Genomic DNA, 67,220 nt, shown 5'->3' with positions numbered 1-67,220 from the left:
ATAGTGTTGAGATAGTGTGTTGAGATAGTGGTTGAGATAGTGTGTTGAGATAGTGTGTTGAGATAGTGTGTTGGGATAGTGTGTTGGGATAGTGTGTTGGGATAGTGTGTTGGATAGTGTGTTGGGATAGTGTGTTAGGATAGTGTTGAGATAGTGTGTTGAGATAGTGTGTTAGGATAGTGTGTTAGGATAGTGTTGAGATAGTGTGTTCGGATAGTGTGTTAGGATAGTGTTGAGATAGTGTGTTAGGATAGTGTGTTAGGATAGTGTTGAGATAGTGTTGAGATAGTGTGTGGGATATGTTGGATAGTGTGTTGGATAGTGTGTTAGGATAGTGTGTTGGGATAGTGTGTTGGGATAGTGTTGAGATAGTGTGTTGAGATAGTGTGTTGAGATAGTGTGTTAGGGATAGTTGTGTTGGGATAGTGTGTTGGGATAGTGTGTTGGGATAGTGTGTTGAGATAGTGTGTTTGGGATAGTGTGTTAGGATAGTGTGTTAGGATAGTGTTGAGATAGTGTGTTGAGATAGTGTGTTAGGATAGTGTGTTAGGATAGTGTTGAGATAGTGTGTTGAGATAGTGTGTTGGGATAGTGTGTTGGGATAGTGTGTTGAGATAGTGTGTTGGAGATAGTGTGTTGAGGATAGTGTGTTGGGATAGTGTGTTTGGGATAGTGTGTTGAGATAGTGTGTTGGGATAGTGTGTTGGGATAGTGTGTTGAGATAGTGTGTTGAGATAGTGTGTTGAGGATAGTGTTTTGGGATAGTGTGTTAGGATAGTGTTGAGATAGTGTGTTGAGATAGTGTGTTGGGATAGTGTGTTGGGATAGTGTGTTGGGATAGTGTTTTGGGATAGTGTGTTGGGATAGTGTGTTAGGATAGTGTGTTAGGATAGTGTTGAGATAGTGTGTTAGGATAGTGTTGGGATAGTGTGTTAGGATAGTGTTGGGATAGTGTGTTAGGATAGTGTTGAGATAGTGTGTTGGGATAGTGTGTTGGAATAGTGTGTTTTGATAGTGTGTTGAGATAGTGTGTTGGGATAGTGTGTTTTGATAGTGTGTTGAGATAGTGTGTTTTGATAGTGTGTTGAGATAGTGTGTTTTGATAGTGTGTTGGGATAGTGTGTTGAGATAGTGTGTTGGGATAGTGTGTTTTGATAGTGTGTTGAGATAGTGTGTTGGGATAGTGTGTTTTGATAGTGTGTTGAGATAGTGTGTTGGGATAGTGTGTTTTGATAGTGTGTTGAGATAGTGTGTTGGGATAGTGTGTTTTGATAGTGTGTTGAGATAGTGTGTTGAGATAGTGTGTTTTGATAGTGTGTTGGGATAGTGTGTTGAGATAGTGTGTTTTGATAGTGTGTTGGGATAGTGTGTTGAGATAGTGTGTTGGGATAGTGTGTTTTGATAGTGTGTTGAGATAGTGTGTTGGGATAGTGTGTTTTGATAGTGTGTTGAGATAGTGTGTTGGGATAGTGTGTTTTGATAGTGTGTTGAGATAGTGTGTTGGGATAGTGTGTTGAGATAGTGTGTTGAGATAGTGTGTTGGGATAGTGTGTTTTGATAGTGTGTTTTGATAGTGTGTTGGGATAGTGTGTTGAGATAGTGTGTTGGGATAGTGTGTTTTGATAGTGTGTTGAGATAGTGTGTTGGGATAGTGTGTTTTGATAGTGTGTTGAGATAGTGTGTTGGGATAGTGTGTTTTGATAGTGTGTTGAGATAGTGTGTTGGGATAGTGTGTTTTGATAGTGTGTTGAGATAGTGTGTTGAGATAGTGTGTTTTGATAGTGTGTTGAGATAGTGTGTTGGGATAGTGTGTTTTGATAGTGTGTTGAGATAGTGTGTTGAGATAGTGTGTTGAGATAGTGTTTTGGGATAGTGTGTTAGGATAGTGTTGAGATAGTGTGTTAGGATAGTGTGTTGGGATAGTGTGTTAGGATAGTGTTTTGGGATAGTGTGTTGGGATAGTGTGTTAGGATAGTGTGTTAGGATAGTGTGTTAGGATAGTGTTGAGATAGTGTGTTGAGATAGTGTGTTAGGATAGTGTGTTAGGATAGTGTGTTAGGATAGTGTGTTAGGATAGTGTGTTAGGATAGTGTTGAGATAGTGTGTTGAGATAGTGTGTTATGATAGTGTGTTAGGATAGTGTGTTAGGATAGTGTGTTAGGATAGTGTTGAGATAGTGTGTTAGTATAGTGTGTTAGGATAGTGTGTTAGGATAGTGTTGAGATAGTGTGTTGAGATAGTGTGTTAGTATAGTGTGTTAGGATAGTGTGTTAGGATAGTGTGTTAGGATAGTGTTGAGATAGTGTGTTGAGATAGTGTGTTAGGATAGTGTGTTAGGATAGTGTGTTAGGATAGTGTTGAGATAGTGTGTTGAGATAGTGTGTTAGGATAGTGTGTTAGGATAGTGTGTTAGGATAGTGTTGAGATAGTGTGTTGAGATAGTGTGTTAGGATAGTGTGTTAGGATAGTGTGTTAGGATAGTGTTGAGATAGTGTGTTGAGATAGTGTGTTAGGATAGTGTGTTAGGATAGTGTGTTAGGATAGTGTTGAGATAGTGTGTTGAGATAGTGTGTTAGTATAGTGTGTTAGGATAGTGTGTTAGGATAGTGTTGAGATAGTGTGTTGAGATAGTGTGTTAGGATAGTGTGTTAGGATAGTGTTGAGATAGTGTGTTGAGATAGTGTTTTGGGATAGTGTGTTAGGATAGTGTTGAGATAGTGTGTTGAGATAGTGTTTTGGGATAGTGTGTTAGGATAGTGTTGAGATAGTGTGTTGAGATAGTGTGTTAGGATAGTGTGTTAGGATAGTGTTGAGATAGTGTGTTGGGATAGTGTGTTAGGATAGTGTGTTAGGATAGTGTGTTAGGATAGTGTGTTGGGATTGTGTGTTAGGATAGTGTTGAGATAGTGTGTTGAGATAGTGTGTTGAGATAGTGTTTTGGGATAGTGTGTTAGGATAGTGTTGAGATAGTGTGTTGAGATAGTGTGTTGAGATAGTGTTTTGGGATAGTGTGTTAGGATAGTGTTGAGATAGTGTTTTGGGATAGTGTGTTAGGATAGTGTGTTAGGATAGTGTTGAGATAGTGTGTTGAGATAGTGTGTTAGGATAGTGTTGAGATAGTGTGTTGAGATAGTGTGTTGAGATAGTGTTTTGGGATAGTGTGTTAGGATAGTGTTGAGATAGTGTGTTGAGATAGTGTGTTGAGATAGTGTGTTGAGATAGTGTGTTGAGATAGTGTTTTGGGATAGTGTGTTAGGATAGTGTTGAGATAGTGTGTTAGGATAGTGTTGAGATAGTGTGTTGAGATAGTGTTTTGGGATAGTGTGTTAGGATAGTGTGTTAGGATAGTGTTGAGATAGTGTGTTGGGATAGTGTGTTGAGATAGTGTGTTGAGATAGTGTGTTAGGATAGTGTGTTAGGATAGTGTTGAGATAGTGTGTTGAGATAGTGTGTTAGGATAGTGTGTTAGGATAGTGTTGAGATAGTGTGTTGAGATAGTGTGTTAGGATAGTGTGTTGGGATAGTGTGTTGAGATAGTGTTTTGGGATAGTGTGTTAGGATAGTGTTGAGATAGTGTGTTGGGATAGTGTGTTAGGATAGTGTGTTAGGATAGTGTTGAGATAGTGTGTTGGGATAGTGTGTTGAGATAGTGTGTTGGGATAGTGTGTTAGGATAGTGTTGAGATAGTGTGTTGAGATAGTGTGTTAGGATAGTGTTGAGATAGTGTGTTGGGATAGTGTGTTGAGATAGTGTTTTGGGATAGTGTGTTAGGATAGTGTTGAGATAGTGTGTTGAGATAGTGTTTTGGGATAGTGTGTTAGGATAGTGTTGAGATAGTGTGTTGAGATAGTGTGTTGAGATAGTGTTTTGGGATAGTGTGTTGAGATAGTGTGTTGAGATAGTGTGTTGAGATAGTGTGTTGAGATAGTGTTTTGGGATAGTGTGTTAGGATAGTGTTGAGATAGTTTGTTGAGATAGTTTGTTGAGATAGTGTGTTGAGATAGTGTGTTGAGATAGTGTATTGAGATAGTGTATTGAGATAGTGTGTTGAGATAGTGTGTTGAGATAGTGTGTTGAGATAGTGTGTTGAGATAGTGTTTTGGGATAGTGTGTTAGGATAGTGTTGAGATAGTGTGTTGAGATAGTGTGTTAGGATAGTGTGTTAGGATAGTGTTGAGATAGTGTGTTGAGATAGTGTGTTGAGATAGTGTGTTGAGATAGTGTGTTAGGATAGTGTTGAGATAGTGTGTTAGGATAGTGTGTTAGGATAGTGTTGAGATAGTGTGTTGAGATAGTGTGTTGAGATAGTGTTTTGGGATAGTGTGTTAGGATAGTGTTGGGATAGTGTTGATATAGTGTGTTGGGATAGTGTGTTAGGATAGTGTGTTAGGATAGTGTGTTAGGATAGTGTTGAGATAGTGTGTTAAGATAGTGTGTTAGGATAGTGTGTTAGGATAGTGTTGAGATAGTGTGTTGGGATAGTGTGTTGAGATAGTGTGTTGAGATAGTGTGTTGAGATAGTGTTTTGGGATAGTGTGTTAGGATAGTGTTGAGATAGTGTGTTGAGATAGTGTTTTGGGATAGTGTGTTAGGATAGTGTTGAGATAGTGTGTTGAGATAGTGTGTTGAGAGAGTGTTTTGGGATAGTGTGTTAGGATAGTGTTGAGATAGTGTGTTGAGATAGTGTTTTGGGATAGTGTGTTAGGATAGTGTTGAGATAGTGTGTTGAGATAGTGTTTTGGGATAGTGTGTTAGGATAGTGTTGAGATAGTGTGTTGAGATAGTGTTTTGGGATAGTGTGTTGAGATAGTGTTGAGATAGTGTTTTGGGATAGTGTGTTAGGATAGTGTTGAGATAGTGTTTTGGGATAGTGTGTTAGGATAGTGTGTTAGGATAGTGTTGAGATAGTGTGTTGAGATAGTGTGTTGAGATAGTGTGTTGAGATAGTGTGTTGAGATAGTGTGTTGAGATAGTGTGTTGAGATAGTGTTTTGGGATAGTGTGTTAGGATAGTGTTGAGATAGTGTGTTGAGATAGTGTGTTGAGATAGTGTGTTGAGATAGTGTGTTGAGATAGTGTTTTGGGATAGTGTGTTAGGATAGTGTTGAGATAGTGTGTTGAGATAGTGTGTTAGGATAGTGTTGAGATAGTGTGTTGAGATAGTGTGTTGAGATAGTGTGTTAGGATAGTGTTGAGATAGTGTGTTAGGATAGTGTTGAGATAGTGTGTTAGGATAGTGTTGAGATAGTGTGTTGAGATAGTGTGTTGAGATAGTGTGTTGAGATAGTGTGTTGAGATAGTGTGTTAGGATAGTTTTGAGATAGTGTGTTGAGATAGTGTGTTAGGATAGTGTGTTAGGATAGTGTTGAGATAGTGTGTTAGGATTGTGTGTTGGGATTGTGTGTTGGGATTCTGTATGTATTATAATTCCATATGATTATCTGATAGCTACAGGAGAAACATTGTGGATCGATTTTCTTTCGAGGTACAACCCTTTGAAGAAACTCTGTATTGCTCAGTTTAATAGTTAACAACATCTCAGACAATAAAGATGGTGTGTATGCAGGTTTTGCATTGGTTAGTGAGGTAACTCCTGACTAGAGGTACGAGTTTAGATCTAGTGGGTTTATTTAGAAGAAATGAGTAATGCATGTAGCTACTGTTCCCAGAAGGAGGGAAACTCGGTGCAACACATGACTATGGGACAGTTTTAGTAAAGCTGCACTGGCTTCCGGTTATATATCGGATTCATTATAAGGTTTTACTTTATGTTTATAAAGCTGTCCATGGCCTGGCCCCAGAATATATTACTAATTTAATTCAAATGAATTCATGTAGACTTCAATGATCACTTAATTGTTTACTTCTCACAATTCCTAAAACTCGCTTGAAAAATAAAGTGGATGGGGCTTGTTCTGTTGCCGGCCCGAGACTGTGGAAAACCACCTGACGTTAGACCTCACCCTCAATCTCGACTTAAAACACATTTGTTTTCTATGGCTTTTAATTCTTGAAATTTTGGCAGCTGGATTTTGTTTTATTATGTGTATGTTAGGTCTTTTCCTTTGTTTGTTTGTTTATATTACTATTGACTGTTGTCTTGTGTTCTTTTTTATTATTTGCTATTATCTGTAGACTGTTTTAACTGTACAACCATCTGGTCTAGTAGTGGTTGTACTCGCTGTAACCATCTGGTTGTAGTGGAAAGGGCTCTATAAATAAACTAGACTTGGGATTTGACATATATTCGCGCTGAACTAAACGTAAGGGACACATCATTTGCATCAGGACTTGCTCGCTTGGGAAAAAAATTACAAAAACATTAGATCCAAAAAACGAGATCATGAAAAAAATATAAGAAGAATAAAATGATAATAATGCGTGGCATCTTTAGGCTTCTTGTGGTACGCAATTACAATTGGGCGTGAAACAGTGCTGTTTTAAACATATATTCTGTTATTATAGTTTTTCTTTATTTTATTTTTTTTATTATTTTTTTATTTTTTTATTTTTTATTAATCAACGAACTTTAGTAGTATACAATATATTATACAGAAATCACATATTAACCCATCCTCAAAAAAAAAAAAAAAAAAAAACAAACAGAAAAAAAACATGCAAGAGTGTACAGATCATTGATTACTTAATATAAAAACTGTATATTCATTAAAGATATCACAAGTCTTTCTTGCTTTCTTATTGACGATGTTCTCCAGACTGGTGCAATAATCATTAGTGTCCTGAAGAAAATGAATAAATTTGGCTTGGATCCTGACCATTTCTTCTTGTGTTTACGAAATTTTCCCAAAATAATAAAAAGTTGTACAATAAAAGTAAAGGTATTATTATTATTATTATTATTACTTTCATTGGAATAATACATACATATATCAAAATTATTTAATTTAATCATAACATTTGTTTTCCTTCTACTGCAATTATCCACATCCACCCAAAGAAACTTTGTGTATATACAATTACAAAACTGATGGCTAATAGATTCTTTTTCTATAGAACAAAAATAACATGAATATATAATAAACTAAATGAAACCTGTCTATTCTAGATAAAGATTCTAGATATAGTAGATAAATATTTAAGAGGAAACTGGCGCGTCACAGCGCTGTTCTCGCGGGAGATCTCGCGATGACTTCATGGTTGCTAAGTAACTCAGGCGAGCGTTTGGTTCGCCTGGTGAAGGAGCTAAATCAAAACTGCTAACAGTGAAAACAGAAAACAACCCAAACTGCAGATTCACAGCTGAAGGTGAGCGGTCACTTATGTTGTTAGCTCGTTGTGTGGCCATTTCCTTAGTTTAACAGATTTTCTTCTTGAGAACAAGACCAAAGGAAACAGCTTTGTTGCTAAATCTGCTGCTAACGGTAGCGGATAAAGATCTGCGTGTTTGTTTGTTTTATTGACGGTTTCTTTATGGCTTTCCATTTATTTATTTCGGTTTGCAGCTGAAAGGCAGAGTTTTAAACTTCAGTTTGCTCTCGTGTTTAGGGTTAACGTTACAGTATATATTACAGTTAAACACAGACTCCGGGTTTCATCGCCTGTAATTCACTGTGTGCTTCAAACTTTGATATCATATTCACATATTAATCTCCATATTCTTTAGAAAACTCCTGAAATCGCTCTGTTGCTCTTTAAACGCTTTCTTATTGTCCTATTCAGCATTCAGCAGTTCTGGCAATAGTTCAGCAGTAGGCTAGATGCGCGATGCTGGATGATTCACTCTTTTGAATCGGTTCACTGAATCGGAAATGTTTATAATGGTGTTCATGTTGATATAATGTTACATGAATATGGTAATCGGTGTATAATATCTGATGCTGTCATAGACAGTGTGTCGTGCTACTGCACTGCACATTTTGTTTAATAATCATGAATATGATCTAATTACAGCTATTTTATATATTTCACTTTCTAAAGAAAGTGGATTAAATGTACCAATTCGCTTTTGTCATGTTGTTGTTGTTTAACTGGTAGCCTAACTCTCTCTAAACTGCCTAGGGTTAGTATTTAGGGAACCGGATTTGTGCATTTAATGCACCAATAATGCATTTATTTGATCAAAAATACAGTAAAAACAGTGAAATATTATTCCAGTGTAAATCATCTGTTTTCTATGTGAATATATAGTAAAGTGTAATTTATTCCTGTGGTCAAAGCTGAATGTTCAGCATCATAACTCCAGTCTTCAGTGTCACATGATCCTTCAGAAATCACTCTAATATGATGATCTGATGCTGAAGAAGCGTACATGATTATTATCAGTGTTGAAAAACAGTTGTGCTGTTCAGACAGTAAGGGAGATGATTTCTGAAGGATCACGTGAGTAATGATGCTGAAAATTCATCTTTGATCACAGGAATAAATAATAAACTCTGCACTCTGTGCTACTGTACTGTATTACACTTCTGGTGTACTCTGATATATTCCCTTCTTCTCCTCTTTATTCTGTTGAACTGTTAGGGGATTTACAGTTAAAGACCAGATGTGTTTAATAAAGACCAGGAGATAGAAGTGCAGTCAATTTAAGACAAGAGTCAGAATTATAATAAATTGAAGAAAAGTTTTACTGAAGATAGTTTGCAGTTTCATCAGCAGAAATCAGCTTCAAGACTCACAGGAGATCATAGGCCCGTTTACAGTTACAAACATCAGCAGTTATAGCCTAACCCAAGGTCTAAGCTAGGAGTTATAGCCTAACCCAAGGTCTACGCTAGCAGTTATAGCCTAACCCAAGGTCTACGCTAGCTGTTGTAGCCTAACCAAAGGTCTAAGCTAGGAGTTATAGCCTAACCCAAGGTCTAAGCTAGCAGTTAGAGCCTATCCCAAGGTCTACGCTAGCAGTTATAGCCTAACCCAAGGTCTAAGCTAGTAGTTATAGCCTAACCCAAGGTCTACGCTAGGAGTTATAGCCTAACCCAAGTTCTAAGCTAACAGTTATAGCCTAACCCAATGTCTAAGCTAGCAGTTATAGCCTAACCCAAGGTCTAAGCTAGCAGTTATAGCCTAACCCAAGGTCTACGCTAGGAGTTATAACCTAACCCAAGGTCTAAGCTAGCAGTTATAGCCTAACCTAAGGTCTAAGCTAGCAGTTATAGCCTAACCCAAGGTCTACGCTAGGAGTTATAACCTAACCCAAGGTCTAAGCTAGCAGGTATAGCTTAACTCAAGGTCTAAGCTAGGAGTTATAGCCTAGCCTATCCCAAGGTCTACGCTAGCAGTTATAGCCTATCCCAAGGTCTAAGCTAGCAGTTAGAGCCTATCCCAAGGTCTACGCTAGCAGTTATAGCCTAACCCAAGGTCTACGCTAGCAGTTATAGCCTAACCCAAGGTCTAAGCTAGCAGTTATAGCCTAACCCAAGGTCTAAGCTAGTAGTTATAGCCTAACCCAAGGTCTACGCTAGGAGTTATAGCCTAACCCAAGTTCTAAGCTAGCAGTTATAGCCTAACCCAATGTCTAAGTTAGCAGTTATAGCCTAACCCAAGGTCTAAGCTAGCAGTTATAGCCTAACCCAAGGTCTAAGCTAGCAGTTATAGCCTAACCCAAGGTCTACGCTAGGAGTTATAACCTAACCCAAGGTCTAAGCTAGCAGTTATAGCCTAGCCCAAGTTCTAAGCTAGCAGTTATAGCCTAGCCTATCCCAAGGTCTACGCTAGGAGTTATAGCCTAACCCAAGGTCTAAGCGAGCAGTTATAGCCTAACCCAAGGTCTACGCTAGCAGTTATAGCCTAACCCAAGGTCTAAGCTAGCAGTTATAGCCTATCCCAAGGTCTAAGCTAGGAGTTATAGCCTAACCCAAGGTCTAAGCTAGCAGTTATAGCCTAACCCAAGGTCTAAGCTAGCAGTTCTAGCCTAACCCAAGGTCTACGCTAGCAGTTCTAGCCTAACCCAAGGTCTACGCTAGCAGTTATAGCCTAACCCAAGGTCTACGCTAGCAGTTCTAGCCTAACCCAAGGTCTAAGCTAGCAGTTCTAGCCTAACCCAAGGTCTACGCTAGCAGTTCTAGCCTAACCCAAGGTCTAAGCTAGCAGTTCTAGCCTATCCCAAGGTCTACGCTAGCAGTTCTAGCCTAACCCATGGTCTACGCTAGCAGTTATAGCCTAATCCAAGGTCTACGCTAGCAGTTCTAGCCTAACCCAAGGTCTACGCTAGCAGTTATAGCCTAACCCAAGGTCTACGCTAGCAGTTATAGCCTAACCCAAGGTCTACGCTAGCAGTTATAGCCTAATCCAAGGTCTACGCTAGCAGTTATAGCCTAACCCAAGGTCTACGCTGGCAGTTATAGCCTAACCCAAGGTCTACGCTAGCAGTTATAGCCTAACCCAAGGTCTAAGCTAGCAGTTATAGCCAAACTCAAGGTCTAAGCTAGCAGTTATAGCCTAACTCAAGGTCTACGATAGCAGTTATAGCCTAACCCAAGGTCTACGCTAGCAGTTATAGCCTAACCCAAGGTCTACGCTAGCAGTTATAGCCTAACCCAAGGTCTAAGCTAGCAGTTATAGCCTAACCCAAGGTCTAAGCTAGCAGTTATAGCCTAACCCAAGGTCTAAGCTAGCAGTTCTAGCCTTGTGATATTTAGAAGGATATTGATTAATACCTTGATTATAATCCCTCATTAGACACTGAAGCATCAGTGGATTCCAGAACCATCAGAACACAATGGCGGGTCAGAGGCCCATGAGCCGCGGGTCATTCAGCGCCGGACGCCCACCGACAGCCATCAGAGTCAGCACTGCGGTGTGTGTGTGTGTGTGTGCGTGTGTGTGTGTGTGTGTGTGTGTGTCGCAGGTGGTGATAGTGTAAAATTCCAGTGATGTGTGTGTGTGTATGTGTGTGTCGCAGGTGGTGATAGTGTAAGATTCCAGTGATGTGTGTGTGTGTATGTGTGTGTCGCAGGTGGTGATAGTGTAAGATTCCAGTGATGTGTGTGTGTGTGTGTGTGTGTTAGGGCTGTCAAAATTGCTCAAAAATGATGTTCGAATATTCCCTCTAAAAAACACGAACTATTCGAACATCTGGTTGCGCATTTTGTCAATAATAGGACAAATTAATACAAAGACACATAACTACTTGTATAGGTAGTTAATTTAAGTTTAAACATATTTGACAATGTATTACCAACCCAAAACCAAGTAAATAAACTAATGGCCAAGACCGCAGACCTGGCTCTCGCCCACGAGTCGCACCGGCTAGCACCGCCTCACTGCTGAAAGGTGACAGGGCACTAAAAAGACAGTGGAATAAATTGCAGTCCGTTTTTTCCCTTTTTTTTCCCTTTTTTTAAATACAAGCACCAAGAATGTAAGTAGCCTTTTTCTTTTTTAATAGCACTTTATTTTTTATGAACCTCAGGGTAAAAGTTCTTTGTTGTCACATTTCTCGGAATTGTGTGCCTCATTTTACTTAACGTTAAACAGAGAAGTTCCATGTTTACCACAGCACAGCTCGCTCGGAGCGTTCAGTGTCGGTTCTATACTGTAAAACTTCAATTAATGTTAATAAATTTGTTTCAATCACTGAATGAAGCCTGCTATATTTGGGACAAGAGTGGCGACCTTAAATTGCTTGCACAAAACTCTTGATCAGCACTCAACATGTGCTTATTGTTGTTGTTAATTTAAACCGTTAAGCCTTGTTTATACTTTCGCCTGGCTCCGCAGACTGCGCGCGCACCCCCAAACGGACGAGGCGTTTATAGCCTACTTGACGCGCTCGCCGTTGTACTATTCTTTGAAACGATAGGGGGCGACTCAAGAAATTATCCTCTAAACCATCAGGAATCAGCGGTTAGAAGAAGAAGCTGTACACGTGACAATGTTTATTTTAGTACACCACCACACTACAAAAAGAATCATGTAAACCCAGTAAACGCTGAGATTACTAGTGACAATAAAACAAAATATATGGATATGAGAATGTGTATACAATATAAATAAATTAACAATCTCTTACATATTTTCTAATTTCACTAAACATTTCATTAAGTTTCGTGAACATTTTTATTAAACATGGACCTTTATGTTCATTAAAAATACTTTTTATGCTATTGTATGCTCATTTTTTAAATGTAAGCAACTAATTTAGACGTGCAAACTGGGTGCCGGTGTGGTGAGAAGTTCGAGCTCGGCCAGATTCGGCTCGAAGTTGTTCATCTTCGGATGCGGCGCCGCGCGCGTTGTTACAAAAAATGTCGCGCACACCGGCAGGCGAAATTGGGTCTTGCGAACCCAACGCGCACGACCGCCCACACCGCAATGACGTCATTTTTGCCGCTCGTGCGGACGCGTCGAGTATAAACAAGGCTTCAGGCAGTGCGCGCGCCCACTCGCAAAGCAGACAGCAGCGCCCCTCGGGCGTGTTTTTCCATATTCGAAATTCACATTCGAATATTAATTTTCACGTTCGAATTTCTGTTTTTTAAAACTATTCGAATATATATTCGAATTTAGAATATTCGTTGACAGCCCTAGTGTGTGTGTGTGTGTGTGTGTGTGTGAGTGTGTGTGACGCAGGTGGTGATAGTGTAAAGCCTGTTTTATACTTCTGCGTCGGACCTACGCCGGAGCCTCTACGCTGTAGGCAACGCGTTGGTTTTCATTTATACTTCTGCGTCGTTGTCCGCGTTGACGCACAATTACACTTGCAGAGGGAGCATGTGAAACCCGAGGGAGGGGTTCTAGCAGACCAATCACAGCGCTTGTGTCCGCGTAGAGTTGACGCGTTGTTACATTTTTGGAGAGGTGCACGTCAGGGTACGCCAAAGGGTACACGCGCTTCACACAGCCTACGGCGTAGCTACGGCGTGAGTTCGACGCAGTATAAAACAGGCTTAAGATCGCAGTGGTGTGTGTGTGTGTGTGTGTCGCAGGTGGTGATAGTGTAAGATCGCACTGATGAGTGTGTGTGTGTGTGTGTGTGTCACAGGCCCCGGGGACCGCTCGTCCCGGCACCAGAGCAGGACCCATGGCCGCCGCGGGGGTTCTATCCGCTCAGATCAGAGTGGCGGATCGGCCCGTGACGCAGCAGGGCCTCAGCGGGATGAAGACCAGCGGGAAAGGTGGAGCTCCTCTGTTCTGCTGGATCAGTGTTCGAGTTAGACTGATGTGAGATCAGTGTTAGTGTTAGACTGATGTGAGATCAGTGTTAGTGTTAGACTGATGTGAGACAGTGTTAGTGTTAGACTGATGTGAGATCAGTGTTAGTGTCAGACTGATGTGAGACAGTGTTAGTGTTAGACTGATGTGAGATCAGTGTTAGTGTTAGACTGATGTGAGATCAGTGTTAGTGTTAGACTGATGTGAGACAGTGTTAGTGTTAGACTGATGTGAGATCAGTGTTAGTGTCAGACTGATGTGAGACAGTGTTAGTGTTAGACTGATGTGAGATCAGTGTTAGAGTTAGACTGATGTGAGATCAGTGTTAGTGTTAGACTGATGTGAGATCAGTGTTAGTGTTAGACTGATGTGAGATCAGTGTTAGTGTTAGACTGATGTGAGACAGTGTTAGTGTTAGACTGATGTGAGATCAGTGCTAGTGTCAGACTGATGTGAGATCAGTGCTAGTGTCAGACTGATGTGAGATCAGTGTTAGTGTTAGACTGATGTGAGATCAGTGTTAGTGTTAGACTGATGTGAGACAGTGTTAGTGTTAGACTGATGTGAGATCAGTGCTAGTGTCAGACTGATGTGAGATCAGTGCTAGTGTCAGACTGATGTGAGATCAGTGTTAGTGTTAGACTGATGCGAGATCAGTGTTAGTGTTAGACTGATGTGAGACAGTGCTAGTGTTAGACTGATGTGAGATCAGTGTTAGTGTCAGACTGATGTGAGATCAGTGTTAGTGTTAGACTGATGTGAGATCAGTGTTAGTGTCAGACTGATGTGAGATCAGTGTTAGTGTTAGACTGATGTGAGATCAGTGTTAGTGTTAGACTGATGCGAGATCAGTGTTAGTGTTAGACTGATGTGAGACAGTGCTAGTGTTAGACTGATGCGAGATCAGTGTTAGTGTTAGACTGATGTGAGACAGTGCTAGTGTTAGACTGATGTGAGATCAGTGTTAGTGTCAGACTGATGTGAGATCAGTGTTAGTGTTAGACTGATGTGAGATCAGTGTTAGTGTCAGACTGATGTGAGATCAGTGTTAGTGTTAGACTGATGTGAGATCAGTGTTAGTGTCAGACTGATGTGAGACAGTGCTAGTGTTAGACTGATGTGAGATCAGTGTTAGTGTCAGACTGATGTGAGATCAGTGTTAGTGTCAGACTGATGTGAGATCAGTGTTAGTGTTAGACTGATGTGAGATCAGTGTTAGTGCCAGACTGATGTGAGATCAGTGTTAGTGTTAGACTGATGTGAGATCAGTGTTAGTGTCAGACTGATGTGAGATCAGTGTTAGTGTCAGACTGATGTGAGATCAGTGTTAGTGTTAGACTGATCTGAGATCTGCACACTCACCCTTTTATTCTCACTCCTTCAGGACCTCAGAGGCAAATCCTGGATAAGTCATATTACCTCGGGTTATTACGGTAATTTTCTTCATGTCATTAGGGTTAGTGTCTGTTTCATTATCTCTCAGATAAGACGGTCTGATTAATATTTCGTTTGTTTGCTTCAGGAGTAAAATAAACGAGCTGACGATGGAGTCTGCTAAACTACAGAAGGACATCGACACCTCCAGTCAGGAGAATTCAGTGTTCCTGTCGTATGAGAAACGGTACGCTTACCTTCAGAGCCACCAGAATTATGTCTTAATAATACAAAAAAGACAAAAAATTATAATATAATAATATTGGTCTTTAAAATAACATGACGCATCCTACGTTTTAAATTGTATATATTTCGAAGAATAAATATATATGATATATATGTGTATATTTCTGATTCGCTAATAAGAGCCCCTTAATTGTTCAGAGAAGGACTTTTTCTTTAGTTTTGATGACATCAGGATAATTAATTTCATGTCTTAAAACTTCCTGTGTGAGCAGAGCAGAAGTCCTGGCTGGAGAAATCAAAGATCTTCAAGGCCATCTGGCAGATTACAACATGGTACATTATTTTATAACCATTGGACTTAGTTGTATTTGTATTTGTAATTTGTAATTTTGAGGCACATGAAGATGTCATTATTTAAGTAATCTGTGTCTTTTTCTAAATCTCCAGCTTGTTGACAAACTGAACACAAATACTGAGATGGACGAAGTCGTGAACGACATCATCATGGTGAGTTCACGTTATCTCTACACATTATTTCTTCTTGACTCTCCTCGTATTCCTGCTGAGTTCTCTGTGTGTGTGTGTCATCAGCTGAAAGCACAGAACGACAGAGAAGCTCAGAGCATGGACGTGATCTTCACTGAGAGAAGAGAGTAAGTGCTTTTGTCTTTTGCAGAGTTTGAGTCTCCTCATCAAGCTGAGTCAGAGCAGTCACGCCGAAACTTCTTTTTAAATCAGTGATTTTACATATTGCGGAAAAAAATCTAGGATACTTAGGACAAAGTATTGTATACATCTCTGACAAGCTTTTAAAATCTTTAAATAAGGTGTGTTTTAAAGTGCAATGACAGCATTCACTGCCCAAGTCTTAAAGGGGTCATGAACTGCATTGTTTTATTGTTTCATAATGTTTCCTGGGGTGCACTTATAATGTTAGTATAAAATTTTTTTTATAATTTAGAAATAAAAGGCATTTTCCTTGCCTGATTATCCCTCTGATTTGAACACTCTGAAGAGGCGTGTGCTGTGAGTCTTCAGTGTAAACGCCCACTGCTGTGATTGGCTGTGAGTCTTCAGTGTAAACACCCACTGCTGTGATTGGCTGTGAGACTTCCGTGTAAACGCCCACTGCTGTGATTGGCTGTGAGTCTTCAGTGTAAACGCCCACTGCTGTGATTGGCTGTGAGACTTCCGTGTAAACGCCCACTGCTGTGATTGGCTGTGAGTCTTCAGTGTAAACGCCCACTGCTGTGATTGGCTGTGAGACTTCCGTGTAAACGCCCACTGCTGTGATTGGCTGTGAGTCTTCAGTGTAAACGCCCACTGCTGTGATTGGCTGTGAGACTTCCGTGTAAACGCCCACTGCTGTGATTGGCTGTGAGTCTTCAGTGTAAACGCCCACTGCTGTGATTGGCTGTGAGACTTCCGTGTAAACGCCCACTGCTGTGATTGGCTAACAGCTTTGCAAATGAAATAGCTAGTATTACATGTGGAACTCTCTCGAAAACTTTTAGCACAGTTTTTACTATTACTCTCAATGTTAACTACTCGTGAAAATTGATAATCATAGCAATGCAATTAGATCTATGGCATCATATTAAGATCGTGGCATGAAAGGTTGCAGTGATGAACATGTAGCTGATCACAGACATGTATGCGGCGATCTCGTCATCGCAACTCGATTTCTGCTCACTAACGAATGCTTTCATCATAACTAACAGTGAAAACACAATGTAAGAGATTCGTTGATTATTACGGGAGTTTTGGCGCGACTCAGAACTGATAAACACGTGCTGTTTGATTGACAGCTACAGCTATTGTAAACGGAGCGTTCTTTGATCGCTTTCTATGTATAATTCAATCAGTTTAAACAACAGATTATTTACACCCTACTAAGAGAAACAATGTGAAGTTGACCACTTAGTCACTGATTAGATATACTGACAGGACAAGGAACATCTGACTGTAGCTACATGGGATCATTACAATCACTGGTCACAGATCAGGCATTAGAATGGACAGGGTTACTTACATGTTGTGGCATTACTGTCGAGTCCATATCGTAAAAGCCTGCAAAGCCTGCGCCGAGTTTGCGACTGATTTACCAAAGAATCCAGTGAAATGTATCGAATAGAAATAAATAATGTTCAACTGAGACATTCACATTGTTGAAAATAAACAGCCACATTCCCAGCATTAGGATCCTTCTGAAGGTAATGTTATTACTAGTCCAGCGAGTGACCCTGTGCTCGTCTCACTAACGCCAGTGGGCGGGGCCACAGCTGATCTTCTTCATAAAGGGGCGGTCTTTCACTGCCTTATCACGTCATAAAGGGGCGGTCTTTCACTGCTTTATCACGTCATGAAGGGGCGGTCTTTCACTGCCTTATCACGTCATAAAGGGGCGGTCTTTCACTGCCTTATCACGTCATAAAGGGGCGGTCTTTCACTGCCTTATCACGTCATAAAGGGGCGGTCTTTCACTGCCTTATCACGTCATAAAGGGGCGGTCTTTCACTGCTTTATCACGTCATGAAGGGGCGGTCTTTCACTGCCTTATCACGTCATAAAGGGGCGGTCTTTCACTGCCTTATCACGTCATAAAGGGGCGGTCTTTCACTGCCTTATCGCGTCATGAAGGGGCGGTCTTTCACTGCCTTATCGCGTCATGAAGGGGCGGTCTTTCACTGCCTTATCGCGTCATAAAGGGGCGGTCTTTCACTGCCTTATCACGTCATAAAGGGGCGGTCTTTCACTGCCTTATCACGTCATAAAGGGGCGGTCTTTCACTGCCTTATCACGTCATAAAGGGGCGGTCTTTCACTGCTTTATCACGTCATAAAGGGGCGGTCTTTCACTGCCTTATCACGTCATAAAGGGGCGGTCTTTCACTGCCTTATCACGTCATAAAGGGGCGGTCTTTCACTGCCTTATCACGTCATAAAGGGGCGGTCTTTCACTGCCTTATCACGTCATAAAGGGGCGGTCTTTCACTGCCTTATCACGTCATAAAGGGGCGGTCTTTCACTGCCTTATCACGTCATAAAGGGGCGGTCTTTCACTGCCTTATCACGTCATAAAGGGGCGGTCTTTCACTGCCTTATCACGTCATAAAGGGGCGGTCTTTCACTGCCTTATCACGTCATAAAGGGGCGGTCTTTCACTGCCTTATCACGTCATAAAGGGGCGGTCTTTCACTGCCTTATCACGTCATAAAGGGGCGGTCTTTCTCTGCCTTATCACGTCATAAAGGGGCGTTTTTTCACTGCCTTATCACGTCATAAAGGGGCGGTCTTTCACTGCCTTATCACGTCATAAAGGGGCGGTCTTTCACTGCCTTATCACGTCATAAAGGGGCGGTCTTTCACTGCCTTATCGCGTCATAAAGGGGCGGTCTTTCACTGCCTTATCACGTCATAAAGGGGCGGTCTTTCTCTGCCTTATCACGTCATAAAGGGGCGGTCTTTCTCTGCCTTATCACGTCATAAAGGGGCGGTCTTTCACTGCCTTATCACGTCATAAAGGGGCGGTCTTTCACTGCCTTATCACGTCATAAAGGGGCGGTCTTTCACTGCCTTATCACGTCATGAAGGGGCGGTCTTTCACTGCCTTATCACGTCATAAAGGGGCGGTCTTTCTCTGCCTTATCACGTCATAAAGGGGCGGTCTTTCACTGCCTTATCACGTCATAAAGGGGCGGTCTTTCACTGCCTTATCACGTCATAAAGGGGCGGTCTTTCACTGCCTTATCACGTCATGAAGGGGCGGTCTTTCACTGCCTTATCACGTCATAAAGGGGCGGTCTTTCACTGCCTTATCGCGTCATAAAGGGGCGGTCTTTCACTGCCTTATCACGTCATAAAGGGGCGGTCTTTCACTGCCTTATCACGTCATAAAGGGGCGGTCTTTCACTGCCTTATCACGTCATAAAGGGGCGGTCTTTCACTGCCTTATCACGTCATAAAGGGGCGGTCTTTCACTGCCTTATCACGTCATAAAGGGGCGGTCTTTCACTGCCTTATCACGTCATAAAGGGGCGGTCTTTCACTGCCTTATCACGTCATAAAGGGGCGGTCTTTCACTGCCTTATCGCGTCATAAAGGGGCGGTCTTTCTCTGCCTTATCACGTCATAAAGGGGCGGTCTTTCACTGCCTTATCACGTCATGAAGGGGCGGTCTTTCACTGCCTTATCACGTCATAAAGGGGCGGTCTTTCACTGCCTTATCGCGTCATAAAGGGGCGGTCTTTCACTGCCTTATCACGTCATAAAGGGGCGGTCTTTCACTGCCTTATCACGTCATAAAGGGGCGGTCTTTCACTGCCTTATCACGTCATAAAGGGGCGGTCTTTCACTGCTTTATCACGTCATGAAGGGGCGGTCTTTCACTGCCTTATCACGTCATAAAGGGGCGGTCTTTCACTGCCTTATCACGTCATAAAGGGGCGGTCTTTCACTGCCTTATCACGTCATAAAGGGGCGGTCTTTCACTGCCTTATCACGTCATAAAGGGGCGGTCTTTCACTGCCTTATCACGTCATAAAGGGGCGGTCTTTCACTGCCTTATCACGTCATAAAGGGGCGGTCTTTCACTGCCTTATCACGTCATAAAGGGGCGGTCTTTCACTGCCTTATCACGTCATAAAGGGGCGGTCTTTCACTGCCTTATCACGTCATAAAGGGGCGGTCTTTCACTGCCTTATCGCGTCATAAAGGGGCGGTCTTTCACTGCCTTATCACGTCATAAAGGGGCGGTCTTTCACTGCCTTATCGCGTCATAAAGGGGCGGTCTTTCACTGCCTTATCGCGTCATAAAGGGGCGGTCTTTCACTGCCTTATCACGTCATAAAGGGGCGGTCTTTCACTGCCTTATCACGTCATAAAGGGGCGGTCTTTCACTGCCTTATCACGTCATAAAGGGGCGGTCTTTCACTGCCTTATCACGTCATAAAGGGGCGGTCTTTCACTGCCTTATCGCGTCATGAAGGGGCGGTCTTTCACTGCCTTATCGCGTCATAAAGGGGCGGTCTTTCACTGCCTTATCGCGTCATAAAGGGGCGGTCTTTCACTGCCTTATCACGTCATAAAGGGGCGGTCTTTCACTGCTTTATCACGTCATGAAGGGGCGGTCTTTCACTGCCTTATCACGTCATAAAGGGGCGGTCTTTCACTGCCTTATCACGTCATAAAGGGGCGGTCTTTCACTGCCTTATCACGTCATAAAGGGGCGGTCTTTCACTGCCTTATCACGTCATAAAGGGGCGGTCTTTCACTGCCTTATCACGTCATAAAGGGGCGGTCTTTCACTGCCTTATCACGTCATAAAGGGGCGGTCTTTCACTGCCTTATCGCGTCATGAAGGGGCGGTCTTTCACTGCCTTATCGCGTCATGAAGGGGCGGTCTTTCACTGCCTTATCGCGTCATAAAGGGGCGGTCTTTCACTGCCTTATCACGTCATAAAGGGGCGGTCTTTCACTGCCTTATCACGTCATAAAGGGGCGGTCTTTCACTGCCTTATCACGTCATAAAGGGGCGGTCTTTCACTGCCTTATCACGTCATAAAGGGGCGGTCTTTCACTGCTTTATCACGTCATAAAGGGGCGGTCTTTCACTGCCTTATCACGTCATAAAGGGGCGGTCTTTCACTGCCTTATCACGTCATAAAGGGGCGGTCTTTCACTGCCTTATCACGTCATAAAGGGGCGGTCTTTCACTGCCTTATCACGTCATAAAGGGGCGGTCTTTCACTGCCTTATCACGTCATAAAGGGGCGGTCTTTCACTGCCTTATCACGTCATAAAGGGGCGGTCTTTCACTGCCTTATCACGTCATAAAGGGGCGGTCTTTCTCTGCCTTATCACGTCATAAAGGGGCGGTCTTTCACTGCCTTATCACGTCATAAAGGGGCGGTCTTTCACTGCCTTATCGCGTCATAAAGGGGCGGTCTTTCACTGCCTTATCGCGTCATAAAGGGGCGGTCTTTCACTGCCTTATCGCGTCATAAAGGGGCCCATTCTCGGATGAGTCGTTCGCTGGGCCTGGTAACAATAATAGCTGATTTTGGACTAACAAGGACGGTTTCAGTTCTGAAACTCTCAGGGTATTCTTATAAAATGATGACCTATAAAATTTTATTTCTCATTTCATGACCCCTTAAAGTATTTAATTAAGTTTTCTGAGAAATGTATCAAAATAAGTGACTTGGTGCTTAAGGCAAGAAACAAAATCTGCCAAAAATAAACTTGTTTTCCCCTTAAATATGAAGTCAGTTAATTTTTATTTACTCCAGTAAATGTATCTTGATTTAAGAATGTTTAGATATTTTTGCTGGAAAACAAGACAGAGACACTGAGGAAGAACATGAAGTTTGCAGCGTTTACACACACTGTATTAACATGCTGAGATGCTTGTATTTGCAATTCTGGTTCAATGATCTTTTTGGTTTTATATTTTAAGGAATTTTCATATTGCAATACTGCTTTGGAAAAAAAGATCCTCACAGTCTGTTCATGCAAAAACTCGTAGCTTGATTAGTCCACCAATGTGCCCTAGCCCTGAGACGCGCGGATAGCAGAGTTCTGGCTCACGACTCGCGGTCCGCGTCTGGATGTCGGCTGTAGTTCCCCGGCTCGATGTAGCCGTCCTCGATGAAGCCGTCGTCCTCCAGCTCCTCCAGCTCCTGAGCGCTGGTCTCCGTCTGCTGCGTGTCCAGGCTGAAGTTAGAGAAGCGGCCGCTGAACACGCTGGGCTCGCCGTCCTCACACAGCCTCTGGTGCCGGTAGTTGAACAGGAGTTTGTACCAGGAGGGAGACTTGATAGCGCAGACGACGATGATGGAAGTGCTGAGAGTCAAAGCCACGACACCGAGCAGAAACTTCCAGCTGTGGCTCCCCGTCCTCGTCCCTCCATCACTCGCAGTGAACCCTGAGGACACACACACACACACACATGTTCATCATGTACACACAGCATCTCTAACCCTAACCCTGAGGACACACACACACACACACGTTCATCATGTACACACAGCATCTCTAACCCTAACCCTGAGGACACACACACACACACACACACACACACACACACACACACACACACACGTTCATCATGTACACACAGCATCTCTAACCCTAACCCTGAGGACACACACACACACACACACACACACACACACACACACACACACACACACGTTCATCATGTACACACAGCATCTCTAACCCTAACCCTGAGGACACACACACACACACATGTTCATCATGTACACACAGCATCTCTAACCCTAACCCTGAGGACACACACACACACACACGTTCATCATGTACACACAGCATCTCTAACCCTAACCCTGAGGACACACACACACACACGTTCATCATGTACACACAGCATCTCTAACCCTAACCCTGAGGACACACACACACACACACACACACACACACACACACACGTTCATCATGTACACACAGCATCTCTAACCCTAACCCTGAGGACACACACACACACACACACACACACACACACACACACACACACACACACGTTCATCATGTACACACAGCATCTCTAACCCTAACCCTGAGGACACACACACACACACACACACACACACACACACGTTCATCATGTACACACAGCATCTCTAACCCTAACCCTGAGGACACACACACACACACACACACACACATGTTCATCATGTACACACAGCATCTCTAACCCTAACCCTGAGGACACACACACACACACACACACACACACACACACACACGTTCATCATGTACACACAGCATCTCTAACCCTAACCCTGAGGACACACACACACACACACACACACACACACACACACACGTTCATCATGTACACACAGCATCTCTAACCCTAACCCTGAGGACACACGGACACACACACACACACACACACACTCACACACATGTTCATCATGTACACACAGCATCTCTAACCCTAACCCTGAGGACACACACACACACACACACACGTTCATCATGTACACACAGCATCTCTAACCCTAACCCTGAGGACACACACACACACACACACACACACACACGTTCATCATGTACACACAGCATCTCTAACCCTAACCCTGAGGACACACGGACACACACACACACACACACACACACACTCACACACATGTTCATCATGTACACACAGCATCTCTAACCCTAACCCTGAGGACACACACACACACACACACACACACACACACACACACACACACACACACACTCACACACATGTTCATCATGTACACACAGCATCTCTAACCCTAACCCTGAGGACACACACACACACACACGCACACACACGTTCATCATCTCTAGTCAAGTCACCTTCATTTATATAGCGCTTTTAACAATATAGATCTAGAATAAAGTTATTGTCCAGATAAAGTTAGTTTTGATTGATTCACTTCCGTTGTAACGATCATTAGTTATTAGCTTAGGGGCCGCTTACACACACCGCTCTCACAGAAAACCCGTAATGCGCTCCGGCTCATCCGCACAACAACAGTGTTTGGTGCTCGAGGACGCAAACTTTGAAACAGGTTCCAAGATGCAAGTGTTAAAGTTTAAAACGTGATCATCTCCGTGTGAACTTCAAAAACGTGAATCTGTGAGAACGCTGATGGCGTGCACACCCTTATCACGTGTTCAGTCTATAGATATGCGCGTTTGAATATGTTAGCTCTACACAGTTCCTTTCCATGGCCTAACCCACCGACACATCAGCTGTGTGTTTGACTCTGGTTTGTGGAAAATGTTTTTCACATTGGCAACGCTTGTTATTTACCTTGTTTGTGTCGAGAAAGAGAATCCACACCAGAATACTGTAACTGGCTTTCTCTAATATGTCTATGGGTCGTTTGCTATTTGAGCTCATGAGTCATAAGTGTTGATACGGACATTCAGGCACATTGTTTCTGATGTTTTTACCTTTGCTGGAGTTGTAGACGCGACTGCTGTTGCTTTGCCCTGTGGTTTGCTGTGATGCTAATCTAGTCTTCGCTGTTGGGACTTGATTTAAGCAGAAAGAGTTTCCATCAAGGACAGCTGTTTTCTCGGGGGTGTAACAAAACACTTCTCTGCCTGTAAAACAAACATTTTGCAGATGAATAAATCAAACAAAACAAACATGAAATTGGCCAGAGCATAAACACCATATCTGAAGACGGAGAACATCTTAAGCTCTCGTTCTCACCGGCTGATACGCCAGACTCGTTCAGATGTTTGATGAGACTTGTGAGCGAACAGGAGCAGTTCCACGGATTTTCCTCCAAATCCAAACTCTTCAGTTTTATCAGTCCTTTAAAGATGTCTTTGTTAAGGGTTTTCAGTTCATTTCCCCTCAGAATAAGAGTCTCTAGGTGTGTGAGGCTGTGGAAAGCTCCTTCAGGCAGTGACTGTATGTGGTTGTAAGAAAGATCTAGCACCCGAATCCCGGGATACTTGCGTAAGATCTCGATATCCGAGTCAGACATCGCAACGGAGTTATGGCTCAGGATCAGTTCGGTGAGGTTTGTAGGTTTCCCTGTAGGAATGCTTGTTAGAGATGCGTTGTTCATGTCCACCTGAACACAAAGGTTAATGTCTGTTTGAACATCGGCGTGTAACACTTCATTATGATTTGTCTATGCCTTTTTGTTAGTCAGTGACTGATATAGAAAATGTTTATATAATTTACTGTAAAGCAACACCTGAAGCTCTCACCTGCAGTGCGATCACCTGTGAGCTCATCAGAACGACTGCCATCCAGAGCACACACACTCCTGTCCCGGCCATGATCTCTCCGAACACACACACACACCTGTGATGATAACAGCACTGCATCAGCCAAACTCACCCAAACCCTGAGTAAGAGAAGAGCTCTCGATAAACGGTCCTGTCTGTGGTGAGATAGAGAAGCTTCTCGAGAGGAAAAACCCTCTTCATGAGCGTCACACAAAGAAGATCTTTGTGCAGAAGAGTCAGTCTCCTTTCAGCATCTGATGTCCCGTGTCTCTTCTTGTATTTGTTATCTGCCATCAGACACACAGATCATCATGTTTATCCTGCACAGTCTCCCAGTGTTCTCCAGTGGGTGCTGTGATGCATCACTCTTGCATTGCATTGAATAATGACATTATTGTCTTCAGTTTTGCATCTTGTAGATGAATTCAACTCATTTCATATCGGTGAACTTTACACAGTTATTGAACTGAACTGAATTGATCTGAATCGCATCTTTTTCGACAGCACTTGATCCAGTAATACTAACACTTTCTCTTCCATTCTATTCTATGATTAAAAATAAATAAAAAAATGAACATGTACTGCGTTAGATTAAACTGAGATTGGTCATAGCACTTGCATATTGTTGTCCTACTGTTAGTTTCACTGCTTCTATTGTTCTCATTTGTAAGTCGCTTTGGATAAAAGCATCTGCTAAATGAATAAATTTAAATGTAAAGTAAATAAATAATGACACTGTTGTCTTTTTAGAACTGCTTTACAGCAGAATTCGAATATGCCTCATCGTTCTCTTGTGAACACAGGCTGGCTGTAGAGCTTCTCGTGCACTAGTGGTCATGTGCGATTCTCAAGGTACTCTGACACACTTTTATAAGTGATCATTATAGTATTATGTCTAATATAGTTCTTCTTCATTGAATATAGCACTTAATTGAAGTAATATAGCACTTCATTTAATCCGCACATCTTCAATATAAATATGTTTGTTTGAGTTCTTGTTGTAATAGTGATGTTGGCCTATTTCTGGATTTAAAAGACTCTCTTAAGGATAATTGTTGCTCTGCTTTCCTCGTCAACTCGTCTTTCAACTATAAACGTCCTTTGTGTTTCCTCTACTATCGCTCACTAAGCCCTGTTGGATTTGCACATGTTTATGTGTTTTAAGTCTATATTAGTATATTCTTCTATATTCCTCTCTTCTGCTGTAAAGCTCCACCCATCCGTCTTGATTGACACGACTGGGTTAGTGTATCATCTGCAGTTGGGTTATTGTTTGTTCTGTTATATTTCAAATTATTTTCTTCACCATATATGGAAATTAAATAGCATTAACCCTAAGGTTGTGGTAGCTTTTAGGATTTTTGCCTCAAAAGCTTATGTTTAATGCTGATTATGACTCATGACAAACTCTGTGGTAATATCCTGAAGCACTGTGCAGAACAGTTAGCACCTGTGTTCACTGACATTTTTTTTTTTAATTCTTCTCTTAATCTCTGTAAAGTCCCCATCCTGTGGAAAACATCTACCATTGTACCTGTGCCAAAACTGCCAAGACCCACAGAGTTAAATGATTTCAGACCAATTGCATTGACATCATTCGTCATGAAGTGCCTGGAACGCTGGGTTAAGCGGTACATTATATCACAAACCCACCATCTGATGGACCCCTTGCAATTTGCTTATCAGTCCTCCAGGGGGGTGGACGATGCAATTCTGACATTAATGCACCTTTTGCATACTCATCTTGAGAAACCAAAGACCCATGCTAAGATTCTATTTTTGGACTTTTCATCTGCTTTTAACACCATGCAACCTAAGATACTTGCAGAAATTTTAGCCAGTGAATTCTCTCTTAATACAGGTATTATTTATTGGATCATGGATTTCCTTACCAGTAGAGTCCAGCGGGTTAGAGTGGGTTCGTTTCTGTCTGATGTGAAGATAACATACATAAGTTCTCCACAAGGATGTGTTTTATCTCCTTTACTATTTATTTTATATACAAATTCATGCACTAGCACTTTTCAAAACAGGCATTTTATTAAATATGCAGATGACACAGCTCTTGTGAGTCTGCTACAGGATGGGGAGGTAGATCATGGGCTAGTTTTAGATTCTTTTTTAGAATGGTGCAATAAGTCACACTTAATTCTAAATACCAATAAGACCAAAGAAATGTCCATAGATTTTAGAAAGTCACAGCAAACAATCGATACTTTCATCAATGGGGAGATCATTCAGGTCGTTACAAACTATAAATATCTTGGCATTGTACTGGACAACAAACTTAAATGGGACTCTTGGACTGATCTTTTGCACACTAAGACACAGCAAAGAATGTATTTCCTAAAGAAACTGTTTGTTTTTAATGTCAATAACAAAATGCTTCAGATGTTTTATACTGCTTTTATTGAAAGTGTTTTAACGTGCTGTATCATTTGTTGGTTCGGAAATGCCACACAAGCACAGAAAAACATAATCAGAAAAACAGTCACTACTGCTAGCAAGCTACTTGGGATAACATTACCAAGCATCGAACACATTTACAAGGACAGAATGTTGAAAAAAGCCAATAACATTGTATGCGATCACACACACCCGTTAGCATCCCATTTTAATTTACTACCATCTAGGCGTCGTTTCTGCCCACCTCTTATGACCAAGAACAGATCTAAATTTTCTTTTGTACCACAAGCCATTAAGGCCTTAAATCAATTAAAATAAGCTATCTGTCCAGCTGGCATGGTTAGACCCAAGGGTGTATAGTGTATTATAGTGTTTTTTTTTTTTTGTTTTTTTTTTTTATTTTATTATTTTTATGTATTTTAGTGTTTTGTAATGCATTGGATTGTTTGTGTTATATGTTTGTCATGTAGTGCCTTGCGACTGGGACCCCACGGGGACAATAAAGTTCTTCTACTACTAGAAAAAAAAAATTAAACTTCAGCTTTTTATTTTTGTTATAGTTCAAATTATTTAAGAACTTGGATTCTTTAAAGATATATTCTTTTTGATTACTTGTTTGAAATGATAAACATGGATAATATCTTCTGAACCTGACCAAACATTAAACATTTTGAACCAGCTCTATTATATCACATTTATGCACTACTTAAGGTGAACTGAATTAAACAGTTTTCTTTAAAAAAAAAAAGAAAAGGAAAAACTTTATAGATATGATTGTTAGAGTCACTTACCCTTGAGCCGTGTGTAATAGCATATGTTAACACATACTTGAACGAGCTGAGATAGAAACAGACCTTTGCTCTGTAATAAAAAGACTGGCTAAAGATTGACCACATTCAGTCATTTAACTTCAGAAGGTGAACTATGACTTTTATTGTGTTCCTGTTGGTTCCTAAGGTCATGGGTTTCATTCCCAGGGAATGCAAGAACTGTTGAAATATCTATACCTTGAATGCAATGTAAGCTGCTTTCTATAAAGGTGTCGATCAAAAGCATACTTGTTGGACTTTGGTACAATCTCAGAGTTTCTTGATACAGTTTTCAAAGTAATCTTTAGTTCCCTTTCGTTCAGTCACTCCGAGTTACGTCAGTGACTGACGAAATGGGGGTTTCGCTTAGAAGCCTATCACCTTCGAGTTCTTACAAAACGAGCCGCTTCCGGGGAGTCCGCTATACCATGGTGGGTGGCAATGCCACTCCTGGACCTGCGCATCTTGAACCGAACCCTTCACTGGCTTCCATTCAAGATGTTGACAGCCAAACGCATTTTTTAATGTGTTTGTCCGTTGGATTGGTTTGCAGCGATCGACCTGAAGGACGCGTACTTTCATGTCTCCATTCCTCCTCGACAGACCATTTCTTCGGTTTGCTTTCGAGGGGCAGGCATACCAGTACACGGTACTTCCATTCGGGCTAGCCCTGTCTCCTCATGTCTTCACGAAAGTTGTCGAGGCAGCCCTTGTGCCACTTTGGCAACACAGGGTTCGCATCCTGATGACTGGCTGATTCTAGCTCACTTTTGAGAGCAGGTTTGCGAACACAGGGACCTGGTGCTCCGGCACCTCGCCCGTCTGGGCCTTCGGGTCAACTGGGAAAAGAGCAAACTCTCCGCCGTGCAGAGGATCTCTTTTCTCGGTATGGAAATCGACTCGATCGCCATGTACGCGCAGCTTATTTGGCAACAAGGCACGCTCCGAGTACCAGTTACTCGGGGCTGCCGTCAGACCTTCACCCAGTGGTTGAACCTCTCCTTTCTACGGGCCGGAGTGCCCTTAGAACGAGTGTACAGGCATGTTGTTGTCTCAACAGATGCCTCTGCCTCGGGCTGGGGTGCCATGTGCAATGGACATGCTGCCACGGGCTCCTGGACAGGACTCCAGCGCCTTTGGCATATCAATTGCCTCGAGTTGCTGGCAGTACGTTTGGCTCTGCACCGTTTTCGAACATTTCTCAAGGACCAACACGTACTAACCCATTCAGACAGCACAGCGACAGTAGCGTAAATCAACCAACAAGGTGGTCTGCGCTCCCGCCGTATGTCGCAACTTGCCCGCCATCTCCTCTTATGGAGTCAGAAGTATATATGAGGTCGCTTCGAGCCATTTACATTCCAGGAGAGCTGAATCGTGCAGCCGACGAGCTCTCATGATTTCGGCCACATCCCGGGGAATGGAGACTCCATCCCCAGACAGTTCAGCTGATTTGGGAACAGTTCGGCGACACACAGGTAGATCTGTTTGCCTCCCCAGACACTTCCCACTGCCGCTGGTTTTATTCCCTGACCGAGGGGACCTCGGATGCACTAGCGTACAGCGGACCGCGGGGCCTCCGCAAGTATGCGTTTCCCCCAGTGAGTCTCCTTGCATAGGTCCTGTACTCTGTCCAGTACACGCCCTCCATGCTTATGTAGACAGAACGCAGCGTTTCAGGACCTCAGACCAGCTCTTTGTCTGTTTTGGTGGGAAGCTGAAGGGAAAGGATCTCTCCAAGCAAAGGTTGTCTCACTGGTTAGTGGACGCCATTGTCTTGGCATACCAGGCGCAGAGTCGACCATGCCCCCTAGGGGTGAGGGCTCACTCCACCTGGAGTGTGGCTTCCTCCTGGGCCTTAGCGCATGGCGCCTCGCTAACAGACATCTGTAGAGCTGCAGGCTGGGCGACACCCAACACTTTCGCGAGATTCTATAATCTCCGGGTAGAGCCAGTGTCCTCTCATGTACTCGCTTCCTCTAGCCAGGAAGTTTGGACCTGCTCTGTGTCATCGCTTGCTGTGCCATTCCACTCCACGGACTGGATACGTGCTCTATTTCACTCAGATAGTTCTCCTTAGACCCTGAGTTCCTCCTGCACTGTTGATGCCGTCACCAGAGTCCATGCCCAGTTGGTCAGCCCTCGTGATTGGCTAGGTGCTTCCATGTGCATGGTTCCCCGCTTGGGCAACCCCCACGTGTATTTCCACTGTCAGTCTCCACCGAGCACATGTCTTTCCTTCGGCAAGACCTCTTGCCATCTCAAGATTGAAACATTCCACCCTGCGGGCTGGATACCTCTGAATTTTCCATTTGCATCCCGCACTCGGGTCATATGTGTATTCTAAGTCCTCCCTACGGGTAGGCGCTGTGTTACATATTCCAACTGGGATATGCCACCCAGTGTACCTTGGTATTCTTGCATTAAGCCTAGCCCTTCGTCCGTGCTAGTCTCACGACAGGGAGCTCAGACTTGCGCAGAGCACTGGAAGACAGCCGCTGTGCCGAGATTGAATTGGGACCCCCATTTCGTCAGTCACTGACGTAACTCAGAGTGACTGAACGAAAGGGAACGTCTCAGTTACGTATGTAACCCTCGTTCCCTGAGGAGGGTACCAGTGGAACAGCCGGGAGTTCAGTCTCGGCTCCTCAGCATAACATAATGCGAGATTGCCGCGCTGCTCCTTTTATACCCACGCGATGGGGTGGAGTTGCACTATGCAAATTCCGCAGACCCAATGCATGGTTTTGCAATTGGCTCGTTTTGTAAGAACTCGAAGGGGATAGGCTTCTAAGCGAAACCTCCATTTCGTCAGTCACTGACGTAACGTCTCCATTCCCTCCTCAGGGAACGAGGGTTACATACGTAACCAAGACGTTTCAGTTTTGTCATGTTTAATTCCATCACAGCACCACAGCTCTTTAAAGCAGTGTCATTAACATCTACCAAAGCCCTATCATGAACCCAAACCAGAAATGTTCTCTTTAATTCATACTGGATCCTTTAGAATTATCATTAAGATTATTTAAATAACAACGATTAAAAATTAGTAACTTTGCTTTCCATTACTTTTCCTCACTTAATCCTCACTTTAAACACTCTGATACCACAGCGAAAACTACTAGCCTAACTAATTAAGTTCAAACATCATTAAAGGCAAGTGAACAGTCAGTAAAAAATAAGAACAAATACCCAAATTACAAGCATTAATAAATACAAAGTTCCAAATAAGATTCATTTCAGGTGCTTGAATGTAATAATTAAATGTAAAATAACACTATGTTCACTGTATAAATTTAATAAAGATTAATCTTTGTTAAAGCTGGGTTTTTGTAGTTTGATTAACATTAATGACACCAGCAGGTATTTAAAGGCTGCTGTCACTTTAAGACCAAATGCACGAATCAAATATCGATATACATCCTTTTCTTCTTTCCTTTCTCTTGAGACAAAGCGGACTATGTTTACGAGAATACTCTCCGAGATTGGTATCCAATCCAAACCATCCAAATGCAAGGAGATGCGAAAGAGGAATCAATTCAGAGTTCTCGCACTTCTCTCTGTCAAGTCACCTTTATTTATATAGCGCTTTTTACAATACTGATTGTTTCAAAGCAGCTTTACAGTGATAACAGGAAAATAATGGATTTCGAACTGAAGACAGTTCAGTGTTGATTCAGTTCTGTTGTAAAGATTAAATTAGTTAATTTCATCTATAAAGCAGTTCTGGAGGAAACAGTGATGTCATCATCAGCTCGTACAGCAGCGTCAGTGCAGTCAGATCAATAATACTGTTGAATATTAAATGTCCACAACTAATGAAGCCAGAGGCGACAGCAGCGTGAACACAGACATCAGTGACAGAATAGAGGAAAACCCTTGTGAGAAACCAGACTCAGTCGCTCAGTTCTCCTCTGGACTGAAGAACCAACGGTGTATGATTATGATTCAGGCAGCATTACAGGTCAAAGTTCAGATCAGGATCAGTATTGTATAAAGCGCTGTAGAAATAAAGCTGATTTGCCTTCAATTATGTTAAAAGCTGCTGACTGATTCAGTGGAATGAGGATGTAGGATTATGATGTATAGTAATAACTTTAACTTTCTCTCTGTCAGGAAAGAGGATCTGATCCGCGCTGTGGAGGATAATATAGTCCAGGAGAAACAGGCGGCCCAAGACATCGTCAAGAAGATGAGTGCTGAGAAACAGGTCAAGTACGCTGAGATGAAGGCCAGCAATGAAGAGCTACTGCAGGTCAGGGTTACTCCACCACAGAACACCACCATACCAGTCAGTGTAATGACTTCATCAGCAGGATCACAGTAACAAGCCTGGTCTATCATGTAGAGCAGGGGTACTCAAGTTCAGATGCCAAGGGGGCCACATTTAAACCATATTGAATGTGAAGGGCCACAAATTACAACTTGCATCGTAAAACTTTATTTATGACAATATTTACAGTTTTTACTTATATAGAAATTCAGTTTATTCCCTATCTTGCTATAAGTCTTGCTAGTCTTTGTTCTATTTAAAGTAATACTGAACATAAAATAAAAAAAAAATAATCTGGATAATAATTTTCTTGCGATATTAATGCAAAAAAAGAGTATTAAAAAACCTTGCTAGGTAAGTCTTGCTAGTCTTTGTCCAATTTAAAGTATGCTAATACTGAACATAAAAAAAAATGGAACAAAAAGTGGATTAACAGTTTTCTAGCAATATTAATTATTAATATTAAGCAAAAAGAAAAAAAAGATACTCAAACAGAGTATTAAAAACCTCCTTGCAAGGTAAGTCTGGCTAGTCTTTGTCCAATTTAAAATAATACTGAACATGAAAATAAAAATGGTAAAAATGTACAATTCTGGAACAAAAAGGTAGATTAACATGAAGTATGAGGAGCTCTTTTCCAAAACGCGATAATTCCATTTCAATGGTTTTCAGGAAAATTGCTTTTTTTACCTAGACCCACACATTTTGTGAATATTCAATTTATCCAGTTAAAATGTTTGGTTTTTTTTGTTTCTTTTGTTTCTTTGCTCAGTCTGAACATGTCTAACAATGATTATTAAATAAACAACAATATTGTTGATGATAAATTCAACGTTTTTTTTTTTTTTTTCAAAACGCTATTCCATCAATTTTTTTACCCAAAATGCTATAAATCCACCCTCCAAAAATAAATTTTTTATTTTTTGTGTTTGCATTCATGAGGAAAAAACAATGTTACGTGGCAGTTCTCCATCACGGACGTGAGCGCTCTGAAAGCGGACTGTCACAGAGACTGTCAAACAGAAAGCACAAACCTTTCTTTAAAAATGGCGTTTATCGCGTTTTGGAAAAGAGTTCTTCATATATTATCTTTATATTTAAATATTTAACAATTATTGATTAGGCCTCATCAACTTAATATAGGCTATTAGCCTAGGCTACATCAAATGTTCAATATTATATGATTTATTTAGATGACATTATACAAGGTCGCTTTACAAATTTTTAAGGCTATATTATTATTATTAACTATAATCCCGGTAGGCTACATCTAACTTTTAAGTTTGTCAGAATTCGCTCAAAAGCAGCTTTGATCAGTTTTTCATGCGAGCCGTGCCCCGTTCTGAACTAAACTGCCGGTTATAACTGGAGGTTTGCAAGAGTGTCGTGAACTCATTGACGTATTGACAGCTCGTAATTGTAATGGGAGTGCTTTTTGCTACGTTTATAACCCACTAACAATTTGAAAATAAGTTTTGTTTTTCATGCTGTTAAGAGGATCATCGGCCAATTACACACTACAGTAGAGATGCGCGGAGAATCAGCAGTGAAAGTGCGCTGCTCTGAATGCACGAGCTCGCGCGCCGCACACACAAGTTGCCTGACAGTTTTACCGCTTGTTTTACTATTGTTGCGCAAGTTAATGGTACATTTCGGAGACATCAAGTAACTAAATAAAATCTCACTAAACATTCCACACACATCAGAATGACGATGATGAATGTTCTTTTTTATTAATCGACCAACGGATTATCGTCCGTCCGCAACATACATAGATATAAATCACACTGTCTAATACTACTCGCGCAACTTTTGAGCTCAAATTATTAAAAAAAGTGCGTTCATCTTTTGCATGACGCGGGCCATAAAATTAATGCCGATGGGCCGGATGTGGCCCGCTGGCCGCCTGTTGAGTATCTGTGATGTAGAGTATACAGAGGACAGCAGGGTGGCGCTACAGGGCTCTTCACTGCGACCCAAAATAACACTGGTGCGAGTGACCCGATCGGTTCTCATGAATACATGTGTGAGGGCTGGTTCACACAGAACGCGTTCCTGCTGTTAGAAACCCGTGACGCTGGGCAGTGGAACAGAAAAAAAGCGCACGGTCTAGAGACGCGTTTTTTTAAAAGATGACCTTCTTTTAACTTGAGCGCTGTGTTTTTATAACGCTGTGTCATGCGTGAGGCGCTGCAGAACACGTGAGCGCGACGGTCATGCACGTCCGTCTAGAGCGTATCAGGCAAAAATAATGGAAGAGTAGCGCAGTGGAATGGAAAAATGCGTTCTGTGTGAACTGGCCCGTAATACATTCGGAATAAAAAGTACAACTCCCAAAAAGCAGCAGTTGCGTTTCGTACTGCGATTGGCTGCTTTAATGCCTTCAGTCAAACACTGCTTCAGTCAAACACTGCTTCAGTCAAACACTGCTTCAGTCTAACACTGCTTCAGTCAAACACTGCTTCAGTCTAACACTGCTTCAGTCTAACACTGCTTCAGCCAAACACTGCTTCAGTCTAACACTGCTTCAGTCAAACACTGCTTCAGTCTAACACTGCTTCAGTCTAACACTGCTTCAGTCAAACACTGCTTCAGTCAAACACTGCTTCAGTCAAACACTGCTTCAGTCTAACACTGCTTCAGTCAAACACTGCTTCAGTCTAACACTGCTTCAGTCAAACACTGCTTCAGTCAAACACTGCTTCAGTCAAACACTGCTTCAGTCAAACACTGCTTCAGTCTAACACTGCTTCAGCCAAACACTGCTTCAGTCTAACACTGCTTCAGTCAAACACTGCTTCAGTCTAACACTGCTTCAGTCTAACACTGCTTCAGTCAAACACTGCTTCAGTCAAACACTGCTTCAGTCAAACACTGCTTCAGTCTAACACTGCTTCAGTCAAACACTGCTTCAGTCTAACACTGCTTCAGTCTAACACTGCTTCAGTCAAACACTGCTTCAGTCTAACACTGCTTCAGTCTAACACTGCTTCAGTCTAACACTGCTTCAGTCAAACACTGCTTCAGTCAAACACTGCTTCAGTCTAACACTGCTTCAGTCAAACACTGCTTCAGTCTAACACTGCTTCAGTCAAACACTGCTTCAGCCAAACACTGCTTCAGTCTAACACTGCTTCAGTCAAACACTGCTTCAGTCTAACACTGCTTCAGTCTAACACTGCTTCAGTCAAACACTGCTTCAGTCAAACACTGCTTCAGTCTAACACTGCTTCAGTCAAACACTGCTTCAGTCAAACACTGCTTCAGTCAAACACTGCTTCAGTCAAACACTGCTTCAGTCAAACACTGCTTCAGTCAAACACTGCTTCAGTCAAACACTGCTTCAGTCAAACACTGCTTCAGTCAAACACTGCTTCAGTCAAACACTGCTTCAGTCAAACACTGCTTCAGTCTAACACTGCTTCAGTCAAACACTGCTTCAGTCAAACACTGCTTCAGTCTAACACTGCTTCAGTCTAACACTGCTTCAGTCAAACACTGCTTCAGTCTAACACTGCTTCAGTCTAACACTGCTTCAGTCTAACACTGCTTCAGTCAAACACTGCTTCAGTCTAACACTGCTTCAGTCAAACACTGCTTCAGTCAAACACTGCTTCAGTCAAACACTGCTTCAGTCTAACACTGCTTCAGTCTAACACTGCTTCAGCCAAACACTGCTTCAGCCTAACACTGCTTCAGCCAAACACTGCTTCAGTCTAACACTGCTTCAGTCAAACACTGCTTCAGTCTAACACTGCTTCAGTCTAACACTGCTTCAGTCTAACACTGCTTCAGTCAAACACTGCTTCAGTCAAACACTGCTTCAGTCAAACACTGCTTCAGTCTAACACTGCTTCAGTCAAACACTGCTTCAGTCTAACACTGCTTCAGTCAAACACTGCTTCAGTCTAACACTGCTTCAGTCAAACACTGCTTCAGTCAAACACTGCTTCAGTCAAACACTGCTTCAAACACTGCTTCAGTCTAACACTGCTTCAGTCTAACACTGCTTCAGTCTAACACTGCTTCAGTCAAACACTGCTTCAGTCTAACACTGCTTCAGTCAAACACTGCTTCAGTCTAACACTGCTTCAGTCTAACACTGCTTCAGTCAAACACTGCTTCAGTCTAACACTGCTTCAGTCAAACACTGCTTCAGTCAAACACTGCTTCAGTCAAACAATGCTTCAGTCAAACACTGCTTCAGTCAAACACTGCTTCAGTCTAACACTGCTTCAGTCAAACACTGCTTCAGTCTAACACTGCTTCAGTCAAACACTGCTTCAGTCTAACACTGCTTCAGTCTAACACTGCTTCAGTCAAACACTGCTTCAGTCTAACACTGCTTCAGTCAAACACTGCTTCAGTCAAACACTGCTTCAGTCTAACACTGCTTCAGTCAAACACTGCTTCAGTCAAACACTGCTTCAGTCAAACACTGCTTCAGTCTAACACTGCTTCAGTCTAACACTGCTTCAGTCTAACACTGCTTCAGTCAAACTGCTTCAGTCAAACACTGCTTCAGTCTAACACTGCTTCAGTCAAACACTGCTTCAAACACTGCTTCAGTCAAACACTGCTTCAGTCAAACACTGCTTCAAACACTGCTTCAGTCAAACACTGCTTCAGTCAAACACTGCTTCAGTCAAACACTGCTTCAGTCAAACACTGCTTCAGTCAAACACTGCTTCAGTCTAACACTGCTTCAGTCAAACACTGCTTCAGTCAAACACTGCTTCAGTCAAACACTGCTTCAGTCTAACACTGCTTCAGTCAAACACTGCTTCAGTCTAACACTGCTTCAGTCAAACACTGCTTCAGTCAAACACTGCTTCAGTCTAACACTGCTTCAGTCAAACACTGCTTCAGTCAAACACTGCTTCAGTCAAACACTGCTTCAGTCTAACACTGCTTCAGTCAAACACTGCTTCAGTCAAACACTGCTTCAGTCAAACACTGCTTCAGTCAAACACTGCTTCAGTCTAACACTGCTTCAGTCAAACACTGCTTCAGTCAAACACTGCTTCAGTCAAACACTGCTTCAGTCAAACACTGCTTCAGTCAAACACTGCTTCAGTCAAACACTGCTTCAGTCAAACACTGCTTCAGTCAAACACTGCTTCAGTCTAACACTGCTTCAGTCAAACACTGCTTCAGTCAAACACTGCTTCAGTCAAACACTGCTTCAGTCTAACACTGCTTCAGTCAAACACTGCTTCAAACACTGCTTCAGTCTAACACTGCTTCAGTCTAACACTGCTTCAGTCAAACACTGCTTCAGTCTAACACTGCTTCAGTCAAACACTGCTTCAGTCTAACACTGCTTCAGTCTAACACTGCTTCAGTCAAACACTGCTTCAGTCTAACACTGCTTCAGTCTAACACTGCTTCAGTCAAACACTGCTTCAGTCAAACACTGCTTCAGTCAAACACTGCTTCAGTCTAACACTGCTTCAGTCAAACACTGCTTCAGTCAAACACTGCTTCAGTCTAACACTGCTTCAGTCAAACACTGCTTCAGTCAAACACTGCTTCAGTCTAACACTGCTTCAGTCTAACACTGCTTCAGTCAAACACTGCTTCAGTCAAACACTGCTTCAGTCAAACACTGCTTCAGTCTAACACTGCTTCAGTCAAACACTGCTTCAGTCAAACACTGCTTCAGTCAAACACTGCTTCAGTCAAACACTGCTTCAGTCAAACACTGCTTCAGTCAAACACTGCTTCAGTCAAACACTGCTTCAGTCAAACACTGCTTCAGTCTAACACTGCTTCAGTCAAACACTGCTTCAGTCAAACACTGCTTCAGTCTAACACTGCTTCAGTCAAACACTGCTTCAGTCTAACACTGCTTCAGTCTAACACTGCTTCAGTCAAACACTGCTTCAGTCTAACACTGCTTCAGTCTAACACTGCTTCAGTCTAACACTGCTTCAGTCTAACACTGCTTCAGTCTAACACTGCTTCAGTCTAACACTGCTTCAGTCAAACACTGCTTCAGTCTAACACTGCTTCAGTCTAACACTGCTTCAGTCAAACACTGCTTCAGTCTAACACTGCTTCAGTCAAACACTGCTTCAGTCAAACACTGCTTCAGTCTAACACTGCTTCAGTCAAACACTGCTTCAGTCTAACACTGCTTCAGTCAAACACTGCTTCAGTCAAACACTGCTTCAGTCTAACACTGCTTCAGTCAAACACTGCTTCAGTCAAACACTGCTTCAGTCTAACACTGCTTCAGTCAAACACTGCTTCAGTCAAACACTGCTTCAGTCTAACACTGCTTCAGTCAAACACTGCTTCAGTCTAACACTGCTTCAGTCAAACACTGCTTCAGTCAAACACTGCTTCAGTCTAACACTGCTTCAGTCAAACACTGCTTCAGTCTAACACTGCTTCAGTCAAACACTGCTTCAGTCTAACACTGCTTCAGTCAAACACTGCTTCAGTCAAACACTGCTTCAGTCTAACACTGCTTCAGTCAAACACTGCTTCAGTCTAACACTGCTTCAGTCAAACACTGCTTCAGTCTAACACTGCTTCAGTCTAACACTGCTTCAGTCAAACACTGCTTCAGTCAAACACTGCTTCAGTCTAACACTGCTTCAGTCAAACACTGCTTCAGTCAAACACTGCTTCAGTCTAACACTGCTTCAGTCAAACACTGCTTCAGTCAAACACTGCTTCAGTCAAACACTGCTTCAGTCTAACACTGCTTCAGTCAAACACTGCTTCAGTCAAACACTGCTTCAGTCAAACACTGCTTCAGTCTAACACTGCTTCAGTCAAACACTGCTTCAGTCTAACACTGCTTCAGTCAAACACTGCTTCAGTCAAACACTGCTTCAGTCTAACACTGCTTCAGTCAAACACTGCTTCAGTCTAACACTGCTTCAGTCTAACACTGCTTCAGTCAAACACTGCTTCAGTCTAACACTGCTTCAGTCAAACACTGCTTCAGTCAAACACTGCTTCAGTCTAACACTGCTTCAGTCAAACACTGCTTCAGTCTAACACTGCTTCAGTCTAACACTGCTTCAGTCAAACACTGCTTCAGTCAAACACTGCTTCAGTCAAACACTGCTTCAGTCTAACACTGCTTCAGTCAAACACTGCTTCAGTCTAACACTGCTTCAGTCTAACACTGCTTCAGTCAAACACTGCTTCAGTCTAACACTGCTTCAGTCTAACACTGCTTCAGTCTAACACTGCTTCAGTCAAACACTGCTTCAGTCTAACACTGCTTCAGTCTAACACTGCTTCAGTCAAACACTGCTTCAGTCTAACACTGCTTCAGTCTAACACTGCTTCAGTCAAACACTGCTTCAGTCAAACACTGCTTCAGTCTAACACTGCTTCAGTCAAACACTGCTTCAGTCAAACACTGCTTCAGTCAAACACTGCTTCAGTCTAACACTGCTTCAGTCAAACACTGCTTCAGTCAAACACTGCTTCAGTCTAACACTGCTTCAGTCAAACACTGCTTCAGTCTAACACTGCTTCAGTCAAACACTGCTTCAGTCTAACACTGCTTCAGTCAAACACTGCTTCAGTCTAACACTGCTTCAGTCTAACACTGCTTCAGTCAAACACTGCTTCAGTCTAACACTGCTTCAGTCAAACACTGCTTCAGTCAAACACTGCTTCAGTCAAACACTGCTTCAGTCTAACACTGCTTCAGTCTAACACTGCTTCAGTCAAACACTGCTTCAGTCTAACACTGCTTCAGTCTAACACTGCTTCAGTCAAACACTGCTTCAGTCAAACACTGCTTCAGTCAAACACTGCTTCAGTCAAACACTGCTTCAGTCAAACACTGCTTCAGTCAAACACTGCTTCAGTCTAACACTGCTTCAGTCAAACACTGCTTCAGTCAAACACTGCTTCAGTCAAACACTGCTTCAGTCAAACACTGCTTCAGTCAAACACTGCTTCAGTCTAACACTGCTTCAGTCAAACACTGCTTCAGTCTAACACTGCTTCAGTCTAACACTGCTTCAGTCAAACACTGCTTCAGTCAAACACTGCTTCAGTCTAACACTGCTTCAGTCAAACACTGCTTCAGTCAAACACTGCTTCAGTCTAACACTGCTTCAGTCAAACACTGCTTCAGTCAAACACTGCTTCAGTCTAACACTGCTTCAGTCAAACACTGCTTCAGTCTAACACTGCTTCAGTCAAACACTGCTTCAGTCAAACACTGCTTCAGTCTAACACTGCTTCAGTCAAACACTGCTTCAGTCAAACACTGCTTCAGTCTAACACTGCTTCAGTCAAACACTGCTTCAGTCAAACACTGCTTCAGTCAAACACTGCTTCAGTCTAACACTGCTTCAGTCAAACACTGCTTCAGTCAAACACTGCTTCAGTCAAACACTGCTTCAGTCTAACACTGCTTCAGTCAAACACTGCTTCAGTCTAACACTGCTTCAGTCAAACACTGCTTCAGTCAAACACTGCTTCAGTCTAACACTGCTTCAGTCAAACACTGCTTCAGTCTAACACTGCTTCAGTCAAACACTGCTTCAGTCTAACACTGCTTCAGTCAAACACTGCTTCAGTCTAACACTGCTTCAGTCAAACACTGCTTCAGTCAAACACTGCTTCAGTCAAACACTGCTTCAGTCTAACACTGCTTCAGTCAAACACTGCTTCAGTCAAACACTGCTTCAGTCTAACACTGCTTCAGTCTAACACTGCTTCAGTCAAACACTGCTTCAGTCTAACACTGCTTCAGTCTAACACTGCTTCAGTCAAACACTGCTTCAGTCTAACACTGCTTCAGTCAAACACTGCTTCAGTCAAACACTGCTTCAGTCAAACACTGCTTCAGTCAAACACTGCTTCAGTCAAACACTGCTTCAGTCTAACACTGCTTCAGTCAAACACTGCTTCAGTCAAACACTGCTTCAGTCAAACACTGCTTCAGTCTAACACTGCTTCAGTCTAACACTGCTTCAGTCAAACACTGCTTCAGTCTAACACTGCTTCAGTCAAACACTGCTTCAGTCTAACACTGCTTCAGTCTAACACTGCTTCAGTCTAACACTGCTTCAGTCTAACACTGCTTCAGTCAAACACTGCTTCAGTCTAACACTGCTTCAGTCTAACACTGCTTCAGTCAAACACTGCTTCAGTCAAACACTGCTTCAGTCAAACACTGCTTCAGTCTAACACTGCTTCAGTCTAACACTGCTTCAGTCTAACACTGCTTCAGTCAAACACTGCTTCAGTCAAACACTGCTTCAGTCAAACACTGCTTCAGTCTAACACTGCTTCAGTCAAACACTGCTTCAGTCAAACACTGCTTCAGTCAAACACTGCTTCAGTCTAACACTGCTTCAGTCAAACACTGCTTCAGTCTAACACTGCTTCAGTCAAACACTGCTTCAGTCAAACACTGCTTCAGTCTAACACTGCTTCAGTCAAACACTGCTTCAGTCTAACACTGCTTCAGTCAAACACTGCTTCAGTCAAACACTGCTTCAGTCAAACACTGCTTCAGTCTAACACTGCTTCAGTCAAACACTGCTTCAGTCAAACACTGCTTCAGTCAAACACTGCTTCAGTCTAACACTGCTTCAGTCAAACACTGCTTCAGTCAAACACTGCTTCAGTCTAACACTGCTTCAGTCAAACACTGCTTCAGTCAAACACTGCTTCAGTCTAACACTGCTTCAGTCAAACACTGCTTCAGTCTAACACTGCTTCAGTCTAACACTGCTTCAGTCAAACACTGCTTCAGTCAAACACTGCTTCAGTCTAACACTGCTTCAGTCAAACACTGCTTCAGTCAAACACTGCTTCAGTCTAACACTGCTTCAGTCAAACACTGCTTCAGTCAAACACTGCTTCAGTCTAACACTGCTTCAGTCAAACACTGCTTCAGTCAAACACTGCTTCAGTCTAACACTGCTTCAGTCAAACACTGCTTCAGTCTAACACTGCTTCAGTCAAACACTGCTTCAGTCTAACACTGCTTCAGTCAAACACTGCTTCAGTCAAACACTGCTTCAGTCAAACACTGCTTCAGAACACTGCTTCAGTCAAACACTGCTTCAGTCTAACACTGCTTCAGTCAAACACTGCTTCAGTCAAACACTGCTTCAGTCTAACACTGCTTCAGTCAAACACTGCTTCAGTCTAACACTGCTTCAGTCTAACACTGCTTCAGTCAAACACTGCTTCAAACACTGCTTCAGTCTAACACTGCTTCAGTCTAACACTGCTTCAGTCAAACACTGCTTCAGTCAAACACTGCTTCAGTCAAACACTGCTTCAGTCAAACACTGCTTCAGTCTAACACTGCTTCAGTCAAACACTGCTTCAGTCTAACACTGCTTCAGTCTAACACTGCTTCAGTCTAACACTGCTTCAGTCAAACACTGCTTCAGTCTAACACTGCTTCAGTCAAACACTGCTTCAGTCAAACACTGCTTCAGTCAAACACTGCTTCAGTCTAACACTGCTTCAGTCAAACACTGCTTCAGTCAAACACTGCTTCAGTCTAACACTGCTTCAGTCAAACACTGCTTCAGTCTAACACTGCTTCAGTCAAACACTGCTTCAGTCAAACACTGCTTCAGTCAAACACTGCTTCAGTCTAACACTGCTTCAGTCTAACACTGCTTCAGTCTAACACTGCTTCAGTCTAACACTGCTTCAGTCAAACACTGCTTCAGTCAAACACTGCTTCAGTCTAACACTGCTTCAGTCAAACACTGCTTCAGTCAAACACTGCTTCAGTCAAACACTGCTTCAGTCAGCAGAGCAGGAGCAAACACCTGTGCGACGAATGTTTCTTTGCAGCCAAATTAACTGGAAATACTACATTTGGATTATCATAAGCAAGGTGGGAAATTAACGGGGGATTGGGGCAGAATGCCACGAAAAAGTGATAAAAAACAAACAAAACAAAATTAGAAAAACTTGCTCTTATAATGGTAAAAATGCCACTAGAAATGAATTTAAAGGGGCAATAATCGCCTCTAATGTATCAGAAAGTGCTCCTCACTTTTTTACACAAGTGCTCCTGATGACATGATAGTGTAGAGCCCTGCGCATGCAACGCCAATGTCATGGGTTTGATTCTCAGGCAACTCAAGAACTGGAAAAATAACATATGGCTTGAATGCCATATAGTGTTTGCCAAATAGATGTAAACACTGAAAACAAAAATAAGTGAAGCATGTCTACATGAAGTGTAGTTTAGTGGGGAAAGAGCTTCAGTAAGCTTCACGGCCGACTCCACACTTTAAATTAAAGTCTACAAATGATTTATGAGGGTGATTTGAAGTTCACCGTTCACTGACATGACGGATGTGTCGTGACTTTGATCTCGTCCAGGAGCTGAACTCCCATCAGGAGGAACTGGATGCTCTGATGAGCAGGAAGGAGACGTTTGAGGCGGTGAGTGGACACGCGCGCACACACACACAATGGACTGTTTAATTTGCTCACTATGTTTCAGATTTTAAATTGGTGCTGCTACAAACATTCCTGTGTTTGCAGGATCTGGTTCACTCTCTCTCTCTGTGTTTGCAGGATCTGTTTCACTCTCTCTCTGTGTTTGCAGGATCTGGTTCACTCTCTCTCTCTGTGTTTGCAGGATCTGGTTCACTCTCTCTCTCTGTGTTTGCAGGATCTGTTTCACTCTCTCTCTGTGTTTGCAGGATCTGTTTCACTCTCTCTCTGTGTTTGCAGGATCTGTTTCACTCTCTCTCTGTGTTTGCAGGATCTGTTTCACTCTCTCTCTGTGTTTGCAGGATCTGGTTCACTCTCTCTCTCTGTGTTTGCAGGATCTGTTTCACTCTCTCTCTGTGTTTGCAGGATCTGTTTCACTCTCTCTCTGTGTTTGCAGGATCTGTTTCACTCTCTCTCTGTGTTTGCAGGATCTGTTTCACTCTCTCTCTGTGTTTGCAGGATCTGGTTCACTCTCTCTCTCTGTGTTTGCAGGATCTGGTTCACTCTCTCTCTCTGTGTTTGCAGGATCTGTTTCACTCTCTCTCTGTGTTTGCAGGATCTGTTTCACTCTCTCTCTGTGTTTGCAGGATCTGTTTCACTCTCTCTCTGTGTTTGCAGGATCTGGTTCACTCTCTCTCTCTGTGTTTGCAGGATCTGTTTCACTCTCTCTCTGTGTTTGCAGGATCTGGTTCACTCTCTCTCTCTCTGTGTTTGCAGGATCTGGTTCACTCTCTCTTTCTGTGTTTGCAGGATCTGGTTCACTCTCTCTCTCTGTGTTTGCAGGATCTGGTTCACTCTCTCTCTCTGTGTTTGCAGGATCTGGTTCACTCTCTCTCTCTGTGTTTGCAGGATCTGGTTCACTCTCTCTCTCTGTGTTTGCAGGATCTGGTTCACTCTCTCTCTCTGTGTTTGCAGGATCTGGTTCACTCTCTCTCTGTGTTTGCAGGATCTGGTTCACTCTCTCTCTCTGTGTTTGCAGGATCTGGTTCACTCTCTCTCTCTGTGTTTGCAGGATCTGGTTCACTCTCTCTCTCTGTGTTTGCAGGATCTGGTTCACTCTCTCTCTGTGTTTGCAGGATCTGGTTCACTCTCAGGCCAAACAGGAGGCAGTCGTGCTTCACGAGAAGCTCCTGGATCTGGAGAACCGCAGAGACGCCCTGCTGACTGAAGACCGGAACATGGGCTCTCCACAAGAGGAGAGGGAACGCCTCTTTAAACAGGTCTCAGCTATTATATTTCATTACATTTAGTACATTAAAAGATTTCAACGGACGTGAACATGACTGTTCTTTTGCTGGTTTTAGGTGAAAGAAAACAACCAGGAGATAGCCAGCATGGAACGGCAGTATGTATTCATAAACCATATGCATGTTTGTTTTGTTCAAGCTTGAATGTTCACTTGAGTACACACTCTTGGTTGGTTTGTAGATCCACAAATGCATGCTTCAGTCATTATGGTGTTGTATGCAAATATTGTATTTACTTATACACAGTGTGTCTTATGATCAGTACATAAAAAAAGCTAAAATGAATATGCTGTTTTTATGTAGACTGTCAGAGGTACGTGAGAAAATTAGCAATCTCACCGAAGAGATGCGGCAACTAGATGCTGACATGGAGGAACATCAAGGTGATTTATATAGAATGATCCTAAATATGAAAATGCATTCAGTTTGTGATGATCATAGACTGTTGATTTAGAGAGAAAGGAATGGGGAAAATAGTAGAAGACTTGACTTGATCAGTTTTTAATGTACAGTGGGGAGAACAAGTATTTGATACACTGCCGATTTTGCAGGTTTTCCCACTTACAAAGCATGTGGAAGTCTGTAATTTTTATCATAGGTACTCTTCAACTGTGAGAGACGGAATCTAAAACAAAAATCCAGAAAATCACATTGTATGAATTTTTAAATAATTAATTTGCATTTTATTGCATGACATAAGTATTTGATCACCTACCAACCAGTAAGAATTCCGGCTCTTACAGACCTGTTAGTGTTTCTTTAAGAAGCCCTCCTGTTCTCCACTCATTACCTGTATTAACTGCACCTGTTTGAACTCGTTACCTGTATAAAAGACACCTGTCCACACACTCAATCAAACAGACTCCAACCTCTCCACAATGGCCAAGACCAGAGAGCTGTGTAAGGACATCAGGGATAAAACTGTAGACCTGCACAAGGCTGGGATGGGCTACAGGACAATAGGCACGCAGCTTGGTGAGAAGGCAACAACTGTTGGTGCAATTATTAGTAAAAGGAAGAAGTTCAAGATGACGGTCAATCTCCCTCGGTCTGGGGCACCATGCAAGATCTCACCTCGTGGGGCATCAATGATCATGAGGAAGGTGAGGGATCAGCCCAGAACTACACGGCAGAACCTGGTCAATGATCTGAAGAGAGCTGGACCACAGTCTCAAAGAAAACCATTAGTAACACACTACGCCGTCGTGGATTAAAATCCTGCAGCGCACGCAAGGTCCCCCTTCTCAAGCCAACGTCCAGACCCGTCTGAAGTTTGCCAATGACCATCTGGATGATCCAGAGGAGGAATGGGAGAAGGTCATGTGGTCTGATGAGACAGAAATAGAGCTTTTTGGTCTAAACTCCACTCGCCGTGTTTGGAGGAAGAAGAAGGATGAGTACAACCCCAAGAACACCATCCCAACCGTGAAGCATGGAGGTGGAAACATCATTCTTTGGGGGTGCTCTTCTGCAAAGGGGACAGGACGACTGCACCGTATTGAGGGGAGGATGGATGGGGCCATGTATCGCGAGATCTTGGCCAACAACCTCTTTCCCTCAGAAAGAGCATTGAAGATGGGTCGTGGCTGGGTCTTCCAGCAGGACAACGACCCGAAACACACAGCCAGGGCAACTAAGGAGTGGCTCCGTAAGAAGCATCTCAAGGTCCTGGGGCCTCATGTACAAAGACTTGCGTTGAATTCATACTAAAACATTGCGTAAGGACAAAGCTGTAAATGTGCGTACGCACAAAAAAATCCAGATGTATGAATCTCTGCGTACGAAGGATCCCACGCATATTCTCTTTGTACATCCCAATTAACGTAAATTTGAGCGCACATGCACGAGCACAACGCCCCACCCAGTCTCCTCCCTTAATTAAACCAATTTAAATATGGTAATGAGTCCACTTTGGCAAAAGAAAACAGTAAGAAAATGACGGCAAGAAATGAAACTTTACAGAAAGTGAATTGGAAGTGCTACTATCGGAGGTAGAAACGAAAAAAAAAATTGGAAAAGTTTGGAACTTTGTCCTCCGGAATTAATAACAAAAGGAAAAAAATATGAGTGGGAGAGTTTGGCTGATGCCGTCAATGCGGTGGGATCGTCGTACTGTAGAGTAGACTGAGTACAGTTGAGACACTTTTTGCGTTTTGATTTTTCACACAAAAATAGACATTGAAAAGAAGTGAATTTCCACATGACATGCCACATGATTACATTAGCTTGTAGACTAAGATGTTATCAATCAATAATACCCACAAGTAGTTTTTATTTTAAATATAAGGTGCTTTTTGTCTCAACTTTGTCTCAACTGTACCCATGTAGTAGAGTTGTAGTAGAGCATGGTACAGTTGAGAGACCCATTTCTAATGTCGTGAAGGTAACTAACCATTCATGGTAAATGTAAATATAAAAAATAAAGACAAATAGAAAAGAAAATAACAACTGGGCAACATTTTTGTTTATTCATCCATTTATATGCATTCATTTTATTTAAATTAGCACTGGTTAAAATGTATAAAGCAGGAACAAGATATGTAGAATCACACATATCAAATTGTATTTTCATTTGCGTCCTATACTGGCTACATGATTGCTGGCTGAACAACTAAACAGTGTGTTTCCTAATAGAACTCTATCGGGGGTACAGTTGGTACTGCTACATGTGTGTCTCAACTATACCCCGCTGGCCACCTCGCACATTTCTCTAGATTTTGCAATTACCTTGCATGACACAATACCATGAAATATGCCCGTTTTTAGGGCACAGAATAACGTTTGTGGTGATACCAGTTACGTTTAACAGTCACATAAGGATAATAAGCTAGTCATTGTGGAGAGTGCATGGTGAAGTGAACATCATATCTTAGAAAAAAAAAGTTTTTCCGATTTCTTCGGATCGGAGATGTGTCCGTTGTTCAAATTTCCCACGATCAAAGAGGACACTAATACGCACGTGCACAGCAAAAATACAACTTGTTATTTAAGCAAGTTATTTAAGGTGTCTCAACTGTACACAGTCTACTCTAAATTACCTTAAAAAGAAATGGTCTGATATAAAGGTGGACATTAAAACCAAAGCTGCCATAGAATAAGGGCTGTATCATTTTGCATAATATGCTTTTATATGTTCTTACTTAATTGCATAATTGATAGAATATTTTCATAAGGCTCGTGTGACAATATATGTCATTTATTTTATAAATTGCAAATTAATAGCAATGTTTCCCACAGGTGGTGGTGCGATAGACTTGTAGAACAATTCGTTGTGTAATGTTTGCAACTTCACTTCATTGCCTGTAAGAGTCGCCAACGGACAAAAACAGTGAGAAATATACGTACGCCAGACATGAAATTGGCGTGGAGGAACGCACATTCTCGCGTTAATTTCACTGTTAGTACATACGACCGTGAGCGTGAAAGCTGCCGTACGCAAAGTTTTTGTGCGTACGCAAGATTGATACATGAGGCCCCAGGAGTGGCCTAGCCAGTCTCCAGACCTGAACCCAATAGACCCTTTTACAGTTGGTAAACATGGTGACGTATTTGTGTGGGCGGGGCTTAGCTGGAGGCAGAAAGATCCCTCTGGCCGCTTCAATAACGTTAGTTTGCCAGTTTTGTTAGATGGTTTTTTTAACAATGACTGGAGAAAATCCGATTTTGCCTTAATGTGCAAGGTCACTCACTGTCCAGGACCGCGATTGTTATTTGCATAAGTTAATTTTAACGGACGGAACCAGATGATCGTACACGGTCAGTCAATGGACGATCTGACAGGATTAACGTTAACGCTACCTCCGGTTGAGTGGCCTGACTTCTACACCTACCCGATAGAGAAACCGAGGGTAAAGAGAAACTGAGGGCATATATATATATATTTAGATGCCTATAACTGTGTGCTGAATGGTCATGTAAAGACTTGTGTGGTACGATCCGCAGTTCTGCCTAGCCAGCGCCAAGAAGACGACAATGTAAAGAGTGACACTACGGTGCAATTTTAATGATATGAATATTTTCTAGAAATAAAAATTCCCGATACAGCATACTCATTTTTCATCGATTCTTGCACGCAACAACACAAATAAAAATAATAATTTAAGCTCCTTTTTATGTAGCCGAATCTGTGCTGGTTTGTATTGGCCGCCTCCAGTTTTCCGTTTGTTTTGCCTCCAGCTAGAGCCGTGACGTAACTGTGACGTCGGTGCAAAAGGGGTCTATAGAGAATCTTTGGAGGGAGCTGAAAGTCTGTATTGCCCAGCGACAGCCCGAAACCTGAAGGATCTGGAGAAGGTCTGTATGGAGGAGTGGGCCAGAATCACTGCAGTGTGTGCAAACCTGGTCAAGAACTACAGGAAACGGATGATCTCTGTAATTGCAAAGGTTTCTGTACTAGATATTAAGTTCTGCTTTTCTGATGCATCAAATTCTTATGTCATGCAATAAAATGCAAATTAATTATTTAAAAATCATACAATGTGATTTTCTGGATTTTTGTTTTAGATTCCGTCACTCACAGTTGAAGAGTACCTATGATCAAAATTACAGACTTCTACATGCTTTGTAAGTGGGAAAACCTGCAAAATCGTCAGTGTATCAAATACTTGTTCTCCCCACTGTATGTTAAGCATTTCAGTTAAATATTGTTCATTGTAAACCTATTTCACAACAAACATGTTTCTGATATTCAGGACAACAGCACTGTTGCTCATAGAAATCTCCAGATATGATAGTTGGTTCACAAACTGAGACTTTGGTGTTTAGTAATAATAATACTGTCTCAGAATGACGTGCAGACCACGTTTCTGAACACCGAATAGGCTTTGTTGGTGTAAATGTGTGTGTGGTGTCCTGTATTATTTTCAGTTGCTCTGGTTTATTTGTGTTTGAATTCTCAATTACAGCAGTTTTTATAGTACATCAAGCTTTTTAGCGCAATTTTCCACCGGACAAAATTGCGATGGTTAACTCATGATTTCTGTTCTGTCTGTGCGCACCAATCTTGCACTTCTATCTACTCCTCAACCAGACCACCTAGAGACTTCGGGTTTTCGGCATTATGTCAAGGAAGGTCTAATCTCGGGAACGCACAAAAAAAATCCAGGAAAAGATTTACTATCTCTTAGTGTTGTGATCCCATGACGTGAGAAAATTGCGCTAAAACACTCACTGAGTTTTTATTACTTGTTTTCATTCAAAACATGAAGGGAAATTGATTTTAAGGCTTTAATGCACCAACTATAATAAACTGAGTCTGGAGTCTGAACACGTTTTCCTGTCGGCACAGGGGAACGAACTCAGAAGTATAAGGAGCTGCAGAAGAGAGAAGAGGAGATCGACGGTGTGTCTCACACACACACTGATGCTGCATGTTAGGGTTACACATACTCGTGTTGATCATTAGATGATGAGCTTGAGTGTTTCCACAGCGTATTTGAACACGTTTGAGGAGAATAAACATCAGGAGCAGCAGCTGATCAGAGACTCTCAGAGCAGTGTCGTGGCTTTACTGGAGCACTCCAGCAGGGTACACACACACACACACCTGACACACACTCCTCTGTGATCAGAGACTCTCAGAGCAGTGTCGTGGCTTTACTGGAGCACTCCAGCACACACACTCACCTCTCTCACGAAACACACACACTCACCTCTCTCATGACACACTCACTTCTCTCACAACACACACACACCTCTCGTTTCTCCCTCTGTAACATGCTAGAGTTTGAGTCATGACAGGAGTGTGTGGTGTTTTTCAGAACATCAGTCGTCTGCATCAGCTGTCGGCCGTCACAGCGCAGGAGCTTCGGTCCATGCAGGACGATCTGAGCTTTAAAGAGACGGAGATGCAGAAGTCTCACAGCACCGCCAGAGGCCTTTCCTCAGGTTAGTTGTTCTCTCACTGCTGTATGTGTATTTGCCTGGAGATATATATATATATATCCCAGTCTGGAGTTAAATAAATAGATTGAGATTCACAAATCACAATTTTTTTTTAAAAAATTCACAAACAAATAAATCATCGTGATTAATTTCCATGAGTATGTGGACTCTTTCTCCTCTGGTAGTTGTTCAGGTTGAGGATTCACTGTGAGCATCTCCGTCAAGTCACATTAATACTAGAGATGCACCGATTGATCGGCTGGTGACCGGAATTGGCCGATTTTCACGTGATCGGCCGTAACCGGCGACCGGCCGGTCAGTCTGACAAATGCCGATTTTATGCCGGTCAAATGCACTCGGGCGCCGCATGATTAACATCGCGCAACATCAGCATCACACGTGCACATGGAGCACATGTAGAAAACCTCGTGAATTACATCCGTTCAGACCTCAAGCGCGTATTTTTTTTCGCCGTGCATGTTAATCATTGAGTGCATTCACAACGGAAGCAGGAGCAGCGCGTGAGCGTGTCAAGCAGGAGCGTCGCGAGCAGTGAAGCGCGTGTTTCGGCGCCGAGTCTATTTGCTGCACTGCTTGCGCTCAATTAAAGGGAAAGCACACTTTTGATGGAAAATAGCCTTATAGGGTTTCACAAAAAAAAGTGCCCAAAATGCACAGAATTTGCGTGTTTTAACAAGAACTGGAGTAGGCTGTGTCAGAAAAGAAAACAAAGACTAATATTTATAGAAAATGTACCCATTTAAACTTGTTTTATTATTCAGTTTGTACAAGTGATTGCAATAGGCCTGTGTGTGTGTGCTTTGAGAAATATCTTAATACTGCAAGGCTATATTTATTTTGTTTTTTATTTATATATTATTTTATTGCCATTCCCTGTTTTCATACAGACGTTTTGTTTGCTAAATACATATATATAAAATTATTGGATATTGAATGTGAAAAGGAAATGGTTCTTCCACAACACTGCACTTTAGATGTGTGTGAACTATGCAAATTGTAAAATGTTTTATTATAGAAATTATATAAAATAAATATTTGTGTGTGCTGTAAAGTGGTTAGAAAAAATGAAATCGGAATTTTGAAATGAAACAGCATTTTTAGTCATTTCTGCTGATCCGTGTGAACGGAAATCTTGACTACATCATGCGTTGTGGTCGTGTCTAGGCGCAGGTCCTCCATCTGATCTGGGTACGGCTCGGATCCGGCTGACTACATCATGCGTTGTGGTCGTGTCTAGGCGCAGGTCCTCCACCTGATCTGGGTATGGCTCGGATCCGGCTGACTACATCATGCGTTGTGGTCGTGTCTAGGCGCAGGTCCTCCATCTGATCTGGGTTCGGCCCGGATCCGGCTGACTACATCATGCGTTGTGGTCGTGTCTAGGCACAGGTCCTCCACCTGATCTGGGTATGGCTCGGATCCGGCTGACTACATCATGCGTTGTGGTCGTGTCTAGGCGCAGGTCCTCCATCTGATCTGGGTACGGCTCGGATCCGGCTGACTACATCATGCGTTGTGGTCGTGTCTAGGCGCAGGTCCTCCACCTGATCTGGGTATGGCTCGGATCCGGCTGACTACATCATGCGTTGTGGTCGTGTCTGGGCGCAGGTCCTCCATCTGATCTGGATACGGCCCGGATCCGGCTGACTACATCATGCGTTGTGGTCGTGTCTGGGCGCAGGTCCCCCATCTGATCTGGATACGACCCGGATCCGGCTGACTACATCATGCGTTGTGGTCGTGTCTGGGCGCAGGTCCTCCATCTGATCTGGATACGGCCCGGATCCGGCTGACTACATCATGCGTTGTGGTCGTGTCTGGGCGCAGGTCCTCCATCTGATCTGGATACGGCCTGGATCCGGCTGACTACATCATGCGTTGTGGTCGTGTCTGGGCGCAGGTCCTCCATCTGATCTGGATACGGCCTGGATCCGGCTGACTACATCATGCGTTGTGGTCGTGTCTAGGCGCAGGTCCTCCATCTGATCTGGATACGGCCCGGATCCGGCTGACTACATCATGCGTTGTGGTCGTGTCTGGGCGCAGGTCCTCCATCTGATCTGGATACGGCCTGGATCCGGCTGACTACATCATGCGTTGTGGTCGTGTCTGGGCGCAGGTCCTCCATCTGATCTGGATACGGCTTGGATCCGGCTGACTACATCATGCGTTGTGGTCGTGTCTGGGCGCAGGTCCTCCATCTGATCTGGATACGACCTGGATCCGGCTGACTACATCATGCGTTGTGGTCGTGTCTGGGCGCAGGTCCTCCATCTGATCTGGATACGGCCTGGATCCGGCTGACTACATCATGCGTTGTGGTCGTGTCTGGGCGCAGGTCCTCCATCTGATCTGGATACGACCTGGATCCGGCTGACTACATCATGCGTTGTGGTCGTGTCTGGGCGCAGGTCCTCCATCTGATCTGGATACGGCCTGGATCCGGCTGACTACATCATGCGTTGTGGTCGTGTCTGGGCGCAGGTCCTCCATCTGATCTGGATACGGCCTGGATCCGGCTGACTACATCATGCGTTGTGGTCGTGTCTAGGCGCAGGTCCTCCATCTGATCTGGATACGGCCTGGATCCGGCTGACTACATCATGCGTTGTGGTCGTGTCTAGGCGCAGGTCCTCCATCTGATCTGGGTACGGCCCGGATCCGGCTGACTACATCATGCGTTGTGGTCGTGTCTGGGCGCAGGTCCTCCATCTGATCTGGGTACGGCTCGGATCCGGCTGACTACATCATGCGTTGTGGTCGTGTCTGGGCGCAGGTCCTCCATCTGATCTGGATACGACCTGGATCCGGCTGACTACATCATTCCTTGTGGTCGTGTCTGGGCGCAGGTCCTCCATCTGATCTGGGTATGGCTCGTATCCGGCTGACTACATCATGCGTTGTCGTCGTGTCTAGGCGCAGGTCCTCCATATGATCTGGATACGGCTCGTATCCGGCTGACTACATCATGCGTTGTGGTCGTGTCTAGGCGCAGGTCCTCCATCTGATCTGGATACGGCCCGGATCCGGCTGACTACATCATGCGTTGTGGTCGTGTCTAGGCGCAGGTCCTCCATCTGATCTGGGTACGGCCCGCATCCGGCTGACTACATCATGCGTTGTGGTCGTGTATAGGCGCAGGTCCTCCATCTGATCTGGGTTCGGCCCGCATCCGGCTGACTACATCATGCGTTGTGGTCGTGTATAGGCGCAGGTCCTCCATCTGATCTGGGTACAACCCAGATCCGGCTGACTGCATCATGCGTTGTGGTCGTGTCTAGGCGCAGGTCCTCCATCTGATCTGGATACGGCCCGGATCCGGCTGACTACATCATGCGTTGTGGTCGTGTCTAGGCGCAGGTCCTCCATCGGATCTGGATACGGCCCGGATACGGCTGACATGCGTTGTGGTCGTGTCTAGGCGCAGGTCCTCCATATGATCTGGGTATGGCTCGGATCCGGCTGACTACATCATGCGTTGTGGTCGTGTCTAGGCGCAGGTCCTCCATCGGATCTGGATACGGCCCGGATACGGCTGACATGCGTTGTGGTCGTGTCTAGGCGCAGGTCCTCCATATGATCTGGGTATGGCTCGGATCCGGCTGACTACATCATGCGTTGTGGTCGTGTCTAGGCGCAGGTCCTTCATCGGATCTGGATACGGCCTGGATACGGCTGACATGCGTTGTGGTCGTGTCTAGGCACAGGTCCTCCATCTTATCTGGATACGGCCCGGATCGGGCTGACTGCATCATGCGTTGTGGTCGTGTCTAGGCACAGGTACTCCATCTTATCTGGATACGGCCCGGATCGGGCTGACTGCATCATGCGTTGTGGTCGTGTCTAGGCGCAGGTCCTCCATCGGATCTGGATACGGCCCGGATACGGCTGACATGCGTTGTGGTCGTGTCTAGGCACAGGTCCTCCATCTTATCTGGATACGGCCCGGATCCGGCTGACTACATCATGCGTTGTGGTCGTGTCTAGGCGCAGGTCCTCCATCTTATCTGGGTATGGCTCGGATCCGGCTGACTACATCATGCGTTGTGGTAGTGTCTAGGCGCAGGTCCTCCATCGGATCTGGGTACGGCTCGGATCCGGCTGACTACATCATGCGTTGTGGTCGTGTCTGGGCGCAGGTCCTCCATCTGATCTGGATACGGCCTGGATCCGGCTGACTACATCATGCGTTGTGGTCGTGTCTGGGCGCAGGTCCTCCATCTGATCTGGATACAACCTGGATCCGGCTGACTACATCATGCGTTGTGGTCGTGTCTGGGCGCAGGTCCTCCATCTGATCTGGATACGACCTGGATCCGGCTGACTACATCATGCGTTGTGGTCGTGTCTGGGCGCAGGTCCTCCATCTGATCTGGATACGGCCTGGATCCGGCTGACTACATCATGCGTTGTGGTCATGTCTAGGCGCAGGTCCTCCATCTGATCTGGGTACGGCCCGGATCCGGCTGACTACATCATGCGTTGTGGTCGTGTCTGGGCGCAGGTCCTCCATCTGATCTGGATACGGCCTGGATCCGGCTGACTACATCATGCGTGGTGGTCGTGTTTGGGCGCAGGTCCTCCATCTGATCTGGGTACGACCTGGATCCGGCTGACTACATCATGCGTTGAGGTCGTGTCTAGGCGCAGGTCCTCCATCTGATCTGGATACGGCTCGGATCCGGCTGACTACATCATGCGTTGTGGTCGTGTCTAGGCGCAGGTCCTCCATCTGATCTGGATACGGCTCGTATCCGGCTGACTACATCATGCGTTGTGGTCGTGTCTAGGCGCAGGTCCTCCATCTGATCTGGATACGGCTCGTATCAGGCTGACTACATCATGCGTTGTGGTCGTGTCTAGGCGCAGGTCCTCCATCTGATCTGGGTACGGCCCGCATCCGGCTGACTACATCATGCGTTGTGGTCATGTATAGGCGCAGGTCCTCCATCTGATCTGGGTACGACCCGGATCCGGCTGACTGCATCATGCGTTGTGGTCGTGTCTAGGCGCAGGTCCTCCATCTGATCTGGATACGGCCCGGATCCGGCTGACTACATCATGCGTTGTGGTAGTGTCTAGGCGCAGGTCCTCCATCGGATCTGGATACGGCCCGGATACGGCTGACATGCGTTGTGGTCGTGTCTAGGCGCAGGTCCTCCATATGATCTGGGTATGGCTCGGATCCGGCTGACTACATCATGCGTTGTGGTTGTGTCTAGGCGCAGGTCCTCCATCGGATCTGGATACGGCCCGGATACGGCTGACATGCGTTGTGGTCGTGTCTAGGCACAGGTCCTCCATCTTATCTGGATACGGCCCGGATCGGGCTGACTGCATCATGCGTTGTGGTCGTGTCTAGGCACAGGTCCTCCATCTTATCTGGATACGGCCCGGATCGGGCTGACTGCATCATGCGTTGTGGTCGTGTCTAGGCGCAGGTCCTCCATCGGATCTGGATACGGCCCGGATACGGCTGACATGCGTTGTGGTCGTGTCTAGGCACAGGTCCTCCATCTTATCTGGATACGGCCCGGATCCGGCTGACTACATCATGCGTTGTGGTAGTGTCTAGGCGCAGGTCCTCCATCGGATCTGGGTACGGCCTGGATCCGGCTGACTACATCATGCGTTGTGGTCGTGTCTAGGCGCAGGTCCTCCATCTGATCTGGATACGGCCTGGATCCGGCTGACTACATCATGCGTTGTGGTCGTGTCTAGGCGCAGGTCCTCCATCTTATCTGGATACGGCCCGGATCCGGCTGACTACATCATGCGTTGTGGTAGTGTCTAGGCGCAGGTCCTCCATCGGATCTGGGTACGGCTCGGATCCGGCTGACTACATCATGCGTTGTGGTTGTGTCTAGGCGCAGGTCCTCCATCTGATCTGGGTACGGCCCAGATCCGGCTGACTACATCATGCGTTGTGGTCGTGTCTAGGCGCAGGTTCTCCATCTGATCTGGATACGGCTCGGATACGGCTGACATGCGTTGTGGTCGTGTCTAGGCGCAGGTCCTCCATCTGATCTGATCTGGGCTGACTACAGTAAATCTTAGGATAAACAGAAAGACTAACATTAGCGTAGATGCCATTCTTCTTATGATGTAACGATTACATCGGGCTGACCTAGTTTATGCAGGCTAACATTCATTCTAGCCTTGAGGTCTTGAACGCATGAACTAGCTGATCCACATTTTTCATTGAAAGCATATTTTGTCATTTAGATACATTTTTAAGATGGAAGAATGCAGTTTTACAGATGCTAGAAACGTGGCTTTCAAATGAAAGATTGATATCAAAGATGGATGCATCAAGGGTTTAGCAGACTCTTTAGGTGTTGAAACAGAATTGATTTTTTCTTTTAGATTTTTGATGTTAATCTTTGGTGCGAAGTTCTGACTTCAGTCTGTATCTCCTTATTATTCTTCTTAATTCACAGTCTGTGCTTTTAAAATTTGGTTGGGCAGAATTTTGTGGATGAGTGTCGGTGTCCTGATGCTGGCTGTTGGTCATGCTAGTTGTGTTCAGTATTTTGTTTTTCCTACTTCATGTCCATTAGGTCCATCACACTCTCTGTCTCTCTATCTCTCTCAATCTCTCCCTCTCTCTCTCTTTCCTTCTTTTGTATGAAACTTCTTGGTGTTCTCCTCTAATTCCCAAACATTGTCTTATCTCCTCAGAGCCATTGAGAAATGTGGCACTCAACTTCCTCTGAGTGTCTCTTTTCATAGCAGTCGGACATTGTTTGTCTCTCCCCTGTTTGTTGATCTTGTGCTATTTCACTTTCACGGTCCTGCAGAAACACTCTGTGGTTTTGAAGGCATTTGCTGTGTGTGTGTGTGTGTGTGTGTGTGTGTGTGTGTGTGTGTGTGTGTGTGTGTGTGTGTGTGTGTGTGTGTGTGTGTGTGTGTGTGTGTGTGTGTGTGTGTGTGTGTGTGTGTGTGTGTGTGTGTGTGTGTGTGTGTGTGTGTGTGTGTGTGTGTGTGTGTGTGTGTGTGTGTGAGTGCGTGAGTGCGTGAGTGCGTGAGTGTGTGTGTTGATGGTCAGTGTGGAGGGCTGCTGAAAGACCCCTAGAGAAGGAAGCAGTCCAGAATGCTCAGAAGTGCTGACAGGGTTTTTGACTGCTACACCCACACATACACACACACACACACACACACACACCACACAGTCTCTCTCCAAATAAGTCTGCCTATCTGAGGGAAGTGGCCCTCTTCCACTTCCTTCCTGTTCATGCCCCCCTCTGACGCTCCCATGGTCCCACACACACACACACACACACACACACACACATACATCAGCATGTCTCCAGCGGGACGGGCCACACACACACACACACACACACACACACACACACACACACACGCACACACATCAGGGCTCAGTGTCCCTGGGGACGGCGTTTCAACAGATCAGTTTCAGTGTTTCTTCATCCACATTGCAGGATTGCTGGACAGCAGAGCAGATTTAAGTTTATCATGTATCTCTGTCACGGATCGGCCAGATCTGCGATTATTGCCAAAGGTCAGAGATTGTGACCTCTGAACCCTAACCCTTAATGCTGACAGGCTGTTGGGCAACGAGCAGCAGACAGCAGATACACACGTACATGTGGCAGAGTCAACGCGCTTCACAATAATCTTCAGGCTAAAAGAACGCCTGATGGGTGAAGATGCATGATGTTTGCTGTGATTCAGCATGGGTTTATAGTGACACCTGTAGGATAAACAGTGGCTCTGCTTAGTCCATTTAAATTAAGCTTCGGGCGGCTTGTTTATAATTGAAATGCTGATGTATTTGTTCATGTATGATTGTGTTTTGTGTTTATGCATTAGAAAGTGAGCGTCTCCAGCAGGACCTGCTGAAAGTGGAGCAGTTGGAGAGTAAGGTCAGCTCAGAGCTGCAGACTCTGAGAGATCAGCTGGAGCTCATGAAGCAAGAGCTGCACACGTACCGGGACCTGGAGGCTCTCACAGCGGCCGGAGAGGACCGCAAGAAGGTACCGGCTTCTGGATAATGAGGAACTGCTGATCTACTGTGCACTGAATGTCTTTGTGTTGAGCTGTAAAACCGCTAGTCTTGTAAGAAATGTATGAATGCTTTGCTGTTTTGTGAGACTAAATCTAATCCTTCAATACAACATGATTCAGTCGTGTCCTCTACTCTCAGCTCTCTTGCCTGACACCTTCATCTACACTTAAATATCAGCACAGATACAAACCTTCACAAAATAAATGAAAATATGCAACATTTGTTTGTCAGTATAAAGGTGGATATAGTTAATAAATACGCGGTGGTTATATCACGTTAGGCAGTTTATGCTGCCTTTATAGTGAATGTGGTGCTATGTTGTCCCATCAGAGACTGCAGGAGGATCGAGTGACGCTCACTCAGAGGAAGGACACGTTCAGGAAGATGATACACAACATGAACGAGGAGTACGAGGCTCTTAAAAACCAGTTACAGGAGAACGAGACGCATGTGGAGGTGAGAAACCCTCATGGGAACAGTTTCTTCAGCTTCTTCTGGCTAACAGAGGAGACGGTTATAACCACACATCATAAACAGAGGTGCCCTTTCTTCACCTTCTCCCATAATGCCCATGATTTTAATAGCAAGAGTTTCCTCATTTTGAACTCTTAAGTCAAGTCACCTTTATTTATTTATATAGCGCTTTATACAACACAGATTGTTTTAGTGCAGGTCATGAGTAAACTTCCTGCTGTCAAGAAAACGGCTCATCCCAGAGTTTTTGGAGAATTAATTTGGAGCAGCATTATGAATGTCATGTAAATGCAATTTTCCTTTTTTAATCATTAAATATGGGATGTTCCCCTGATTTATAGGATCCCTGTCATGAATCAGACCAGTGCGGTTCTCAAGGATGGAGAACTTCTGTTCATTGCAGCTTTAATTACATTCAAATGCTAATGCTTTTACCCAAGACTCTGGCACTGATAAATCTTCTACACAAAATAAATACAAAATATTGGTTGATCTAATTTCATAGTATAATTCCTTTGTTATTTGTATTATCATATCTCCCAGCTTTAAAAATGCTGTTAAAGCATTAAGTCAAGTGCATTTTCATTTGTATAGCACAAAGCTGCTTCACATAAGGCTTTATAAGGCATTATATACATAACAGTATGACTTTCTGTAAAGCTGCTTTGAAACTATGTGTCAGAAGGCTGTGTTTGTGTATGTGTATGTGCTCACTGACGGGTTAAGAGCACAACACTCACACATGCGTGTAAACGGGAACCACGCTTTCTGGTGTTGTGTTGTTGGATTGATGTATTGCTCTCTAATTTGACTGTTCACTTTCCAGCTCACCAATATGGAGAGGAAATGGCAACATCTTGAGCAGAACAACTTTGTGATGAAAGAATGTATCCTTTTATAATGTGTGTTTTTCTAGGAGAAGTTCTCATCAGAAGTGTGATGTGTAACGTCTCATGATCCCTAACTCTATTATACAGTCATCGCCTCGAAAGCTGTGGAGAGCGATTACCGGCCAGTGGTGAAGACTGTCAACAAACATCTGCAGGAGTACAATAAGATTCTGGTTGATACCCTACAGGGGACGAGAAACTGACTTCATGTTGAAGATGACCCTGCGTTCAGCATTCTGAAGATTACTGTGTTTGACTGTAGTGTGTAATTCATCTGATTGTTTTTCTACAGTAAAAAACTCCTTTTAATCGTCTTGTTGTTCATTGTGAGCATCACTGCACCAACTCTGTGTGTGTGTGTGTGTGTGTGTGTGTGTGTGTGTGTGTGTGTGTGTGTGTGTGTGTGTGTGTGTGTGTGTGTGTGTGTGTGTGTGTGTGTGTGTGTGTGTGTGTACAGCTTTAACCTATATTGTGGGGATCAGCCAGTGGCCCCTATGAAGAAAACAGATTAATAACATGCTAAATAATGTTTTAATTAGTATGTAAAAATGCAAAAAGCGTTCTGTAATGGTTAAGAGGAGGGGAAAGAACATATTGACCTGGTATAAAAACAGTAGAAGTCAATGGAAAATCTCCACTAAGATACAAAAACAAACCTGTATGTTGAGCACGGATAAATGAAGAAACAGAAGCTCTAACAATGTTTGTTAGGTATTAATATGATCATGGGTTACTCTTTCCCCAGCATTGATGGAATTTTCCTGAAATCCATGTTTTCACTGTTATACAGTAGGGGGCGCTGTTACGCATCTTCTGAAAGAGTACAGCATCTCAGGATCAAAACACAGGTGAAGAAGCAGCAGAAACAAGCGATAGAAGCATTGCTGACGCACGTGTGAAATAACGCAATCATCAAAATTCAACGAATGAAATGTCGAACCCATGAAGAGGAAAATTTGTAAAGCTTTAGGGGTGATGATGGACTCTCTACTGCATCTATCGTTCTGAATTATATCAAGACAACGTCTTTGACAAAAATACGATTTTAGAGAAATTGATCAAAAATGCTGGCGGTGGCTGGCAACTTTTTTTTATGGTGGGGAAAGAGTTAATAGCTGAGAGATGTTGGAATAGTGTGAATGTTTCTGAAAGAAAACCATGGAAGAACTGGGGGGTTGTATTATTGACAGTCCCAGTGTGTGTTCTGTACAAGTACTGTCAAATATATGTATAGTTCAGAACCAGGACCCCCATAACTGCACATTTAGTATGTCTTCATCATCCGATGTGTTCGATAAGAAGGGATCCAGAATGTTCCTCCAGGACAGGTGTGAGAAGCACTGGTCTAGTTAATTCAGACTGCAGTTTACTCAGTTTACAGCCATCATCAAATATGAACCATTTATGATGGTCTTAAGCGGTCTCTGTGCTGCGCCCTAGTCTGAGCCCGTTCTGGTCTGGTCAGTTCTGGGTCTGAGCCCGTTCTGGTCTGGTCAGTTCTGTGTCTGAGCCCGTTCTGGTCTGGTCAGTTCTGGGTCTGAGCCCGTTCTGGTCTGGTCAGTTCTGGGTCTGAGCCGGTCTGGTCTGGTCAGTTCTGGGTCTGAGCCGGTCTGGTCTGGTCAGTTCTGGGTCTGAGCCCGTTCTGGTCTGGTCAGTTCTGGGTCTGAGCCGGTCTGGTCTGGTCAGTTCTGGGTCTGAGCCGGTCTGGTCTGGTCAGTTCTGGGTCTGAGCCCGTTCTGGTCTGGTCAGTTCTGGGTCTGAGCCTGGTCTGGTCTGGTCAGTTCTGGGTCTGAGCCCGTTCTTGTCTGGTCAGTTCTGGGTCTGAGCCCGTTCTGGTCTGGTCAGTTCTGGGTCTGAGCCCGTTCTGGTCTGGTCAGTTCTGGGTCTGAGCTGGTCTGGTCTGGTCAGTTCTGGGTCTGAGCCCGTTCTGGTCTGGTCAGTTCTGTGTCTGAGCCCGTTCTGGTCTGGTCAGTTCTGGGTCTGAGCCCGGTCTGGTCAATTCTGGGTCTGAGCCCGGTCTGGTCTGGTCAGTTCTGGGTCTGAGCCCGTTCTGGTCTGGTCAGTTCTGGGTCTGAGCCCGTTCTGGTCTGGGCTGCGTTCTCCGAAACTACCTTAACGCTACGTCATTCTTAAGTTGTACCTTAAGAAGTACCTTATCGTTAATACGTGGTTTCCGAAACCTTCTTAGTTAAGTATACCTTCTGTAAGTCATACGTTCGTAAGGTTGGTCTGGAGCGCTCTTAGCTATACCTTATCGCTGCTGACGGTTCATACCGCTAGTGGCCACCACTACGCAAAAAGCTTTTTTACATCGCAGTTTAATTACACATAGAACATTTTATATGAACATTTAATATAAAATCTGATTTAGTATTAAAATTACATTTTTACTTTACTTTAAAATTTTACACATAAAATACTGAAGTTGTTATAGCCTACACCCAGTGTATGGAAGTGTTTTCATTAATAAAGTTTCCATACACTAATGGTTGTTAGCTTTTTTAATTACTATCCTAAGGCACATCAGCTGGCGAACCATTTGACAGAAAAGGCTTAGGAGTCTATATAAAGAAAGATGAGTTTACACAAACTTTATAGCTATGGCAGCGAGACAGCGAGTACTTGTTTTAAATCAAAGACGGCGCCGTCCGCGGAGCCAGTTAGTGTATGTCAACTACATGGCTGGTGGATAATCAGCATACGTTGTGGAGAACATTAACACACTTATGGCCGTGAGGGTTTGGGATTGCACACTTGCTAAATTATAAACACATACTCATATTTATTTCTGCATGTACATATTTCAATGAGCCCAGATAAATGCAGTTTGTACTATTTCTAAAACGCTTCTTTATAAAGAACATTGTTTTCTCAATACTTTACCTATACCGCTGTGAAGGAAAGAGCGCACAATCGATCATCGAGGCATCGATATCAACCTATTCAGCGCCTCCACCATGGACAGCGCCTGCTAAGGTCGAACTTAAGAAGGTTTACCTTAAGCAACATCCTAAGGTATAGTTCGGAGAACACACGTAGGAAAGGTATACCTGTAGTTAAGGTGTACCTTTTGAGTCTTCGTAGCGCGCTAAGAGACAACGTTATCGGAGAACGCAGCCCTGGTCAGTTCTGGGTCTGAGCCCGGTCTGGTCTGGTCAGTTCTGGGTCTGAGCCCGGTCTGGTCTGGGTCTGAGCCCGTTCTGGTCTGGTCAGTTCTGGGTCTGAGCCCGTTCTGGTCTGGTCAATTCTGGGTCTGAGCCCGGTCTGGTCTGGTCAGTTCTGGGTCTGAGCCCGGTCTGGTCTGGTCAGTTCTGGGTCTGAGCCCGGTCTGGTCTGGGTCTGAGCCCGTTCTGGTCTGGTCAGTTCTGGGTCTGAGCCGGTCTGGTCTGGGTCTTATCCCGGTCTGGTCTGGTCAATTCTGGGTCTGAGCCCGGTCTGGTCTGGTCTGAGCCGGTCCGGTCTGGTCTGGTCTGGTCTGGGTCTGATCCCTGTCTGGTCTGGTCAGTTCTGGGTCTGAGCCGGTCTGGTCTGGTCTGGTCTGGGTCTGAGCCCGGTCTGGTCTGAGCCGGTCTGGTCTGAGCTGGTCTGGTCTGGTCTGGTCTGGGTCTGAGCCCGGTCTGGTCTGAGCCGGTCTGGTCTGAGCCGGTCTGGTCTGGTCTGGTCTGAGCTGGTCTGGTTTGAGCCGGTCTGGTCTGAGCCGGTCTGGTCTGGTCTGGTCTGGTCTGGTCTGAGCTGGTCTGGTCAGTTCTGGGTCTGAGCCGGTCTGGTCTGAGCCGGTCTGGTCTGGTCTGGTCTGGGTCTGAGCCCGGTCTGGTCTGAGCCGGTCTGGTCTGGGCCTGAGCCCGTTCTGGTCTGGTCAGTTCTGGGTCTGAGCCCGGTCTGGTTTGAGCCGGTCTGGTCTGAGCCGGTCTGGTCTGGTCTGGTCTGAGCTGGTCTGGTCTGGTCTGGGTCTGATCCCGGTCTGGTCTGAGCCGGTCTGGGTGTGAGGCCTCAGAGAGGAAGTCCTCCCTGCTCCAGTTTCTGACCTCATACAGCCTGAAGAATCTCCTTTATCCTCATTTATTTCCTCAGTGCTTGCATGTCAGTTTCTAGTTTCCTATCACTGAACACACGCTGCTCACTGTTACACACTGATAAGAGGAATGAATGCACAGGGGAGTGTGTGATCTGTACAGTTAAAACCCTCTCGAAAGCAAAGAGCTGTAACTGCATGTTGATTCACTCACACACTCACACACACACACACACACACACACACACACAAACACACACACAAAGAAAAAAAACTAACCTCTTCTCTATACATTCGTTCCTTAAGCTGTTACTGCCTACAGTGAAAGGGCTATGCTTACTACAGCATTTAGTCATGCTGTGCCTATGACTAAACTAATATCTGAGTGCTGGTGAACACTTTAGATGCTATGAAATATCTCTACATTTTTACATTTTTAAACATTTATTTAGCAAATCTTGTTATATTCATCTGATATTTTTGAATAAACAATGAGACACTAGATCAGGGAAGGGCAACTGGACCATATCAGATTAGGATGTTAATCCTCCAACCAGGTGAGGGCGCTAGTTCCTGCTGATCACCAGAGTAATTAAAGCAATTAAAGTAATTAAAGTAATTCTGCTGCCCCTCGCATCTGGAACTCCCTCCCTGAACAATGCGAAAATGTGATGATGAACATACCTGTAGGTTTCCAATGTTGCTCCTACTATAGATGGATGATACATGTGGCCCCGTCCGCGTTGGTGCGCTGACTGGACCAGGGCATTGATGAATGTTGCCAGATAATAATAGACAAATTGAGATAATGAAAGCGAGGCTTTGTTGTTTGTGTAGTACAGCTTTGTACATTCGTCCTCTTGTTTTACTGAAGAGATGTGGATGAATAAAGGTGATAGCTAAAGCATGTCTCCCGAAACCAAAGTGACTATTTACACGGCTCGCCATCAAATGAGTTGCACAGGATAATTTTAAATCCTCATAAGGAAAAAAACTATTATTAAAACTTTTTCCAGTAAAAATGGAGCTGAAATTACTTAAAATCAGCACATAAACAAGGAGTGCCACAGCTATCCCCGGCACACCCGCCGCCATCTTTGTTTATCTTAGTGAAGTGATGTCCATGTTGCGCCGCGTTATCGACCAGGTAGAACAATTATCCCAAACACTAAGGACAGATTCACAAATAACCTGCCTCATCTGTCTCAGCTTCTCAGTGTACCCAAGCACACAAATGAACTAGAGGAAATGATTCAGATTTTTTTCAGATTAAAAAAGAGTTAGAGAAAAAAGTACTGCTCCGTGGTACAACAGTATTACACACGCTATCAAGAGAGAAACTCGTAATCTAGAGCGTCAATGGAAACAAACTCATCTGGCTAGATTAACAAATAAACAGACATCACCTGAACAAATTGTTCCATTACAATTTTAGTCCGGTGGCGTAGTGAAAATACTGTTACCGAGGTGATAAAAGCACCAAATTTTGCATGGTGTTTCCTTAGGGTCTATAGTGTAATTTTGGCCTAGGAGCCCTCGGAAATAAATGTTGTAACATGTCATATTAGAAGTATATCATTATCAATGAAATATGCTTAAAAACACTGAGATTTTCAAGTTCCTGCACAAGATAAAGTATTCAAATGAATCCCAAAGTTAACATTTTGATATGTTTATTTATGTTTATGAACTTTTACATAACTAAAGCTTCAATACATGTTAAAGTATTAGCAATATGGTCTTTATTGACCCTGTAATGGATAATTATGAGTCGTTACAGTTGCATTTGCAAAGAGGTGAGCAGTCTAAACTTGCTTTGCCACATTTGCATGTGGAACAATCCCCCTTACAGCAACATAAGTTGCTGATTGCTTGATAAGTTCTCTGCAGGCTGTGGGGACTTCTGGAAGTGTCATCCAAACTGGTTCCCAAGACCCTGTTTCCTTGGTCCATCCATAGTCCCTTGGAGAAGGAATACCTTGCTGTGAGAGTGTGCTGGTCGCCCAGATTCCAGTCTGATAAAGTGCCCGTCTTATGTGCTGCAGTAGAGTATCTTGGGTGGGTGGCAGTTTCTCCATTGTCCTACTCCCATAGCAGAAGAGTTCTTTCCTCTTCTGGACAATGGAGCTTGAAGGACTGGACTTGTCATACAAGATGACAGTCAGTCTCTCAAGCTTTTGGAACTGCCATGAGGCACCTACTAATTTTTGGAATGTATTTCTGGCAAGGCAAGCAAATACGTACTCAGTTACTAACGTAACCTTGGTTCTCTCTAGAAGAGGGAACAAGTACTGCGTAATATCTTACGCTAGGGGAAAACCTCTTTTCCGAGAGATATTAATATTTGGTGCTGAGATCCAACACCAAAGTCCCAAGGGCAAGTGCATGATCATCAGGGACTCGCAGAGAGTCCAGGAAAGAGGGGCTGGAACAGCATCATTCCTGTACTAAGTAGCGTCCTGTAAGGAGCAATTATATAGTGTTCCACACAGTCAGGGCGAAAACTCGGCCTGGTCTGATGAATATTTCGGGTCTTACACACTGCCCATGAAGTTATTTAATCGATCAGCGAGCGATGCTCGAGCATTTTCAGTATTCTGAGCCGAAAGCATCTGGCAGATAGTACTGATTTTAGACCGAAAGCAGCTTAGCCTGCAAGGCGGGAACCTCTAGGTTATAAAACCTCATAAATGTAGATGGGGAGGCCCAGCCTGCCGCCATACAGATATCTTGCAAGGCAATCCCACTAGACCAAGCCCACGAAGAGGCCATGCCTCTTGTGGAGTGCGCTCTGACACCTAACGGGCACTGCAGGCAGAAGCGTAAGCCAGCGCAATAGCATCAACTATCCACCTGGATAGGCTCTGTTTCAACGCAGCTAGTCCCTTAGAACGTCCGTTGAACGAAACAAAGAGCTGCTCCGTCTGTCTGAAGACAGTCGAGCGAGACAGATAAGCCCTTAATGCCCTGACCGGGCAAAGGAAGCTTGCGTCCTCCTCCTCGTTGGAGACCGGCAGGGCCGACAGGGAAATCACCTGAGCCCTAAACGGTGTGTTGAGCGATTTTGGAACATACCCGTGCCTTGGTTTGAGTATGACTTTTGAGTCATTTGGCCCAAACTCCATACACGTCGCGCTTACTGAGAGCGCATGCAAGGAAGGAAAGAACCTCCGTCACCCCACAGTCTGAGGGTGAAAAGCCACGAGCTGTGCACCAGCTAGTGAAC

The 67,220-nt window shown here is 43.9% G+C and overlaps 2 protein-coding genes across 3 annotated transcripts; one reads left to right on the top strand and one right to left on the bottom strand.

Moving 5' to 3' along the window:
- The first annotated feature begins 7,124 nt into the window (after nt 1-7,124).
- Nucleotides 7,125-60,296, top strand: ift74 (intraflagellar transport 74). 2 transcript variants are annotated; one of them, XM_081366023.1, is made up of 20 exons: nt 7,143-7,265; nt 10,638-10,755; nt 12,943-13,075; nt 14,497-14,545; nt 14,635-14,733; nt 15,005-15,065; nt 15,180-15,239; nt 15,324-15,385; nt 31,816-31,954; nt 43,319-43,381; nt 44,512-44,655; nt 44,740-44,780; nt 44,986-45,065; nt 49,970-50,023; nt 50,112-50,209; nt 50,442-50,568; nt 58,423-58,586; nt 58,949-59,074; nt 59,919-59,979; nt 60,070-60,296. In XM_081366023.1, exons 2-20 carry the CDS (start codon nt 10,678-10,680, stop codon nt 60,183-60,185), a joined length of 1,755 nt encoding a protein of 584 aa, XP_081222149.1. In that variant the 5' UTR covers nt 7,143-7,265; nt 10,638-10,677; the 3' UTR covers nt 60,186-60,296. The 2 variants fall into 2 exon arrangements, with proteins under 2 accessions (XP_081222150.1, XP_081222149.1); XM_081366024.1 differs by lacking the exon at nt 10,638-10,755 and having other exon boundaries at nt 7,125-7,265.
- LOC308691115 (leucine-rich repeat-containing protein 19-like) lies at nt 21,194-24,591 on the bottom strand. The gene is made up of 4 exons (XM_081366025.1): nt 24,464-24,591; nt 23,955-24,324; nt 23,690-23,842; nt 21,194-21,656 (listed from the first exon to the last, which is right to left on the bottom strand). The coding sequence occupies exons 1-4, from the start codon at nt 24,581-24,583 to the stop codon at nt 21,316-21,318; spliced, it is 984 nt and encodes a 327-aa protein (XP_081222151.1). The 5' UTR covers nt 24,584-24,591; the 3' UTR covers nt 21,194-21,315.
- Nucleotides 60,297-67,220: the final 6,924 nt, after the last annotated feature.

Source organism: Scardinius erythrophthalmus (assembly GCF_964197995.2).
Source record: "Scardinius erythrophthalmus genome assembly, chromosome: 5".
In the NCBI taxonomy this organism is placed as follows: Eukaryota; Metazoa; Chordata; class Actinopteri; order Cypriniformes; family Leuciscidae; genus Scardinius; species Scardinius erythrophthalmus.
The sequence above is the reverse complement of the archived record's forward strand: the minus strand, read 5'-3'. Positions and strand labels throughout refer to the sequence as shown.

Excerpts from the sequence above, each read along its gene's own strand:
- ift74 (XM_081366023.1), top strand. The coding sequence starts at position 10,678 with ATGGCGGGTCAGAGGCCCATGAGCCGCGGGTCATTCAGCGCCGGACGC. Across the intron at positions 50,569-58,422 it reads CGCCAGAGGCCTTTCCTCAG|AAAGTGAGCGTCTCCAGCAG; the intron begins GTTAGTTGTTCT and ends TTTATGCATTAG. Across the intron at positions 59,980-60,069 it reads CAACTTTGTGATGAAAGAAT|TCATCGCCTCGAAAGCTGTG; the intron begins GTATCCTTTTAT and ends TCTATTATACAG.
- LOC308691115 (XM_081366025.1), bottom strand. The coding sequence starts at position 24,583 with ATGCAGTGCTGTTATCATCACAGGTGTGTGTGTGTGTTCGGAGAGATC. Across the intron at positions 23,843-23,954 it reads CGAGTCTGGCGTATCAGCCG|GCAGAGAAGTGTTTTGTTAC; the intron begins GTGAGAACGAGA and ends TTTGTTTTACAG. Across the intron at positions 21,657-23,689 it reads CGTCTACAACTCCAGCAAAG|GGTTCACTGCGAGTGATGGA; the intron begins GTAAAAACATCA and ends GTGTGTCCTCAG.